The sequence below is a fragment of the Ursus americanus genome, chromosome X (assembly GCF_024610735.1).
Source record: "Ursus americanus isolate L20-20 chromosome X, mUrsAme1.1.p, whole genome shotgun sequence".
NCBI classification, from domain to species: Eukaryota; Metazoa; Chordata; class Mammalia; order Carnivora; family Ursidae; genus Ursus; species Ursus americanus.
The window spans coordinates 19900786-19972874 of NC_142164.1; the positions used below are offsets into that span (position 1 = coordinate 19900786).

The window sequence follows — 72089 nt, forward strand, 5'->3', positions numbered from 1 at the left end:
GTTGAAGAACCTAACAGCAGAACTGCAATTTCCCTAAAGAAATTCTGCCTGTAGACTGCAGTTTCAGCTCCTGCCCAAGCGTTTCCAGCCTGCTGGCCTGCCCTATAAATTTCAGACTTGCCTAACCAGTCCCCACAACTGCAGAATGAATTCTTGCCATACACACACACACACGGGCACACCTCAGAGCTACTGGGGGGTCAGTTCCAGATCACAATAAAGCAAGTCACTTGTATCTTTTTGTTTCCCAGTGCATAGAAAACTTATGTTTACACTATAGTCTATTATGTGTGCAATTGCATTATGTGTTAAAAAAAACAATGTGCATATCTTAATTTAAAAATACTTTATTGCTAAAAAATACTAACCATCATCTGAGCTTTCAGTGAATCATAACCACTGATCACAGATCACCAAAACAAATGTAATAATAATGAAAAAGTTTGAAATGTTGTGATTACCAAAATCTGACAGAGAAACAAAGTGAGAAAATGCTGTTGGAAAAATGACACGGAGACTTGTTCGACACAGGGTTGCCACACACCCTTAATTTGTAAACAAACACACAACAGTTATCTGTGAAGCACAGTTAAGCAAAGCACAATAAAATGAGGCATGCCTGTATGCTTTCTCTTTAGGTACTGGCTTACAGCAGGATACATGTATCCTACCGGTTGTTTTCCTGGTAAAACCCTAATTGATACATAAATCAAAACAATATTACATCTCAGGGGAGACAGAGTAGATCAGTGCGACTATCAAGAACCTAAAAGACGCAGAGAATGGTAGCCCCTGTATCATTGCACCTATAGCCAAATGGGGGGTTCCTGTATGACCAACTGAGGCAGAAAACAGCTTGAGGCTGGTGTACAGGGGGGTCAGCTCAGTATGTGGGTACAAAATGAAGATGAATGGTATCTGTATTACAGCCACATTCAGGGGTGGAGAAGGAAAACTTTTCCAACAGACAGGACCTCAAGCAGTGCACCTGACTTGGTGTAAAAGAAGTGGCCTAAAGTGAGAATATTTATCAGATATGCACACTCCTGGGCAGTGGCCAATGGCCTGGCCGTCTCGTTGGGAGACTGGAAGGACCAGGGCCGAAGATCAGAGACAAGGAGGTCTGGTGTAAAGACTGTGGGTTGACATGCGAGAGTATTTCTATATCACACGCTAACAGCCATCAGAGTATCCAGCATGGAAGAGGCACTAAACTGCCAAGCAGACAGAATGACTGAGCCAGGTGCACAGGCCTTTTGTCAGTGGCTACCACGCAACTGGCACAACAGACACATAAACACAGTGCCACACGGCTGACGAAGGCCCAAGAGCAAGGACTCCTGCTTCCCAGGGCTGATCTAGCAAGACTTCTCGTGACGGGTGCTTTGGCTCAAGGACTCACCATGTCATTGGTCTTGCTGACACATTCTCAGAACTCCACACCAGTGTAAGACTTTTCCTACCCAACCTTCCTTCTTGCCTTCCCTCTTCTCCAGAGGTTAGACCTCTATCAGAGTCTGACTGCTTTCGTAGACTCCTCCAACCTCCTTTCCTATTTTTTTCATGGGCATTTTCCCCTAAAAAAAAAATCTCTCACACATCTAATCTTGGACCCAAACTAACATACCAGGTAAACTGATTAAATGTGCTCACTATTAAAGCTCTATTCCTTTGTTTTGCAGGGTCGGAAGTTCCATCTTAGTGATTCAGCAGCGGTATTAAGGTCCCTTGAACTAATTCCTACCTAACTCATAAGGGACTGATTGATAAAAGGACAGAATTCTCCAAATGAGAAAAAACTGCCAAGGAGACCAGAGAGATACGCAATGAAGGTGACAAAGTGCTCCCATCTCAGCAAGAACAGCTACTTGAAAAGGAAACTCGGCCCCCAGGTAGCCTGGTATGTCTGAGACGTGGAAAGGGAGCTGGCTAGCCAAAAAGTAGAAACAAGCCAAATGTCCATCCACCGAGGAATGGATAAACAAAATGTGGCCTATCCATACAATGGGATATTATTCCGCCATAAAAAAGGAACAAAGTACTGGGACGCCTGGGTGGCTCAGTTGGTGAAGTGTCTGCCTTCAGCTCAGGTCATGATCCCAGGATCTTGGGATCGAGTCCCACACCGGGCTCCTTGCTCAGCGGGAAGCCTGCTTCTCCCTCTGCCTGCCACTCCCCCTGCTTGTGCTCTCTCTGACAAATAAATAAGTTTTTAAAAATCTTTTAAAAAAAGGAAACAAAGTACCGATCCATGCTACAACATGAATGAACCTCAAAAACATACTAAGTGGAAGACCCCAGACACAAAAGGCCGTGTATGACTCCACTTGTATAAAATGGTAGTTCCACGAAATGGAAAGCAGATTGGTAGTCGACAGGGACGAGGAGGAGTGAATGCAGAATAACTGCTTCACGGGCATAGGGTTTCATTCTGGGGGTGATGGAAATGTTCTAGAACTACACAGGGGTGGTGGTTTGGTACACCATGAATGTACCAAATGCCACTGAATTGTTCCCTTTAAAATGGTTAATTTGATGTTATGTGACTTTCACCTCGATATAAATAAATAAATAAATAAATAAATAGCAAGGAGGTGGGTGGATGTTAAAAAAAGAGACATCTAAAAAATTTTTTAAAAGGAGGGTGGGGTGCAGAGGGAGCGGCCTGGTGTTAAGAATCACTACTGCATTCACATCAAGCTGTCCAGACCTAGTTAAACCACCCTTCTCTATGCTATGGCTGTACCTGCCAACTGGAAAGGTCACCTACACCTCTAGCACAAAGACTAGAATTCTAGAACTGCCTGGTATTTCCCCTTTCCTGACAATTTCATCATAAATTGGGGTCATAAATTCAAGGGCCATATTTACGAAACCAAACTTAGGATACCTCCTCTAGTAAGTACTGAGCACATTCCCAGGAACAATGGATTTCGCTCAAAGATCCAGGCTATTTGGCTGTTAAAACTACAGCTCTCGATGACTCTAACACTCAAGGGATTGGAAGAATTCAGTCTCAGAGATTTGACTTACAGTAACAGTAAAAGCATAATATGATTGCATTTTAAAGACCAAGTTCATTTCCAGTTCTATCAGGCAGTCAGACAGGCCGCAGTTTCAGTGGCGCCTGCGGTCACTGGGGTTAGAGGACTCCCGGTCCCGCGAGTGCCGGGCCCTCTTATGCCTGTGCGACCTCTCTCGGCTCCTACTTCTACTTCTCTGACTACGGCCCTCAGAACGCCCATTGTGCCGGCTGGAATGTCTGTCTGAGCTTCGACCTCTATCTCTGTTCTTTTCCTCTCTTTCTTCCCTCCTGGTTGAGGACCTATGTTCATGCTTCAGCTTCTCTTTCTTCAGCTCCCTCTCTCTGTCCTCTGCTCCACCGCGGCAGGTCGCCCTGACCTCGGGAGAGCTGGGGTGGTGCTTCCGCACCTCTCTGGGCTCTGACTTCTGACCCCTCTCTGAGTTCTTGGTGCTGTGCTTTTTAGAGCCAGGGTCATCTTTTTCCTTTACCATCTTGCTTCTGGGTGAAGAAGAGGAGGCTGGCTGCTCTGCCAGTACCTCCCGGGCAGTCTTCTCTTTGTCTTTCTTTCTTCTCTTTTTTTCCTTTTTGTCTGGAGGAAAAAAGGGGCACAACCAATAAGGAAAGGAAGTCGAAAGAGGGGGAGGGTATGCAAAAGGAAAGCACTGTTGGCAGCAGTGTGAAGCAGTGATAATCTACATTTCCACTAAGTGTCTCCGAGAAGCCAACTTGGATGTCTGTCCTTCTTGATATGTCAAGTTGCTGTATAAGGCAATTCTCACCCTTAATTACCTTTCTAAAGACCCTGCCTCCAAATACGGTCACACTCTGAGGTCCTGGGGGATGAGGACTTCAACATACGAATTTGAGGAGACAGAATTCAGCCCACAATATTAGTCTTCCACTGATACCTCTCCTTTCCCGATTACAGTAAGGTTCCCCACACCTTTCCCCTTCATACTTAAGAACTGATTAGCAACTCTCAGTGAATGCCAGGAAGAGCAAACACTAAGGCTACCCAGAATCTTCTCCTGGGTCTTAACGCTTTACCTTTTTTGTGTTTTTTTGTGGGTTTGTCATCTTCAGAACCCTCAGATGAACTCACTGAGGGGGTGTGAGCCCCACAGCCCTTCTCCTGGAGTTCTCTGGTCATATCATCTATATCTTCCAAGTCCTTAGGAGCACGATAGTTAGACACATGATCCACTCGGATAGTTCTTCCTTTGATCTAAGACAGATAGGCAATGCTTCAGCAGAGACAGCCCTCCCATTGAACTATTTGTACCCAGCTGCAGAAGGCCATGGTTTGAACCACACCCTTTACCTTCCTGCTAATTCTACTTCTGGGGAAATCTCTAAAGGAGACCCGCCCAACTGGTGTGTCACAGCACATATACCTAGATAACAATTTGCTCAGCCCTTGGGGCAGCCAGGAGGGGCCTGGGGCAGCTGGAGTCCCTGAGGCACTTGTACCAGGCAGCCTCCTCAGTTTACCCCAGTGTGCCACACAATAACCTTCATGTTCTATGTGTGCCATTAAGTGAAAAAAGGCTGGGCAGTACCGCCCCAAAGCACAAACAGCAGGGAAAACTGAGAATTCACATGCATAAACAACGAATTACCCTCAATCTGTAACATTAATTCACAGTAAAACATACTGTGGCCTGGCAGCTAGAAAGAATTCCTGAAATCAAGTGCAGTGCTGCAGCTGTTTTCTTGATACAGCAATTAGGATGCGGCCAAGGCAGACCAATAGCTGGAAATGGGAAGGAAGCTTTTTTCTTAAGCCCTCACACCTTGCTCTACCCCCACCATACTGCAACAACTGGTTCACACTTATATTTTTGCTGTGAATCACAACTCTCTGGGTGAACAACAAAAAATTAACCCCTCACTTAAAAACACTCAGGCAGGGCGCCTGGGTGGCTCAGTTAGTTGAGTGTCTGCCTTCAGCTCAGGTCATGATCCTGGACTCCTGGATCGAGCCCCACGTCAGGCTCCCAGCTCTGCAGGGAGTCTGCTTCTCCCTCTCCCTCTGCCCCTCCCCCTGCTCCTTCTGTCTCTCACTCTCTCTCTCTCAAATAAATAAAATCTTTAAAAAAATTCAGGCAGATACAGACCTATTCTATAGGCAAAATCATCCAAAATTTTAAAAGTCTGGCTTTTATTGTTCCCACACAAGAGCAAATTTTTATTCTTACCTTTAATTCAAAGCAGTCAGTCATCTTTCCTATTCCCCTTTTGAAAACATTTTTGAAAACCTCCCTTTTATGGTGACTCCATTTGACTGCTGGCTCTCTTAAAAATCAAGCCTAGTACCTTGTCCCACCCTGTCCTAGAGTCTCCAGGTGTTCCATACTGGTGCAATCAGTGACAAACTCTCCAAGTCAAAAGTCACCCCCAACCTATGACAATGCTTATCCAACTGCAGTGTTTTTCCTAAACAAGCACAGGAACCAGGTAGAGCATAGATAAGCCTGACTTGCCCATCACCTTCTCTCAGGCAAAGGGTGGAGTGAGATGGAACAGAGGAGAAACAACTTCAGAATGAGTTACTTTTGTAGAATTTGTCATCAGACTTTAACTAGAGAATTTCCAGGGCCCAGTAATGGTGGAGATAAATGATGGACCCACAAAGCTATGTCTTAGAGCATGAAGCCACAAGAGAGCCCCAAATCCCCCGATAGAGCATAGCATGGAAGAGCAGTATTTGTTAGTCTCTTTGTTGCCCAATACATCAGAGATGAGAGTGGGGTGTGAGAATGGAAAGGTGAGAAACCAGAGGCTTAGTTGGGAGTGGGGGGTATGGTACCTATGCTCCTGGGAAGATGAACATGAGGAAAAGGAACAAGTGTTAGCAGGTTCATACGCCAATGAAATTATTTTCTGGGATCATTTCCTGGTCAGTATGTCCCCACACCTCTGCAACCCTCTCAACACACCCAGGTGACCAGCACTGTCCTTGAACCCATGGCAATCAGGTGGGAAATTAAACCGAACCCTTACATACAGGAAAGTCCAGCCAAATCCTCCTCAGTGAACATACTCACCTTGATCCCATTAAAATTGTCAACAGCCAGAATTGTGCTCCTCTGGTCTTCATAGCAAAGGAAACAGAATCCTTTGGATTTCCCAGTCTTCTTGTCCCGCACCAGATTAATGTTAACAATCTCCCCATATCTATTTATTTTATAAAAGAGTAAGACACTATTGATTTAAAATGCAAAAATTTTCAGATTGAATGACAAAACAAAATTCAAATAATATAATCTGTACAGGAGACACATCTAGAACAAGATAACATAAAAAGGTTAAAAATAAAAATTAGACAAGGACAGAGCAGGAACACCCAATTACAAAATGGGTGGTAATATTAAGATCAAAGATGAATTCAAGGCCAAAAAATATTTAAATGGGACTAAGAGAGCTCTTTTACACTGTAAAAGGTCTTAATATATTACAAAGATATGTCATGAAACTTTATGCATAAGGTCACAAATCAAAAATTTAATTAAAGAAACTATTAAAAATACAAACAGAAACAAGTAACAAAAGTTATGAGATATTTTAACATACCATTTAAGTTCATAACACATAAAATTGACAAAAATAAGGTCAGATGAATTAATATCAATACGTAATTATATAACATAAATGTAAATAACCATAATAATATAACAATTATGTTGTTAACAAATATTAATGTCAAACTAGTGGATATATATATTTGAATCTTACAAAAAGAGGGCAATTTCTTCTCAAGAACCCATGAAACATGTATTAAAATTGACTATAGAATAAACCTCAATAACCTCCAAAAACAGAACAGAACATGTTCTCCAATCACAATGCTATCCAGCTGAAAATAATATTTTAAATAAAAAATACCTTCCTAGCTAGAACTTGAAACCTACTCTCCTAGCTAACAACTAGATGAAAGTGAAATAAAGGAAAAAAAAATGAATGGCAGACTACTTAAAAAATAACAAAAATGAGAATATATATACCAAAACTTACAGGATGCAGCTAAAACCACAGAATTTTACTGTTAAAAAGGCAGAATGAATATAAAACAAATAGAAGGAAAGCAGATGGGAGTTAATAAAGATAAAAGCAGAAATTAAGAGAAAATAGAAAAAAATTCTACCTTACTCCTTATACAAAGTTAAATTCCAGATAAGTTAAAGATTCATAAATTAAAAAGTAAAGTCATAAAAATAAAATAGGAATTGATGGATACTTAATAACGAGATCACATACATACATCCCGGCCAGATATCTAGCATCTTACCTAAGAGAAAATACAGGTTTCCCCCACTACCCGAACGTTCACTTTATGCCACTTTGCTTTTACAAAAGACCTATATTAGTACCGGTTTTCACTAACCGAAAGCAAGCTGAAGAGGATTTTCACTTTTATGGTATGGTAACTGCTTCATCACTTTATGCCATTTTAGCTTAGAAAGCTTTCACAGAACACTCTACCATCGGATAGCAGGGGAAACCTGTGCTGGAGCTGATTCAACTAAGGTCAGGAACTATTTAACACTGTTTAATACTGTAGGTATAGGCCAGTGCAATTAGGAGAAAACAGATGTAAAAAATGAAAAAGTAAAACTATCTCTATTTGAAGATTTATATATATAATAAAATAGTATGTATAGAAAACCCAAGAGAATCAATGATAAACAATGATAAAAACAAAGAGTATAATTCAGTAAGGTAACAGGATATAAAGTTAAAAAAATAAATCACTCTCTTACAAACAATAATCGGTTAGAAGATACAACCAAAGAGAAACCCCATTTGTATTAGCAACAAAAAAGATAAAATACTTACAATAAACTTAACAAGCAATGTACAAAGTCTATATAGAGAAAAGTTTTTAAAACTGAAAGACACACACATATATTTGAACAAATATAAAGACATCCTTTGTTTTTGGATAGGATGACTCAACATCATAAAGACAGCAACATCTTCCCCCAAGTTAATATTTAAATTTAATGTAGTACAAATTGTGTTTTACTTTCCTGGAGCTGGATAAGTTGATTCTAAAGTTCTCATGGAAAAATGAACATGTAAGAATAGATGGAAAAACTTTATAATAAAGAACAATGAGGGGGAGTAACTCTCCCAGATATTAAACACATTGAAAAAATTCTATGATTAGTGTGGTACTGGCGCATGAAGAGACAGACCAACAGAACAGAAAACCAAGAAAGAGACTCAAGTATATACGGAAAAATTAGTAATATGATAAGGGTGACATCCCAATTTGCTGGGGGGGAATATGGACTTTTTTATAAATGTTGGGACAAATGGATAGTCATTAAAAAAACATGCAGCTGGATCCGTGTCTCACACTATACATCAGAATAATTCTAAACGGATCAGAGATTTCAATGCATAAAATTGAAACCATACAAGTACTAGAAGGGAACGCAGATGGGTGGGTGGGGAGAAATACTATTTAATTATGACTCAAAATCCAGAAGCAACAAAAAAGACTGATAAATCTGACCATATAAAACACTAGAGCATGAGATTATACAGGGTCAAGACAAAGGAGTTTCTGGGGTGATGGAATTGTTCTTCATCCTAATTGTGGGGGTGACAACACAAACCTATACACATATCAAAGCTCACAGGGACTGCACACTCCCTAAAAAAGTCAATTTTACCATATAATTTAAACACATGAATATTTTTTCTTAATTTTGCACAGCAAAAAGAAAAAAAGTCACAACAAAGTCAAAAGACAATTGAAAAACTAGAAGAACATATTTACAACTCATATCACAGATAAAGGACCAGAAAGCAGTTTTTTTCCTTTTGCTATAAAGAACATCATCAAGACAACTGGTGAAGCTGAACAGTCTGTGGATTAGATAATAACATTGTATCAGTGTTAACTTCCTGAATTTGATCACCATACTGAGGTTAAACAAGAGAATGCCCTTGTTTTGGGGGAAACACATATTCAAGAATTTAGGGATAAATGGGCATCATGTCTACAACTGACTCTCAAATGGTTCAGAAAAAATAACAGGTAGGAGAAATAATGACAAAGTAAATGTAGTGAAATGTTAACACTGGGGACTCTTAAGCAAAGGGGAAACAGGTATTCTTTACACTACTTTGTAACTTTCCTATTTTAAGCCTAAAATTAATTCAAAATAAGTAAAAGAAAAGAGAATATAGGAACTCATTTAAACGGACTCCTACAGACCAAACTGCAACAATCTGAGCATCGAGAAATAATAATGACAATGTAGTATAATACATCAAATTAAGTAAAATAAGTCCACAGTAAGACAATACATGACAAAGTGGTATAACAGAGTTAAAACCATTAACAGCTTTTGTAAAATCACTAAGAAAATGAGGAACACACCAATAGAAGAAAACAAGCGAAGGAAATGAAAAGACAACTTACAAAAAACAAGAAATAACAGCATGTAAATCTATGCAAAGATGTTCTACCTCACTGACGATTAAATAAAGGCAAAGTAAAATCATAATGAGAAGCCATACAACAAATATTTTTTTAAATAACCACTGCCAATAAGGATTCAGAAAAAATGGGCATTCTAGTGAGAGCAGAAACTGGTACAACTTTCTCAGAGAGCATTTTGGCCATATTTATAAAATATCTTAAAAAGTATGTTAGCACATACTGATCAAGTAATTTCACTACGGAAACTATCAGGAATGCATACAAAGGATGTATATACTGTAATGTTTACTGCAATACAATTTATAACAGCAAATAACGTCCAAGTTAAAAAAAAAAGATGATAAAGAAATACACCAAAATGTTAACAATTTTTCCTTGAAGTACATTCTAGTTTCTTCTTTATGCTTTTCCTTTTTTGCCAAATGTTCTATAATGATTATACATTACCTTGATAATCAGAAAACATTTTTTGAAAATCACTGTTACCAATGGCAAAAGCAATCTTCACTGAGAGCAATGTGTACAGCCAGAATAGAGAATTAGAACAAACGAACACACCAGCTGATCATCACTCAATGCAAATAAGACAAAAACAGCCCCTAGATGGAAGGCTGGACCAGACAGAGGTATCAAAAGGGGTGGAAATTATAGGCTGCACCTGCTGTGAACTTCCAGCGGCCCAGAAGCAGGAGGAAACAGCCTCTGTCCCTCTCCGGGTGCTTTGCCAGTTTGGGCTGCCGAGGCCCTCTTCCCATGGCCTTCTCATGTATTACCCAATTTCTTTCCCATGGCCCTTTCCCCCATATGCTGCCCAACCACTTAGCCAGGGCCCTCTTTCTATCGGATGGCCCAACCATCCCTGCCATGGTGTGCTGGCTGTGTTTGCTTCCCTAAACCCTTATGCCACGGCCCTCTGCCTGTACATGCTGTCCAACTTCTCTGCAATAGTCCTCTGCCCTCAAGGCCCCTCTGGCCTTATGGACTGCCTAACGACTCTGTGTAGCTCTGGGCTGTGCCCAGCCCCTCTCCTACCAGCTGCCACTACCAGTGAAAGCTGCCACGACGCTCTCCCACCCAATGCTACTGCTTTCATCTCACAGTAGAATGAAGAATATAAGTTTCACCTACTCGTTCTTATTCATCAGCCTGTAATTCTCAGCTTCTGGGTAAAGAGACTGGCTCTGCTCATCTAGAAACAAAGAAAACAAACTACTGCCTAAACCTTTTGCTTTTTCTCCCATTCCTCTGTGCTTTGCCCTAATCCTACAATACCACACAGGTGTAGGCCACAAGGGCCCTGTGATCATGGATTACCCTTAGTTTGCAGGAGCCCAAGGAGCCCAACATGGTAGCTTCCTTTGAGTTCCAGTCTGTGCCGGTGTAGGCCCAGGCTGAACATGCCACACTGAAAAAGCAATAAAAACAGACCAGAATCCCCAAGACAGCCTCCTAAATCATCCAACTTCTTGGATTTTCCATATTGGGAGAGCTCTACAACCATGTCCTAGGGCTGATCTAGACTAGGGCAGAAGCTCCAGCCTTCCCCATGCAGGGAGGCCAGTCAGCCCAGAATAAAAGAAATGATTTTGTGATTCCACAAAATGCATTATGAAAGCATACTGATGATCCAGAAGGCAGGAAATGAAAAAGGACTTACTGTGAGAACACACAGATGATGTCCCCTTCAGTCAGTTCATAAGGAAGCCCTCCTAGAAGAGAAAACCACATTTCAGTTCCCCAAACATTTACCAAGTGTCTGCTACATACTATGCTAGTGTACTGGGCACTGGGGGTGCAAAGAAGAGTAAGCCACAGAGGCTGCCCTCAAAGAACTCACAGTCTGATGACAGGACAGAAGCATATATAAGGTGCAGCAGTAGTGCAGCAATAGGAGTGATTAACTTTGCAGAAAGTTGGTGTCACCACTAACCAAATACTCCTCACACCCCAAATCTTATAGACAAAGCAGATAGCTTCCAGCATAAAACTCTGCTTCTGCAAACATATGTTGAACTCACCTGCTCTTTACCCACAAAGTCACAGCTAAGATCCAAAAATCAGTTTAAATATGAAAATATGAACCCCACCTCACATAGACTAAGGATTTTATAATCCTTAGTTGTCTTTATAGACAACTGTTCAGCATTTCATAGGAAATAAATTCCCCTGCAAATCTTTCCTTCCTCATCTGTAAAATGGGGATGTTAGTACTTACTTCACAGAATTGTTGTAAGACTTAAACAAAACAATGGAAACAAAGTGCTTAGCACAGTATCTGGTGCAATAACTTCTTTGAACAAACTGTCAAATTATTGTAAGTGACACAAAGTGAATATAGAGATGACAATATGGCCATGGACAGAAGGCACAAGCTAATTAGATAAGGAAAATGAATTCTGAGGGAAGGGGTTAGCAGTAATACAGGATCGTGCCTAAGACTGTGCGTCTAGAATCCCATGGTTCTGGTTGTCCCACTTACTAGCAACGTGACCTTAAGGAAGTCCATTAACTTCCCCGCACTTCAGTTTCCTCAGCTGTGTAATAGGGGGACGCGTATGATAACAATGGTCTGTGAAACCAAAAAACCAAGTGGCAGGACTCTTAACCACAGTGAATGGCAAAGGATAACTATCATAGACACTGATTTGGCAGGGGGTGCAAACTAGAAATGGGAGAGAAAAAGGATACGGAAAACAAATCTACGGGGCAGCCAGCAGAAGTAAATAAAAGTGCGTGATGAATGCCGGGAGGAATGAACGGCGGGAACGCTGAAAGGTTAGGAAGCAGGCCAGGAGAGGAGGAGCAAGGCGGGAGAAAGATATGGACCTCACCCAGGAAGATCCAGGCGCTGTCCTTGTACTCGGAGTGCCAGGACACCTTATCTGCCACCCCAAGCTGGACCTCACGCTCATTGAGCTCGTTGATCAGCTTCACTTTAGTTAAAGGGCTGCAGAGAGGGGCGGAAAAGCGGACGTTAAGTGCGGCCTAGCCAGAGGTAGGTAAGGGAGAGCAAAACTAGGGGACTAGTTTTCCAGTCTCCTCGCCTCTCCCGCCCCTCAGCCCGGCAGACGCTCTACCACCCACCCCTGGTGGGCCACCATCCCTGGCCCGTCCCTACTTCTTCAGAGGTAAACTGAGGCCTTACTTCATCTTCTCACGTTCGCGCTCAGCACCGAGACATTGACTTCCGGGCGTGTCTGCACCGCGCGTGCGCAACCCCGGCGCCGCGCTCCCATTGGACTTCGCGGAGCTCGCGTCGCGCCGGAAGAGCTGGACCGGGCCGGGGCGTGGCGCTTGCGCGCCAGCGCGGAAAGAGACTGTCGTTCGTCCCGTTTCTTTCTACCAGAGAATTTTTGTGTAGTCCCTCGATTTGTCTCCCTGTGAAACGGGGTCATGGGTGTGAGCCGCGTTTATTACAGGACCTCAGCTGCTGGGCGACGCCTGGCATTGATTGGGCTAGCTATAAATGTTTGCTAAAGACTGAAAAAGGTGCCCGTTATGGCGACTTTAGTCCCAGCCTTTGCTCTCAGTGCAAATCCCTACTCGGGCTTCACTCCCAGCCAATTGCTCACGCCCACTCACAGCCATCAAAGCATCCCGGTTCAGGAATTACAGCAGAAAAGTGAAGAAGATACGTGAGAGGGTAAATCTTTTTTTCTTCTCAAATTCAAATGCATAGGCAACTGACCAGTGTGCCTCCCTAGGCTGACTTGAACACCCGGATTTGTGTTAAGATCTGTAACCCTCACCCACCCTTTTCCATTGTCTCGTTCCTACTTAAGCAGGAGGCAGAAATAAGTAGTGAAAAAGCTAATAATTGAGCAGATGCTAGATTGTGTGCGAAGCAATTCACATGTACTGGCCCTCCATCCTCACAACCACCCCCATGGAGTCTATACATACAATTACCCTCCTCATTTTACAGAGAAAGAAACTGAGATTCAAAGGAGTTAATTAGTTAAGTCAAAGGAGGTCCTCTGCCTCTACCTATCAGGTCTGGTTGATTTCATCAGTCCTTACTGAGCATTTGTATTTGTCCTGTATGGCATGTCTGTAGACCGGAAAGTAAGGTGAGGTTCTCTGCCCGAGGGAGCTAATAATATCATTGAGGAGACAAGATATATTCGCTTGGTAGATTTCACTCCAGAAATAACCAGGAATCCATAGAAGAGGTGGTGGCATATAATGTGTGATTTAAGCCATATTGAACTTTTGAATCCATCTTGCATGTGTCCTCATCAATAACTGGTATCAGACCATGCATGGTCTAAAAGTGAAGTTCCAGAGCTGTGTAGTTCTCTGTGTAAGCCTAGCTCAAAGCCCCAGAAATTAGGCACTTCATAAAGTACTTTGAAGATGATGGTGATGACGACAACTGTACCCTCAATGATTCACCATCTACCCATGTCCTACCAAAAAGCAGGAGACTCCCCACCAATGACAGTTTCTCTTCATTCATTCTGTGTTTGTGCCCTTCCCCCAGTCCAACCCAGCTATTCATTAACTTTGTGGAATTATCTTGGCAATGAAAACTAAACAGTGACAGATTGCATACAGGTTTTATCTGCTCCTGGGAATCTTAGGTTGCTTAGTTGTAGGGTTGAAGTAGCCACTGCAAAGTGGTAAACTAGCATGCAGCATTATCTGGCTGGCTTCTTCAGGCAACTGTGAAATGAGAGAAATAGGGCTACACCTGGGTCTTGGTCATCAGGAAGGTTCAAAAGGAAGCTGAAGTGAAAGAGGAGATTAAGACCAACCAAAGGAAAGGACAATTTAGTTGGAGGAGGACATGGGAAGACTGCTACTATCTACCTAGTGGGTTCAGCAAAGATATTCTGAACCTGGGAGAACTGAAAACCATCCCAGGTTACCTGGGACATCTCCATCAACGTGCTTCCAATTGGTAGGAATTGGTAGGAAAGATGATGCCTAGAGATTTCCACAAGTCTAAGTGGAAAGGAGATGAGGATCTAGGGGACCCTCTGAACTTAGTGTCTGAGAGGAGGACCAGGGTTTGCTATTCAAGGTGGCTATTAGTGATCTCCACCAGTAACATTGATTTAGCACTCACTGTATGGAGAGCTCAGGCTTGGTTCTCCGAGCAATGCTAAGGAAGCCAAAGGCAATCCTCACATTCAAGGCAAGGCCAAGCAATAGTCCAGCCAATTTCATCTCTTCATTTCCCACCACACCACATCACAAAATAGCTTTCCTTCCTGACTTCCCTATTTCAAGCAATGCTATCACCATCTTCCTGGTTGCCCAGGTACAAAACAGGGGTTTCATATTTCACTCATCCTTATACCTCACCTAAAGATATCTATCCAATCACCAAGTCCTAATACTTGTGCTACTGCAGCGTCTATATAATGCATCTCATCCACAGTTCTGTTTCTTTTTTAAAGATTTTATTTATTTATTTATTTATTTATTTATTTATTTACTTGAGAGAAAGACAGCACGAGTGGAGGGGGAACGGCAGAGGGAGAAGCAGGCTCCCCACTAAGCTGAGAGAGCCCAACATAGGCCTTGACCCCGGGGGATCACGACCTGAGCTGAAGGCAGACACTTAACCAACTGCACCACCCAGGTGCCCCATCGCTTGCATTTTTTACTGCCATATTACCTTGGTAGAGAGATCATAACCGTTATTTTCTCACTTTTGTCTTTTGTTCATTCAACAAATATTTATTGAGCAATTATTGCATGCTAGACACTGTTCTAGGTGCAAGGGTTGTAACAATAAACAAGACAAGGAGAGTTCCTGTCTTCATGGGGTTTACATTCTTGGGGAAGAAGGAAAATAAACATATATACATATATATATACATATATATATACATATATATATATATATATGTATATATATATGTATATATATATATATACATACATCCAACGTTGAAAAGTGCTATGAAGGGTAAGGGGACAGAGAGTGACAAAGTTTTGCTATTTTAAAAAGGTGATGGGTCCAAGAAGGCCTCCCTGATAAGGTGACAAGGAGGCAGAGACCTGCAAGAAGATGGGGAGCAAGATGGGCGTGCTTGGGAAAGGAATGTTCAGGCAGAGTGAACAGTAAGTGAAAAAGTCCTGAGACAGGAGTGTGTTTGAGAAACAATAAAGAGGCCAGAGTGGCTTTAGAGGAGCAGGCAAGAAAGAGAATGACAGATTTTTGTTTATTTAACAGAATCTGATTTCATACCCACCACGTACCAGACATTAACGCATTTATTTCTCACAACAATCCTATGTGGTAGATTCTATTACCCCATGTTGCAGATGAGGAAATTGGGGCACAGAGAGATCAAGTCACTTGCGCTATGTCACACAGCTAGTCAATAGTACAGCCAGGATTTGAATCCAGGTGGTATGTCTCCAATGTCTGCACCCTTAGCCACTATGCACAGGATAAGTGGGGGTAAGAGGAACAGATCAGGCAGGGACATGTTAGGTAGCAACTTTAGATTTGACTCAATATGAGGTGAGAAGCCAACAAAGGATTCTGATCTGGCTTACATTTTAGCGGGATGACCTTGGCTGCAAACTGTGAGGTTGAGGGGAGTGCCTAGGGTACAGTCAGGGAGACTAGGAAGCTTTGCAATAATTCAGGCAAGAGACGATGGTGGTTTGCCTCAGGGAGCAGATAAGGAGAGGGTGGCCCACACTGGTATTTTTTTAACTAAAAAGGTATATTTTTAAAAATAAACACACATGACACCAACAGAAAGGCATACCCTATGTTTATGAGTGCTCGGGTGCTGGGCTAGATGCTGGGGATACTACAGTAAACAAGACCACAAGACCCAGTTCCTGCCCTTGAACAGCTCACAAAGTTGCCAGATAGTTGCATATGTGAATAAACATAATACAAAGGGATGAGGGTCAAAACGAAGGTATGAGTGAAATGTCATTGGAACCAGTTGAGGAATCAGCTAATTCTGACTACTGTGGGTCAGAGGGAAGTGGGAGTGGAAAGCAGGGTGTCAGGGAAAGCTACAGCGAGGCAGGGGACAGTTGAAAGGCAGGGAGGAAGACTGGTGTGGGAGAAAACGGATGAATTTGGTTGGCAAATTGTTGAGTCTAAAGCACTCAAGGAGCCAACAAAGGAGACCAAGGAGGAGGAGGACAGATAAAGATGAAGCAGCAGGAGAAAGTAGGATTCAAGAATAGAGCGAAAGGTGATCAGCGCTATCAAACACTGCAGAAAATTTCTCGTGGTGGAAGCACCTTTAAGTTTTCAGTGTTTCTGCCTACTTATTTCAATTGGTCCAAAACAATGTCTGTCCCTTAATTACAGGTTGCCTGGAGGAAGAGAGAGTAAGAAATAATGTGTTATGTTAACAGCATCTTACCATCTCTTCCGGGGATATTAATCAGAATCCTACACGGGCTTCAGGGAGTCTATAAGGACCCTGCATTTGTTTGTATGATGTCTATGTTACATGAACATGTGCATTTTTAAGGAGAAGGTCCATAGCTTCCAACAGATTCCAAAATGGTTCCATAGTTCCAAAAACAACAGCTAAGGACAACTGCCTTAGAGCACCTAAGCATCATCTGTGAATACCATCATCCACAGATAATTCAGAGCAGTTTGCAAAGCTTAGCATGAACTGTTGCTGGAGAACTGGCATGAGTTATGTGAGTCAGATATTGATAAATTGGAAGCACACCACACCCCCACCACCTCCCCCCAGGCTCAGCACAGCTCCTTCCTCCCAGCAATCTGACTCTTAGGTATAATCATGAGAAGATGGACAGAGAATCCCAAACTCTTGAGTAAGAGGAGGCCAAGTCACTTCCAGGGGTGAACGTGCCTTCTAGAAGATACACGGCAGATGTCCTTTTATCACCTGCTTGTTGTTCAACTTTTCTTCAGTGCCCAGGCCAAAGCAGTAGCTTTCCAAACCTCAAGCAACACGAATTTCAGAAGTGGCTAAGGATTCTGATGAGCTGACTTTAAAAACAAAATCCAGCTTCAGGGAAGAAAGGAAGAGAGTAAAGTAGAAATTGCTGGGACAGTAGATGGCTCTGATTCAAGTGGAGCCCACCTATAATCACAAATCACATTTACTCTAAATTCATGATGCTAAGTCCCGTTGGCATACAGACCTAAGGACCATGCGAGCAGAATTGAACTGAATAGGATCATCAGAACAGGTGCAATGAGGAGTAGAGGTGGGCCAATCAAACTGGAGCTGAATAGAAAAGTATTTTTGAGGGATGACAGGAACCTGCCTAGAGCAGGAGTTCCTAAAAGGTCACCACAGTGGTACTGAAGAAGGTTAATCTCCAAACCAATGACTAGTGAGTGCCCTACCCTCTAGTCTCCAAAATATTCCTTGCATTATCAGCTTTTACCCCCCTCTCAGTGATTCTGTTTTGAGCCAGACTTCTTCTAGGGTGTTCTGTTGCTGAGCCACATCAGAGGATGACATACTGAGACCAAGGAAGAAGCCAGTTAGCAGGAGTGCCAGGTGAAACACTGATCCAGAGGGTAGGAGACAGTCCGCAGATTAGGGAAAGGGGTAGGTAGCCATGCAGCAGAGAAGCCAGACAACTGAGACACATACTTGCAGAGACTACAGCAGATGGGTGATCAGAGGGACAAACAGAAACAGGCAAAGCCCTCAGAGATGAGACACAGGACAGGCCTGTGTCTTAGCTCAAGGCCCAGTGACATTGCAGGTAGGCTGGCTGCATTCCTCTTGTGCATGGTGGACACTGGCATCTGTCACAAGGCTAGGCACAAGTTTTTAAAGCCATAGGGTGATGCCATATGGCTTTCACTCTGCCTCTGGTCAGCAATTTACATTTCTGTAACAACATTACAATTCTGGAGAGACCGGCTGGCATAGTTAGATGAAGATAGACTCTGAGACTTGGCAGGCCTGGGTTCAAATCCCAGTTCCACCACATGCTAGCTGTGGAACTTCGGGGGATTTAATTAGCTTTGATTAACTTCTATGTGCATTGGTGATAATATCACCTCATGGGCATGTTGTGAGGATTAAATGAGTTCATGCATGGAAAGTGTGTGTGATAAGAGGTATTATTAATATTAATAATAATCTTCTCAGATTCCAAATACCCCCAGCCATTGTTACAATCCCTCCACCCCTTCTGCAACCCCCAGATCTTACCCCCAGATCTTCCTCGGGAAGAAGCTGGAAATGGCCATCTGAGCGCTAGAGTGCTGCAATATGAAACTAGGCTAGAATGGCCCCTTGAGTGCAGTCTTTCTTGAAGAATACCCTGAATCGCCTTCAAGAAAGACTTTCAATGAAAAAAGCAAGACATGTTAATTGAATGTATACTTTCTCCCCTCACCTCACCTCCACTGCACAAGCCATGGGAAAGAACGAAAAGTATTTGTACCTCATTACCCAGCTCCTAATGTGCAGGGGAGGGAAGGCATCCCATGCACTAGTCCCAACAATAAAAATAAATAAAAGGAGCAAGAAACTTCTGAGCCCTGGGTGGCAAATGAAAACATCTCTGCACTTGCCGTGCTCCTCTGGCCTGCATGAAGGCGTAGCTAAGATGCAACACAATCAGAGCAACTCAGAAGTGCCTAGAAGGATCTTTCTTCCTTTTAAAGACCTTTCTTTATATAACTAGACGGGAGCAAAGCCTTTCCAAGGGTTGCTTTCTCCCTGCAGAGTGCCTGCCCTCTGCTGGGCTTCACGGTCATTGGCATTTGGTACCTCAGGCCAGCAACTGCTCTTTCCTGGTTAGGTAGGAACCTTCATCGTATCACAACCAAATGTCTCTCGGGCAGCAGGCACTGCCAAGCAGCAATATAACCAGGACCCAGTTTTCGAACTGTCCCCTCATATTAACCTTTTAGTTCAACGTATGAGTTTCCTATTGCTGCTTAAAACCTACTGCTTAAAACATGAATTTATTATCTTACAGTTCTCAAGGTCCGAAGTCCAAAATCAGTTTCACGTCAAAGCATCAGCAGGCCTGGTTCCTTCTGGAGACTCTAGGGGAGAATCTGTCCCCTTGCCTTCTCTAGCTTCTAGAGGCCTCTTGCAATTTCTGTCTTGTGACCCCTTCCTGGCATCATTCCAACCTCTTGCTTCCATCATCCCCAATATTACTCACTGAGCTCCTGTCTTCCTTTTATAAGGACCCTTGGGATTATATCGTTGGGCCCACCCAGAAACTCCTGAATAATCACCCCACCTTAAGATCCTTACTTAACCACATCAGCAAGTCTCTTTTGCCATGTAAGGCAAGATATTCACAGGTTCCAGGGATTCAGACACGGATAACTTTGGGGGTCATTCTTCAGCCTATCACACCCAGGCTCCTGCAGGGTAGAGGAGCAAAAAGCTAGTGGATGAGGAGTGATGAGAATTGGATGCCGATCCCAGCTCTGCGGCTGCTTCCTAGCCGGGTAACCTCAGGTAGTTCCCTTCACCTTCCCAAGCCTCAGCATCTTCACTTGTAAGCTGGGGAGAATAATACCATCTAGCTCACGAGGTGTCACTTGAATGTATGAAAAGCTCTGAGCATAGTAGTGAGCACAGAGCAGGCACTCCATGAACATGCTGGAAGGGGAAGTTAACATGGGGAAAGACAAGACGAGCCGCTAGAAGGCTATGACCACAGTGCAGATGAAAGATAATAAAGTGCTAGTGGTGCCTGGGTGGCTCAGTTAGTTAAGCATCTGCCTTCGGCTCAGGTCATGATCTCAGGGTCCTGGGATGGAGTCCCATGTCGTAGGGCTCCCTGTTCAGTGGGGAGTCTGCTTCTTCCTCTCTCTGCCCCTCCCCCCACTCATGCTTGCTCTCTCTCTCTCTCTCAAATAAATAAAATAAAATCTTTTTTAAAAAGAAAGATAATAAAGTGCTAAATGAGAGAGGAACCAGCAAGAATGGAAAGCAGGAGTAGAAAGATAAATGGAGAGGTATACGTGAGTCCAGAGTCCTATATTTCCTTGGGCTCGGGGTAAAAAATAATCCTCATTTTCTGCAACCACTGGGCTTTAGTGACCAAAAAGAGGGGAGGGTCTTCTACTTAAGTTCAGCTCAAGCACCTGTGAAAAAACCCAAAGCATAGATGTGTCAGCTTGAAGGCCAGAGGTCATAGGATGGGCAAAGGCACAGAGGCACAACCTAGTACGAAAAGGGGACAACATGTAGTCTCTGTGGTTGATAAGAGCCAAGACAGATTCCTGGTGGCTGTTCCACACTAGCTTCTGGCCTGACAGTTTCCAACACCTGCTGCTTATGAGCTGTGCGGCCTTGGGCAAATAAGTCACCCTCTGCATGACTTGGTTTTCCTATCTGTAAAATTGAGGTATTAATAGTACCTACCTTATATAATTTTTGTGAGGATAAAGGAAAATATGTTGTATATTTAGCACAGTACTCGGCATTTAAAGGCCCCATAAGGGCGCCTGGTGGCTCAGTCCATTGAGCGTCCGACTCTTGATTTCGGCTCTGGTCATGATCTCAGGGTCCTGGGATCTAGCCCTGCATTGGGCTCTGTGCTGGGCACAGAGTCTGCTTGTCCCTCTCCCTCTGCTTCTCCCCCTGCTCTCTCTCTCTCTTTCTCATAAATAAATAAATAAAATATGTAAAAAAAATAAAAGCCCGATAAATGTTAGCTGGTATCAGTGTTACAAGGAGGCTCAGAAGCCCCAGAAATCTAGGGCTGTTTCCTCAAAGTGCCTCCCACTCCACGAAGAGACTAAAGCCTCAAATACTGATTTCTCCCACCCTGTTTTGCCCTGCCACTTCTCCCAATCTGCACACACACCTCTTTCTACAATTACAGCACAGACAGGTAACAGCAGTAGGAGCAAAAGCAAATACATTCCTATATATGTTCATATATAAAATGTATGTGTGTGCCACACACAGTTTTTGTGCGGTCTGCAAAGGGTCTTGGCAAAGTGATGCCTGAGCTGAAATGGAGAGGGGGTTGAGGGGTTTTTTCCTTTTGAAATTATATGAATACATCTTCGCTGTGAAAATACATAACAAGTCAGAAGTATTCAAAGTCACTCTCCAAACGCCCCCCCAATCCTAGTCCCCTCCTCAATTATTCCCTCTGTTAACATATATTTATTGTGATTCCTATGCATTTTTTCACACACACAGAACTGGAGTTTGGGGTTTTACTTTCATAAGTGGGTCCAGACTCTACATACTGATGTGTGACTTGATTTATCAATCAACAATATGTCTTGGAGGTTTGTTTCAGGACATATAAGCTTATCCCATTCTTTTCATACCACTGCATAATATCTAATAGCAATGGAGTACCAGTCTAGTCATTCACAAAGAGATATTAAATATCACTGCTGCCTTTGTCCTTGGGCAAGATGCAGCTAAACCATAGAGGAAGATGGCTGGTCTAGCCACCACAAGGAATCAGGCGTGACTTGTCTTGAATATCTTCCTATTGCTCCTCTCCCAGAGGCCCAGCTCTGAAGGTGGCCTCTGTTGAAGCCTGGCTTCTCCTCCATTCCATTCCAGGTGAAGCCTCTGGCCCTCTGTCCCATGCCCTCAGGGTGGACGAAGCACCCATTGCATCCTTGGTGACAGCCCACTATGACCAGCATTTAATGCATTAGTTATGGGATGGTTTGGCCAGAGAATAAGCCCTCTCACCCTTTACCTTCTTCCCCTTTGTCAACCCCAGCTTTTTTTTAATCTTGTCAGTGCTCTACTCTAGAGGCTCTGAGAACCCTCAGCCTCAGGACCGCGAGGACAAACCACCGACCTTCCAGGAAGGAACCATGTCCTCTGTGGTCTTGATCTCCCAGCATGGGCACAGCCATAGGACACACAGCTGAGTCCATGTGGTAGTGTGAGAAAGGGGACAGAACAGGCCAAGGAGGACACAGAGGTGGGGATAGCTAAGAAAGAAGGGAGGGGGCTAAGGGAGGGAAAAGACTCCTAGGGGCACATCAGAAACAGGTTGCGTAGGGAGTGAAAGCCAACTCAATGGGAATAACAATGTTTTGCCGATGTTTTACACCACTGCAGGAATTCCCTCTAAGACCCTCCCAACAGGTGAGCATTCAGGCTCTGCTTGCATACTTCCAATGCCAGGGAGTTCACTATTTTCCAAAGCTTCTGAGATTACTTTAAATCAGCTTATGGGTGCCTGAGAGGACAAGACAGAAACCAGAGTGCTGATGGCTAAAAGAAATAAATATCTAGGACACCAGCAGAGGAAAATTACACTAAGAAGAGAATCTTTCAGGGATGGAGGGAAAAGACGTGGGCAGCAGGGAAGACTGGTGTGATAGGCAGAAAAATGCCCCCCTCCAAAGATGTACATGTCCTAATCCCCAGAACCTGTGAATATTTTACCTTACCCAGCAAAAGTCACTTTGCAAATGTGATTGAGTTAAGGATCTTGACATGTGGAGGAATCATGGATTATCCAGGTAGACTCAATATAATCACAAGGGTCCTTAAAAGAGGGAGGCAGGAGGGTCAGGGTCAAAGAAGAAGATGTGACTATGGAAACAGAGGTTGGAGTGATGTGCCATGAGCCAAGGCATGCAGGCAGCCTCTAAAAGCTGAAAAGGGCAAGGAAACTGTTCTCCCCTGGAGCCTTCCAAAGGAATCCAGCCCTGGCAACACCTTGATTTGAGCCCTGTAAGACCTATTTAGGACTTCTGACCTCGAGAATGGTTAAGATAGTACATTTATGTGGGTTAAGCCACTAAGTTTGTGGCAGTTTGTTACAGCAGCAAAAGTAAACTAATATAACCAGGCACCTGAGAGTGGGAGGGAGGAAAGGACAACTTGCATGTGCATACAGATCACCTGGAGATCATGGTCCAAGGCAGACTCTGCTTCGGTAGGTCTTGGGCAGGACCTAAGATTCTGCATTTCTCCCAAGCTCACAGGTCATACCAATGTCCATATATGAAACACACTTGATTAACAAGAGACTAGAAGACAGGGGCACCTGGGTGGCTCAGTTGGTTAAGCATCTGCCTTCGGCTTAGGTCATGATCCCGGGGTCCTGGGATCGAGCTCCGCATTGGGCTCCCTGCTCAGCGGGGAGCCTGCTTCTCCCTCTCCCTCTGTCTGCTGCTCTGCCCACTTGAGCTCGCTTTCTCTCTGTCAAATAAATAAATAATATATCAAAAAGAGACTAGAAGACACTCCATAAAAATACCTGTATAACATTTTACAGTTCATGAAGGCTTTTACTATCCATCATACCCCAGGGGTGCCTGGCTGGCTCAGTCCATGGAGCATGTGACTCTTGGTCAAAGGGTCATGAGTTTGAGCCCCATGTTGAGTATTGAGATTACTTACAAATTATCCATCATACCTCATTTTGTCATCCCCCCAACCCTGTGACATAGGAATTACTGTCCCCATGTTACCACATGAGGAAGCCAAAGCTAAGTCAGAGAGGTGAAGTCATTTGTCCAAGCAAAATCACAGAGATAGTGTTGGGCGGGCCCTCCGGTGTCCTGACTCCCGCCACCCATGCTTCTGCCATTGAACAGTGGTTCTCACCCCAGGCTGAATATTAGAATCACGTGAGGAGCTTTCCAAACTCCAGATGCATAGGTCATACCCCAAACTAACAATACCAGAATTTCTTGGTGTATGACCCAAACATCCGTATTTTCGGAATCCCCAAGTAATTCCATAGCGCAACTAAGGTTAAGAACCATTTCACTAGAGCTGTGGTTCTCAAATGGGGTCCCAGAATCAGCATCAGCACCACCTGGAAACTTGTTAGAAATGCAGATTCTCAGGTCCACCCCAGATTTTGAAGCCAAAACTCTGAGTGAGGCCCAAGAATGTGTGCACAAACACGCACAGCCACCTTCGGGGGTCCTGATGCACACTCCAGGTTGAGCAGGGCTTTCCAAAGGACCATCTGGACTCCATGCACGGACTCAAGAGCTAGGGAGACAGGAGCACAACCTTCGATCCAGGCATAAAATCAGGCCAGGTACTAAGCAACTGAAGTTAGCTTCCTAACAGGGGTACCAAAGAATCAGAACTGTTCTCAGACTGGCAGCTGGGACACCAAGTCCCCAAGCCATGGCCCTTGTGCTCCTTTGTAGAAGAGACATCTGTCAAAGGCCCTCTCGGACTGTCAAAACATCCTGGAGTATAATATTTGCCTCCAACCCTGTACCTTGCTCTCCGCTCCCTCACTTAAAACACTAACTTCCCATTTGTGCTCTCACCTGAACTGAGTAAATAAGCTTCAAACCACTCTTCTCCCCACACCTCTCTTCTTGGTATCCGAGAGGAGCAGGCAAAAGGTTAGTTCTAATGTACCCGAACAAATGGATATACAACCTAAAATAGGAGTGACCAACACAGCTGCCCTGCCTGAGCACATCTCACTTGCCTCAGCAACACTGCCACCCTTCAGCCTAACACTATCCACACTGGAAAATGGAAAATTCCACAGCCAAACATGAGAACAGACACTTTCCAGAATGCAGCCCACCTCCTCTTCTCATGTCTCAGACCCAAGGTCTACAAGGATCAAGAAGGGCAAGGCTGGCAGCCACTACTTATGATCAGAGACATGTTTTCAATGAGTATACCCAACAGACAGCAGCTTTTTTTTTTGAAGATTTTATTTATTTATTTGTCAGAGAGAGAGAGCATACAAGCAGGGGGAGCATCAGGCAGAGGGAGAAGCAGGCTCCCCACTGAGCAAGGAGCCCAATGCGGGACTCGATCCCAGGACCCCAGGATCCTGACCCAAGCTGAAGGGGGACGCTTAACCGAATGAGCCACCCAGGTGTCCCCAGAAAGCAACTTTAGACAGGGAGTGGGCTCTATTCTAAACCGAGTAACAGCCATTAACAATTCTCTCCTTTCGTTTTCCTGCCCTTCTGAATCAGCTGAGTTCTGAGGGATGAGAAAGAGGGGAACAGCACAACCCATTTGAGAGAATTAGAATCCGAGGTGTTAGGAAACAAAAGATTAAAAAAAAACCCACTTAAATATGTGATAACTCCCCTGAAAGTATGCTGGGTCCCGAAATCGCCTGCCTGCCCTCACTTTCCACTTCAACTGATTATGATCGTCCTGCTCGATTGAAGGCAGTAGTAGTGCCTGAGAATTCGTTATTAAGTAAATGCTTCATGAAGCTGAGATTAGTTGTTAAGCTAGTACTTGAGGCTTAGGAAAAGAAGTTTAATATCAAGCTATGGAGGAAGAAAAAGTTTGACTAGAGTCAACTATATCTTCCGCCCGACAGGAGACCTGATGAATGCCCCAGTCCCTCCAAAGAAAGTCCTTGAAGCATCAACAAAGAAGAGAGCCTGGCGAGACAGTATGCACCAGGTACTCAGGAGTTGTCTGGTAACTGGGATATTGGAGGGGGAGGGACTAGCTCGGGACCCAGGGGGAGGTCTGCATTGGGACTGCTGCCTTCAGAGAGCGGGAGAGGCAAGAGGCTGAGGACTGAGAGAGGGTGATTCTTAGTGACAGGCAGGATCTCACACATGGCAAGCTGCCAGCCTGTACTGCCAGTGGCGGCCAGAGCTGTGCTGCAGCTCTGAACTCCGCTCTTTCTCCCCCAGCCTGTGAGAATTTGAGCTGGAGAGCCAGCATGCCCTGGTAAGTGGAAATCCTGCCACTTCAAGACATGGAGTCATCTTTCCCATTTGGAGTGATCCTTGCTGTCCTGGCCTCCCTCATTATTGCTGTTAATGCGCTAGTGGCCGTGGCTGTGCTGTTGTTGATCCACAAGAATGATGGTGTCGGTCTCTGCTTCACCTTGAACCTGGCTGTGGCTGACACCTTGCTTGGTGTGGCCATCTCTGGCCTAGTCACAGACCAGCTCTCCAGCCCACCTCGGCCCACACAGAAGACCCTGTGCAGCCTTCGGATGGCGTTTGTTACTTCTTCCGCCGCTGCCTCTGTCCTCACGGTCATGCTGATTGCCTTTGACAGGTACCTTGCCATCAAGCAGCCCCTCCGCTACTTCCAGATCATGAATGGGTTCGTGGCTGGGGCCTGCATTGCCGGGCTGTGGTTGGTGTCTTACCTCATTGGCTTCCTCCCACTTGGAGTCCCCATATTCCGGCAGACTACCTACTACGGTACCTGCAGCTTCTTCGCTGTGTTTCACCCACGCTTTGTGCTGACCCTCTCCTGCGTTGGCTTCTTCCCAGTCCTGCTCCTCTTTGTCTTCTTCTACTGCGACATGCTCAAGATTGCCTCCATGCACAGCCAGCAGATCCGAAAGATGGAACAAGCAGGAGCCATGACTGGGGCATACCGGCCTCCACGGACTCCCAGCGACTTCAAGGCTGTCCGCACTGTGGCTGTTCTCATTGGGAGCTTCACTCTGTCCTGGACCCCCTTCCTTATCACTGGCATTGTGCAGGTGGCCTGCCAGAAGTGCTACCTCTACCCGGTGCTGGAACGGTACCTGTGGCTGCTCGGTGTGGGCAACTCCCTGCTCAACCCACTCATCTATGCCTATTGGCAGAAGGAGGTGCGGCAGCAGCTCTACCAGATGGCCCTGGGAGTGAAGAAGGGGCTCACCTTATGCCGCCTCCTTCTCTCAGCCAGGGATGGTGGCCCAGAGGGGCCCAGGGAAAATTCCTATCCTATCGCCGTTATCTCCCACTCACATCTTGATGGCTAAGATGGTGAGGGCAGAGAAGTTTCAAAGCGCTTTCTCCCTCCCTTCTCTGGGCCCCAACTAGGAAATCAGATGGAGCTAGGGGAATGAGAGTACTTGCTTCAGGCAGCTGACCACCCCTCACCCCAGACTGAGAGGAACTGAGGTAGGGTGCTGACTTTCTTCTATAATCCATTTCCTCATCTGCAAATCTCCATTCCTCCCTAGCTTTCTTTTGCAATGTGTCTGTTTCTCCTGTACAGGTATGCTTACTTAAAGAAATGTACTACTGAAATGATAAAAAATCAAACCCTATTTTTGAATGCACTAGAGCAGCATTGTCCAACAGAAATATAATGCAAGTCACATATAATTTTAAATGTTTGAGTAACCGTGTTAAAAGGTAAAGAAAAAAAGCCAGGCAAAATTAATGTTAATGTTTCATTTAACCCAATATATCTAAAACATTATTCCAATATGTAATCGATATAAAAATTACTGTACTATGTTTTTCATGCTAAATCTCTGAATCTGATGTGTATTTTACCTTTACAGAACATCTCCATCCAAACGATCCCTATTTCTAATGCTCAGTAGCCACATACAGCTAGTAGGCACCGTATCGGATAGCACAGCACTAGAGAAATGAGGTGGTTCCTTTTAACTGTTTACTGTAGTGACTGACTATAATAAATTGAGGAGTCCTGCCCTCCCTTATGTAAATCAGACTTTTTAGGAAGTGACTTTGCCTAAAATGTAGGAACCTGAATTAGATTCTACAGCTTGTCTTCTTTTACACTTCATGGTGTTCAAAACACTGTTTCTTTGGAAATAGCCAATCTTGTGGTTATTTCTGCTACTACCCCTCCCAATCCACCACGTTTGTGACTCTGTGGTACCCCTGTTCCTCAGTTGGCTTCTTATGTCATGCGTAGCTATTTGCTGATAACGATGCTGGAGACACTGGAAGGGAAGGAAGAGGAAAAAGGGGTAGGTACCAAGAGAGGCACTGCCAAGCTCTCCACACTGGACCCACTTTTTCCCTCTGAGATTGACCTTCTTAAATCCACATTTTCCTAAGAAACTCAGTGGAATAAGAGGATGCCTCTGAAATGTTCCAGGAGATCAGCTGAGGAAGCAGTGTCTCCTGCTTTCTGTGGGTACAGAAAATGGCTGTTGGAAGCCAGAAATTATGGCCAGGCTCCCTCTGGGTAACCCCGGCAGCAGAAATTCAAGAACAGAGTAGGGAAGAAACCAGGGAAATATGCTCAGTCTTCCCGAGCTTCCCTGTAAACCCTTCCTCAATCTCCTGGTCTCCACAGTGGATTCCTAGAAAGTTTGCCTCTTAAGGCCCTCAACTAGATTATCTCCCTAGAAAGCTGCTGAGTGGAAAACGAAAGAAGGCAAGAAGAAACAAATACAGAATGGATTAAATTTGCCTGGGATGTGGTGCCAAAACAACCTTGGAAGGTTAACCCCATGATATGTCTAAATTGATGGCCCGAGGTTGCATGTGAATCCAATGTGTAAAGGCTAATGCCAAGAGGCCCATGAAATTTTTCATTCAAATCTGAAACTATAATGTTTGGAACCAGGATGGAATCTGGCCATCCTCCTCTCCACAGGATGGCGCCGCACCATGATGTTTTGCACTTGGGTTTTAATTCCCCTTCAGTCTTAGATTAACTCCCAGCTGGCTTCCCTCAGTTGTTTGGAGGTTAATGATCATTCCTTCCATTTCCATACTCCGGAAAAATCCCTGCTCTCTATTTTCACCCTCTACCTTCAGCACAAATGGCCTGTTGCTCACTGATCTATTCTAATACACACCAACCCTCCTTTGGTAGACTTTTTTTCACAGTTGCTCTGTTGACCACTCTGGCCCAGAGGAGAGCCATGTGTGCCTTCACCGCAGCAGGCTTTATGTTCCTACAACTGAAGAACTTTTTGGCTTTCAAGTGGGTGATAGAACCCAATGTGCTTTGAAGTGCTGGGCACCCAGCAAGTACCACTTATGCCAGCAATAAGGCACCTTCTTGGATTGGTTAGAAGTTACTGGGAACTATATAAAACACAAACAGTAACTGAGTTTGGGAACAAGATGGGAAGCTTGCTCAAATCCGTGCCCTCCTTATTGGTGCTTCAAAGCTTAATTTCCTGGCCTTGTTACAAAGGACTGATCTTGCCAAGGTAACACAAGCAAAGTGGAATGGAAATTAGTCAGTTACAGGAGAAAGGCAGGAGCTGAGGGGAAGCTAAGCGACTGTTGTGTTTTACGTTCAGTGTAAGAAACTTTGCTATCCCTGGGAGGCAGTATGTTGAATAGAAAAATCACAGGCTTTGAAGTCCGATATACCAGTGTTCAAATTATGATTCAAATGTTTAAACTGTCAGAGCTACAGTTTCCTCATTTGTAAAACTGGGGTAATAATGCCTACCTTATATGATTATAGAGATTAGCTCAGATAATGTATGGGAAGATGCCTAGTAAACTACAGCAGATGGTTAGTACTCAGAAAACGTTCTTTTCCTCATCCTTAAAAATCATGAAGAATAAAATATTCAGCTGACCAATTTAGGGAGTCTGTCCTATCTGTAGATATTATGGCCTCCAGGATAAGGACAATTAGGCTCCAATCTGTGAATTCCTCAACCCCTGAATGTTTTTGAAAATGAGTGATGAGAGAGGACTCAATTTGAAAAAGACAAACTGTAAATCTAATACCTTAGCAGGATCAAGAGACGGCAGATACAAACAAGGCACTATTATCATACACTTGGGTTTAAGAGTAACTGCAATTATGGACACAGTATTTAATAAGCCACCAAGAGCAGAGATACAGCATGCTATGCAAAAGTCTAATGGCTCTTTGACGCAGGCTATGGCACAGATAAGGGAATGCGTTGGAGAGGAAACATTTAGATTTCATTCATGCACCCGATGTTGTCTCCTGGTAAACTTGCAAAGAAGCCAGATCCTGTTCAGCAATTTGATCAAAATAGCCAAAAGATATTAAGACCTTGTAGGACAGAATGTAGGTCAATTGGTCCCATTTATAATTACCATAAAGATCTTGTGAATTTGTTATAAAAACTGTAACATGACTAAGTTTTCTACTACTATTTTGGGTAGCTGACATTATGCATAGCACACCTGTTTCTGAGGACTACTCTCAAGAACATAAGGACACACAACCCTCTGTACGGGGGCATTCTGAGTGGTCTCACAAGAGTTAGAGGCACATTGCCCTGATCTACCAAACTCTCCTCCTTGTCTAATAAGCCCATCTCTGAGAGTTGGCCAGCCAGGGTTAGCCTTGGGATATCTTCTCCCTATGTGGAAAAGTATTTACTGATTCAAATGGAAAATGAACTCGTGACTTTGATTTCATTCACACATTGCTCAATCAATGGCCAAACTGAATAGAGACCAATGAAAATAGCAGGCACAACATATATTTCAAGGACACACATAGAACAAGAGGAAACATGGCGTTGATAGCTGGGCAACAAGAGCAACAATGGACCCAAGGGCAGACCACAACTCCTTAGCTGCCATTGGTCACTCACTTATTTTGTGACTCCTTCAGTACCTCCCATGCCATCCTTCAAATTGCTGGCTGGTCTGGAGTCTTCTCCTTTTAATTAACAAACCTTCATGTGTTATTTCTGCAGTCATATAAACTTGATAATGGTACCTACATGTGTCAACTGTTATTCATTCATCTGTCCATCTATCTGTCTAGCTACTCCACAAACATTTTTTGAGAGCTAGGTGCTAAAATTTCCCCAGCTTTGCCGGGATTTCTTTCAGAGCTATATAATGATGTATATATGAGGTTTGTTATTCTTGTCTGATTATAAAAATAATTTTTGTTCATTTCAGAAATTTTTGAAAATACAGAAAATCATAAAGGTACCCATAATTGTACCATTCATAGATGATCACTGTTATTCTCCATGTGTTTTCTTCACTTAACATTATATTGTGCATATTTTCCTATGTAATTAACTTTTCTTCAAAAACATGACTTGTGGGGCCCCTGGGTGGTGCAGTCGAGTAAGCATCCAACTCTTGGTTTCGGCGCAGGTCATGATCTCAGAGTCTTGAGATTGAGCCCCGTGTCGGGCTCTGAGCTCAGAGAGAAGTCTGCTGGAGTTTCTCTCTCTCTTTCCCTCTGCCCCTCCCTGTGCTCCCTCTCTCTAAAATAAATAAATTTTTTAAAAAACCATGACCAGTAATGATTGCATGTTATTTCAACATGAGTATATAATATTCTAACCATTTCCCTATAGTTGTACACTTGTTATTTCCAGTATCTCCCTGTTATAATACCACTATAAATACCTTTGTGTATAAATATTTGACACATCTGTTTAACTCCTTAGGATAAATTGTACAAAGAAGTATTACTAGGTCAAGAAGCATTAAACATATGTAAGAATTTTGGTTCATATTTTTGCTGGCATTTCTTAAAGTGTAATGTTTGCCTAGGATATTTGTTAAGAGAAGTCAAGAGCAAGCCATAAATGAATAGACCACACTGACATGAAGATCTCAAAGAAATAAAAGTACATGGCTTCCTGAAGGCATAAACCATACCAAGGGGTTAACTGGTTGATTTTTTTTTTTTTTTTTTTTTTACAAAAAGAAGCCTACTGGTATGTCCTACTGCTAGAGTTAATCTGCAGATTTAGAAATCTGGACAAATAGGACACAGCAGTTTAAGAACACCTCTTACAACTGCATCATCAATACGGCGCTGTGTAATATCCAGGTATCAATTTCAGTGTGTTTTCACTCCTCAAATTATCTGAGTTAGTTGCTTTGTGCAACATCATAAAATGCTAAGTAGGCATGTGAATATGAAAACATAATCACATGGAGCCAGGAGACCGGTTGTGATGCACTTGAAGCCCTGAAGCCATAGTTTTGCTAAGTTGCTGAAAGGGAGAGATGTGTTCCACCTAATGGATCAGCTGTGCAAGGTAAAGTGCATGAGAGCTTAACATGCTACTACCCAGCCTTATGTTCACTGGATTTACAAGCTGTTGGGACCATGTTACAGCCACTGGGCTCAAAGAGCCCTCTCATGAGGAGTCCTAGAAACAACCAATGCAGCCGTTTAGGGTCTCAGAGTCTGTTTTAATGCACAAAGCAGTTCCTGGTTCTTTAAAATGCCTTCTACACAGTAGGGCAGGCAGGATCCATTTGCTCCAGCACACTGGAGGGGACTAAAGTCATGTAAGACCAAGAGCCTGAGGAGGTTCTCTTCATTTGTTTAGGTTTGTTTTTATTTGGTGCATGTTGCCCAACAATCCCATGATTGAATCATATTTCCTATTTACTATAATAAATCCGTATCAGTTCCAGTTCTCTCTCGATTGTATTGACATTAAGACACTAAAAAGCTGATAAACATGCTAAGATAACAGTCGTTGGCCCAATAAAATGCCACACTGTCTTATAAAACTGTTCATTGTGCTTTTACCACTCACAATATTTTTGCAGATTTGCCCACTGAGCCACTCAACAAATACTAAAGCACTTTCTATAGAAAAGCAAACTGGTGTCATGTCATCTCAGAAGTGGCTTAAAAAGTAAAACAACTAGGGGAACCTGGGTGGCTCAGACAGTTGAGCATGTGACTCTTCATTTTGGCTCAGGTCATGAGATCAAGCCTCATGTTGGGCTCTGCGCTGGGTGTGGAGCCTGCTTGAGATTCTCTCCTTCTCCCACTGCCTTGCCGGAATGCTCCCTCTCTCTCAAAAAAAAAAAAAAGTAAGAAAACGAAACCAAAAATTATAGCCAAATGGCTATGAGGTTATTTCAAGTGTGGAAAAGATTCATAATCCAAAATTCCAACTACCACTTTAAGATTACCAGGTCCCTTAGTAATATTTTTTTAAAGGTTTTATTTTTATTTATTTGAGAGAGACAGAGCGCACAAGTAGGGGGAGGGGCAGAGGGAGAGGGAGAAGCAGTGTCCCCGCTGAGCAGGGAGCCAGATGGGGGGGCTCAGTCCCAGGACCCTGGGATCATGACCTGAGCCAAACGCAAACGCTTAACCGACTGAGCCACCCAGGGGGCCTCTCCCTTAGTAATCTTAAACAATGATGCATTAAATTGCTTTTTCTTATTTGCTAAATAAATAGGAAAGACAAGGATGCATAAAGAGTGTTTATAGTGAGTTAGGCACAGCCCAAAATACAACTGAGTTCTGATGCTGAGAAAGTTATTAGAGAGAAAAACATCCTCTAGTGGAATCTCAGGAATTAATACGGAGTAGTTATTATGAGAAGTTACTATGAGAAACTGTTTTTTAAAAAACAGTTTTATTATTTTATGCAATATCCTGACTGGGCTGGGCTAGCAAAAATATCACCCCTTAAGTGATATGCTTTAGTAAATAGAAAATAAGTATTTATAATCAGGTTCTTAGTAGTTTAATCATTCTTCCCGTAAATCTGTTTATAAGCCTAACAACACACTTGTTCACATTGGAGGAGAGAGGGTGAGAAGTCTAGCCCCATGTCCAGATTACTCCATTTCAAACTAGTGGCATCTGTATCAATAATTCCAAGTTCTTCAATAAATAGTACAACATACAACAAAAACAATTTCCCGTGTGTATAGTGAACTGTGCTCACTTAGACTGGAGAAAGAAGGGGTGGGCTAGTGAGGAAGGAGGTTGTGGAGAAGAAAGGCCAACAGAGAAAACAGAGGGAAGAAGTAGAAAGTGAAGAATAAGAGGAAAATTATATATTTGCAGTTACAGGTCTCCAGGAAAATAATTTAAAGCCAGTGTTACAGTGAAGTGTCAAAGAGTGAACCACCACAACAACTATTGACGTTCTTTCTCCCAGGGTGCTATAAAGATAGGGGAATTAATGAAATCAATATTCTTTACTGCTCACCTGCCATAAACTTTAAGTGACCCTGGACAAGGCTGAGTCAGTACACCTCTAGCATAGTGATTATAAGCATGGGCTCATGAGCCAGACTGCCTGGGTTAGAATTCTGGGTCTGTCATTTCCTAGGAACAAGTATTCTACCTTTCTGTGCCTCAGTTTCTCATCTAAAGATAAGAATAGTATCTACCTCCTAGAGTGGTTGAAAGAATATAAACAGTTTTATAAACACAATACATTTAGAACAGTATCTGGCATATAATAAAAGCCATATAAGTATTAGCTATTATTATCTGAGTTGCCCCATGCTGTAGCCTTTCAAAAGAAAGAAAAAAAACAGTGAAAGTTTTTTCATCTTATAGCCTACAGATTTTGATCATCATTTTATCCCTTCAAACCTGGGGTTTCCTGGACAGAAATGTCAGTTGTTTGATCTTCAGGTTGCTGGTAACACAATGGATTTTCTCATTCTAAAGGAAAATATCCATGTGATCCTCTGGAGTTAATATGAATCGATCTTTATTTTGTTACCAAACAGCTTCATGGAAATTCCTCCCTGGCCATCTTAATCAAGCTAAACCTCATGCTGGGTTTTTAAAAAGTGTTACTGAGATGTAATTGACATACCAGAAAGATCATCTGTTCAAAGCATACAATTCAATGTTTCTTAGTATATTTAGACTTGTGCAACCATCAACCATAACCTAATATTATACCATTTTCATCCCAAAATGAATCCTTATACCCATTAGTGGTCCTCCCCATTTTCCCCAGCCCTAGGCAACCACTAATTTACTTTCTATCTTTATGAATTTGTCTATTCTGACATTCTATTTATTTTTTAAAGAGGTAAATCAGCTTTTAAAATTAATTTATATGATGATGATGATGATGATGATGATGATGATGATGATATGTTAGTCACCCCAATGAAGGGTATTAAGGAGGGCACGTATTGCATGGAGCACTGGGTGTTATACGCAAACAATGAATCATGGAACATTACATCAAAAACTAAGGATATACTGTATGGTGACTAATATAACAAAATAAAAAGGATTAAGAAAATAAAGTCTATTAAAATTAATTTCAAAAAGATAGTACTTTAGACATAGTTAAGAAAGCACTGTGGAGTGGCAGAATGAGACAGAGAAGAAATCCGAGAACTATGCACTAGTCTCAAATCTGCCACAATCAAGTTATGTGACTTAGGACAAACTGTCTTCATTTTTGTGGACCATATTTTATCTACCTGTACATAAAAAGGAGTAGATTTCAGTGGGTCTTAACCTCTTTTGGGTTGCTCCCCTCCAGGCTACCCTCCACAACAGGGTTATTTTCCTAAAAAATAAAAGCTGGTTATATTATTCCCCTATTTTAAACTTCCTTTGCCTACCCCCCCACTCCAGAATAAAAAAATTCAAACTCTTTCCTAGTGCATATAAAGATCCCTCATAATTTGACCCTTGTGGTCACACTATTCTTATTTCATTTCATTCCAGCCCACAGTTCTGTACAAGTGCTTCCCAAAGTGTAGTCTAAGGACCACCTGTATCAAGTACCTGTGATGAAAGCAAATGCCTTTGCCCCAAATAAGGTTAGGATCTCAGGCAATGGAATGTAAGAATCTACATTTTCACAAGATCTCCAGGAGATTCTGCCTCACACAGTATTTGAAAAACACTGCCCTACATTTTAGCCATACTGAACTTTCCCCTATTTCCCTGCCTGGAATGTCCTTCCCTGCCTTATCCATATGGTAACATCTGCTATTTACCTCAAATGTCATCTTTGCTATGAAGCCTTTGGCCAATCCCCTAGGTAACTGGCTGTTCCCTTCTCTGTGCTTCTAGCACTTTGTTCATCTTTCACGTAGTACTTAGTACCTACTATAATTATCTAATTACATGTCTCTTTCTCCTCCTATAATGTGAGCTTGAAAACTATCTCTTAACTTATTTTTTTATTCCCAGCATCTAGGACATAATATACACACAATAAATGTTTGTTGAACAAATCAATGAATAAAGATGAGCTAAACTACTCATTCCACAAATGTTTTTTAATTTTTTAAATGTAAATTTGATTAATTAGCATACGGTGCATTACCAGTTTCAGAGGTAGAGTTTGGCCATCCATCAGTCTTATATAATACCCAGTGCTCACATCACTCGCCCTCCCCAGTGCCCACCACCCGGCCACCCCATCCAGCAACCTTCCCCTCCCCTCCAATAACCCTCCCCTCCAGTAACCCTCAGTATGTTTCCTGTGATTTTTTTAAATTTTAACTTTTATTTAAATTCAGTTAGCCAACATATAGTACATCATTAGTTTCAGATGTAGTGTTCAATGATTCATCAGTTGCATGTAACACCCAGTGCTCATATCACGTGCCCTCCTTAATGTCACACCACCCAATTACCCCATACCCCCACCCACCTCCCCTCCAGCAACCCTGTTTATTTCCTTTTTTCTATTATTAATATCCTCAGTTTATTTCCTATAGTTAAAGAGTCTCTTATGGTTTGTCTCCCTCTCTGATGACTTCCCACTCAGTTTTCCCTCCCCTACCCTATCATCCTCTGCACTGTTTCTTATATTCCACATATGAGTGTGTTTCCTATGATTAAAAGTCTCTTATGGTTTGTCTCCTTCTCTTATTTCATCTTATTTTTCCCTCCCTTCCACTATGATCCTCTGTTTTGTTTCTTAAATTATGCTACATGAGTGAGATCATATAATTGTCTTTCTCTGACTGATTTATTTCGCTTAGCATAATACCCAGTACCCTCTAGTTCCATCCACAAATATTTGAGTGCCTACAATGTGCTAGGCACTGTTCTAGGACAAAAAAGTAGCCAGAACTTTTTGCCTATAAGACAATTAGAACCCTGGACACAAGGTTCTATTCGAAGCCTCTTTTCACATTTTATCTGTAGAAACTTCCAAATGAGCCACTTCTTTGTTTATTCATGCTTAGTAAAGAATCGTTTACCAGATGTTTACAAGTAAGTAGCATTATGACAACGAGTGGCAGTGGGAAAACACAATGCACTTTGTCTATTCCCATAAATGTGCTTTCAGAGTTTAGACTCATTTTCATAGTAACCTTTATCACTTTCTGGAAAATGTAACTTAAATAACTGGCAAAGGAGAAAGTAGTAAATGAAAACAAAGCCAAAGTGATTCTGCCAATAAATACTTTAATGAGAACCGAGGTCTGAAACATACATAGCAGTAACTGCCCTGGCCTATGCCTTCTGATCTAGCCCAAGTCAGGGGCTAACCAACTACATTTAACCAACATTTGAAAAGAAGGCCATGTTGAATGTCATCCATCAGTATCCATCTTCATAGAAGATACCAATCTGGGGCCAGAGTCTCAATGTTAACACTTCCTCTCAGGGAAAAGTTAACATGGTAACACAAACACATGAACAATTTTGAACCATCCTATAGTTCTTCCATCAGGAGGCTCCCAGGAGACCAGTGGTTCAGTAAACACAACTTTGTCAAAATACATTAGAACACGGAAAAAGGGAAAAGAGTAGAAAGGTCAGCAGGGCTTGGCTCACATATAATTTAGTCCTTAGATTTGAAGCCTCTTGAGCTGCTCGTATGTAATAAAAAACTGAAGAGTAAGTCATGGAAGATTACTGGATTGATAGTGAAAACCTAACCAAGTTCTAAAATTGTGCATTGCATTCTCTTACATTGAGGTATTTAGTCTGTGCACTTCTGAGTTGCACTTGCTTAAGTATTTTTAAAAACAATACCTGGCAAGTCAAGCATGTGCTGAGTGTCCACCACGTCCCCATTATGATTTGGCATGTAGCAATAAAAACAGATTAAAACTAACATACTTATCGTCTTCAGGAGAAAACAGGCCACACACACACACACACACACACCACCACCACACCCCAAAGAACATTAATGACAACATATAACACAATGCTAAGAGTAATTGCTACAGACTTTAGGTGATAGGATCAATCCCAAGGAGGGAGAAGAGATACTATCTCCCTCAACCTATAGTCTCCACAAAGGCAAGGAATTACTTTTCAACCCTGCAATACTCACCACTATACACACAAACTACACATAATATCCAATTCATCTCTCTGCAGAGAGGAGGCACTCAAACACAGCTAAAGAAAGGTGATTCACCCATGAGGAAAGAGCCCTACTTGGCCTGGATTCCTTTGCTCTGATAGCGTTTTCTGCCTCATTATTTCCCCAGTTATTTTGTTCCTATAGTTAGGAGTAGGAAATATGGACCACCTCAGCATGTACTTTCCTTGGGCAAATCCCAACAGGGTTTCCAAAAACTTCATAACCCCTTCCAGATTTGGTTGTACTTGTTTTATTTTAAAGAAGAAATTTTGGTGTCTCTTTTCTGCTGCCTTTAGTTTGTACTACACTCCAGCTAGAAATCATTTCTCTACTTAGTTCCATCCTCAATGGTCACAATTAGAATGCTTGAGTTTCTCACATGCCTAAAGGTGTCGATAATCTATTTTTCCTTCCCACAGCCTAGAATTACCTGGGAGCTTGAAGCATCTGCTTTCATTCTCATATTCTAAAAGGATACAATGATGTTCCAGGGTCCAAGTCGAAGCCAGTTTGGCCAAAATCCTTTATAGAGTGCAAAAAATCCCTCATGTTTCCACATCTGAGGAACATAATAAAAATAGAGTGAATTCCTCTAACTATTTACATCTGACAATTATACTTTTATTTTAGTACTCCTCTTCTATGTCCCTCTCCAACAACATACGGCTCCGTGAATGCTGTTTTTCTAAAGACAAACATTTTGAATTCATATGTTCTCTAAATCTACCTACTCATTCAACAAATATTTAAGCACCTTCCATATGCAAGGTGCTCTTTCTTGATGTTTACTATACTTTTCTCTGGTTTACTATTATTACTATTATAGTAATATTATTAGTAGTAATATTACTACTATTATAGTAAACCAGAGAAGTACCTGTGGTAGCCAGCCTCCAAGATGACCCCAATGAAAGCCACTGCCAGTTATTCATACCCTTGTGTAACCCCTCCCACAACACCCCAGGAGAGGTCTGTGTCACCAAGAGAATACAGCAGTAGTCTGTCACCTCCATGTTGTAAAAGATGTTTTATATCTAAAAGGCTTCTGCTTCTTTTTCTCTCTTGAATTGTTCACAGTAGAGAAAGCCAGCTGTCATTCATGAGGAGAGGCCCAACTGGTGAGAAAAGAAGGCTTCCTGCTAATAGCCACGTGAGTGATCTTTGAAGCAGATACCCCAGCTTCAGCCAAGCCCTCAGATGGCTGCAGCCCTAGCTTGACATCTGACCACAATCTCATGAGAGAATCTAAGCTGAAATCACTCAGCTAGGTTGCTTCTGAATTCCTGAACCATGAAACTGCGAAATAAATGTTTGCTGTTTTAAGGCACTGAGTTTTGGAGGGATCTGTTATACAGGAAGAGAGAACTTATACAGTCCCTGCCCTCATGGAGTGTATGCTCTAGCAGAGCTGACAAACAAATACACGGATTGATACATATTATATTCAGAAATGAAAAATGCTAGTAGGAAAATGGAAGTAGGGTAAGGGAATAGGGAGGTGGACAAGTCACTATCCTTCTGTTTCATCAGAAACATGGACTACCTCATGTAAATGCTTTCAGGATTACATGAGGAACAATGTGAATTGCTTGGAGTTTAGGTTTCCTGTTTTATACAGTGGGAGTCCTACACACACCCACTGAGTGGTTATCAAAATTAAATGACAAATTATGCATACCAAAGGTCATAAACTGGTGGCGTATGTTGAATTCAGCCGACAAAAACAGTTCCTATTTAGTGGACAGACTGTTTTAAAATATCTATTAAGTAACTCCTGTATGTAAGGCACTGGGTCATTGAAAATGTTATTCTGCCCTTCCACTGGTGAAGTAAAATCCACCACTATACTAAAAAATGGATATTATTTGGATAAGACAGTAATATGAGAATCCAAATTTATAAATATCCCCTATCCCATCCTTTAGATTAAGAATACTCGAGATCATTATCTTTACTAACCACTTTTTTGAGCCAACAGTAACAGAATAAGGGCACTTTTCATAGAAACAGAGTGGTAATATGCTTCCCCCAATGGATTACCAGCAAATGCTGAAGGTCTCAGACCAAAATGAATGTTGGAAAATTGTGAAATTCAGCCAAATTTTATAAAGCCCAGATGCAGATAACCTAGAATCAGACTGCTAAAATGCCAAGGGACTTTAGAGATACAATCCAATATAATAGAGTTAATTTATATATTTAATTATAAATAGTGTCGCTTTCCTGCCTGATGCTCTCCAATGGCTTCCCTGTGGATTTCATTCTAATTGCACATTTTCTTCGATGACCTGTAGGATCCTACATGATTCAGCCTCTGCCGGTCTCTCCAGTTTCATTTCCTGATACTCTCTCCTTCATTCACCATACTCAGCCACACTAGCCTCCTTTTTAACCCTTGAACATATCCAATTCATTCCCAACTCAGGGCCTTTGTATCTGTTCCCTCTTTATGAAACGTTTTTCTCTCAGATTTTCATGTGGCCACCTTCTCATCATTCAGACCTCTGCTCAAATGTCACCTCATCACAGCCTTTTCCTGGCTAGCCTAGCCAAAGTAGTTCCCTGCTATCATTACCAAGCCACTGTTTCATTTACTTTTACCTGAAATTATATTATTGTGTGTTTATTGTCTGTCTCCCTCAACTAGAATGTGGTCCCCAGGACAACAGGGACTATGTTTGTCTTGTTCACTATTATACCCCCAACACCTAACACGGTCTGCCACAAGAAAGTTCCCAATAAGTACCTAAATGAATATTTGTTGAGTAAATGAACATACAAACACAGTGAGGGTCTCTAACACTCCCATGAGCCATATGAATCTTTAAAAAGCTCCAAAACAGTGACCAACTCCTTCAGAACATTAGGACTGGAAGGCCCACTTTTTGGCTTCAGGCAGTTGTGTGAAAACAAACAAGAACTTCTGTAGATAACAGAGACAACAGGCTACTTTGTAAAGTTATGCATCCATTCAATAAATAATTTGCTGTGGATAAAGTGATTACAATGCACATAGCCCAGTCTTCACGGAACTTACAGTCTAGGGGGCAGACAGACATTAAAAGCAATTACAATAAAATGTAACAAGTGTAAATAAATGTGATATAATCATACAATGGAATATTATCCAGCCATAAAAAGGAAAAACACACTGATACACACTACAACATGAATGAGCCTTGAAACATTATGGTAAATGAAAGGAGCCAGTCAAAAAGGTCACATATCCTATGATTCCATTTATATGAGATATCCAGAATAGACAAATCTACAGAGACAGAAAGTAGATTAGTGGTATCTTAGGACTAAGAGGGAGGGAAAAGGGGGGTGATAACTAAAGGGTACAAAGTTTCTTTTTGAATTCATGAAAATGTTCTAAAATCAACTGTGGTCATACATATCTATGAATATACCAAAAGCAACTGTGTATAGGTAAATTTTATGATATGTAAATTAGTTCTCAAAAAAGATGTCTTAAAAATACAATAAATGTTGACAGAGCAAGTACAAGAAACTACATACACATAACCTAGTTCAACACTCAGGGAAGGCCTTTATGAAAACGTAATGAGATCTGAAGAATGAATAGGAGCTAGCCAAGTGAAAAGGATATTTAGGCTGGGGTGGCGGCATCTAACAAAACATGTGGCATAGATGAAAATTTGGGAATGAAAGAAAGTCTACCAGTAGAAATTGTACAGTCCATCTGGAATGTAGAATAAAGGTAGCAGCAATAAAGCTGTAGAAGGAAAAAGGAGCCAAATCATATAGAGACTTGGGTCAACAAGAGGCCATTCAAGGGTTTTAAGATAGAGGTGACAGGATAAGATTTGCTACTGTTTGTTTCTATGTCAGAGATGAATGCATAACTCCATTTACCAAGTGCTCTGGGACTCTTACCGATGAAAAAATAAAGCATGATGTGATTATATATAATGGCAATATAGAGCAGTCATTATAAAGAATTTTAACAGCAAGTAAGTGAATGAGTAAATATAAGTAAAGGTTACTGCCAATATGAAAATATGTTTCTGCCAATACAACACAACATGGTGGTTGTAAGAATAAGCTTTGGAATCAAACAGACTCTGGTTTAAGTCTCAGACCTGCCACTTATTAGGTGTGTAATCTTGGGTAAATATTTAGCCACTCTGACCTGAGTTCCCTTGTTTATAAAAATGGAAAACGTACCTACTCCATAGGGTTGCTGTGAATTAAGGATATACCACGGTGTGTGGCACATAATAAGCATTCACTAAATGCTACCTATTACTCTATTATTGTGCCTTCTATGTCCTCTTAACCGACCTTCTTGAAAGAGTATTTTACACTTGTCTACTTACCTTGATTCCTATATGTTTATCTGTCTCTATTAGAAGTGTCATGAAGGCTGAAACTTTTTTGTTCACCCAACTAGAACAGCACCTGGCACATAAGACTTAAACATTTTTGTATTCAATGAATAATTAAACACACTCCTCAATGCAATCTAGCTTTTGCAAACACCAATCCAGCAAGCCTCCTCTAGAACACATTAAATGCAATAGATATTTTGTAGTCCTTATACTGGATCTCTCTATTCCAGTTGGCATTAATTATTCATCTCTTCCTGAAACTCATTACTCCCTTGACTTCCATGACTCTTCTAAGTTTCCTCATATCTTTTGACTGTTATCTTTGATGTCTTTCTTAGGTTCCCCACCTGCGAAGCCCTTAGCAATTGGTATTCCCCAGAGTTATTTCCTTGGCCTTACCTTTCTCCCTACACCAACAATTGTCAAGTGGAAGGATAAGCATATCAGAAATATTAAGGAGGAGCAAAAAAAAAAAAAAAGAAAAGAAAGAAAAAAGAAATATTAAGGAGGGGCTTTTACCAAACTCTACTCCCCAGAGTCTGAGAATCACTTCCTCTGTAAATCAGTATTAATGGAAGGAGTTCATAATACTCTAGTGTGCTAGAAAGGCAAAAAAGTTGGGAACTCCTCTACCTTTTCTCCTTGGTCTTCCCCTCCACAGTTAGGTAACACCTGTACACTACTGATTCCCCAGGCTCCTATCTATACCCTCAAACTCTCCCCTGAGTTAAGACTAAGATATCCAAAGAGATTCACTGGGTATTCCTCATGCACTTCAAACTAAGCGTCCAAAACTGTACTGTCTCCCAAAAAACCTGCTCCTCTTCCTGTGATGCCTCTGTCAATAAGTATCACCACATGGCCACCAAAAAAAAAAAAAAAAAAAACCAGTACGTCATCTCTGACACCTCCTTTCTCCCACACCTCTCCACACCCAATCAAATCCTGTTGACTTTATCAACTAAATTATTCTCAACTCTATCCCACCTTCTGTATCCCCACCACAATGCTCAAGTTCAGGCTTCGTCGCCTCTAACTTAGATTACTATAAAAGCCCTCTAATCAGATTCCCTATCTCTAAGTCAGTGTTTTTCAAAGTGTAGTACCCACATTAGCAGCATCAACATTGCCTGAGAACTGGTTAGAAATGCAAACTCTCAGGTCCTACTCCAGACCTACTGAATCAGAATCTGGTGATGGGGCCTCTGTTGAGGGGGCCCAGCCAGCCACCTGCATTTTAATAAGCCCTCCAGGTAATTAGGTTGCATGTTAATGTCTTAAGAACAACTGCTCCAGGCTTATCCCCTTAGATTAATGACTTTCAACCTTAGGTGAACACTGAAACCATCTGAGGAGTTTTAAAAATATTTTCAACCTGGGTCCTATCCCCAGAAGTTCTGAGTTCATTGGTCTAAAAGGTAGACACTGGAGCTGCGAAAGTTCCCCAGGTGATTCCAATTGTGCACCGAGGACTGAGAATCACTGTCTCAGATCCAGTCTCTACAAAGCCAGAGTGATCTAAAATACAAATCTGACTTGATTAAAATCTTTCAATAGCTACCCATCAAGTAAAAAGAAGAAAGCCCAAGCACCTCAGCATAGCATTCAATACCCTTTTTAACCTAATTAGCCCTTAGCCATCAACATGAGAAAAGCACTATAGTATAGAAGTTAAAAATGCTGGTTTAAAGCCAAATGGTCTGAGCTGAAATCCCACTAGCTGTGAAACCTTGGGCAGGTTAGAGCTTCAGGGTCTACCTCATGGGGTAATGATGAGGATTAAGTGAAGGAATATATGTAAGTCTCATTAGGACAGTTTCTGATACACAGTAAAGCATTCGATGGACGTGAGTTACAATTATTCAAGATGCCACCATCTACAGGGAGCCTATCCTAAACTTCCAAATTAGACTAAAATTCCCTCCCATAGGTCCCTGAGTTTATCACTTACCAAGCTTTGTTAGTTATCTGTTTGTACACCTACAGTATACTCTAATTTCTCTGTATCTACTAAAATGGTGCCTGGTAGATAACAAATCGTTGTTAAACTAAACTGAGAGCAGCAGAGAAACCACAGGGAAATGTTATATTTTATCCGCAAATTTGCTTTTTGTAGAAGAATGATCACCAGTGATTACATAATACATTTATGCTATTCAGCTTCCTACAAACGTAACAGCAGAAACTTTTCAAAGGCAAAGTGTGAACAATAGCACAATACTAAACTGAAATTGAGTACCAGATTTTCTACTACAGGGTCTCCGTCTTGTCTGAAGCAGGCAAATGTGGGATATGTTAAGTTTCTTCTATCAATAATTCTACATGGTGCTATCAATAAAAGTGTCCCACAGTCGCAAGCATTCAAGTTGGAATAATAATATTAAGGATCAATGTGTATTATATTGCCAAGGAGACAGCTTTTCTACCTGGGAGTTACTCCGAGACACTATTAAAAATATACATAATGATTCTTCCATCTTCAAAATGATACATAGCAACTAAGAATAAGGACTGAATGTCTGAGACATCAAAGAAAATTAAAAATGCAAACCAAGTCTACAGTGTGCATACCTTTAAAATACCATCCAAAGTACCCTTGTAGAGGTCCACATGTCCCACAATTGCCCTCTGGTTCATCATGCGAGTTCGAACCACATCCACTGGATTGGAAGCCAGAGCCCCAGCCAAGCCGCATGTAAAGCTGGAACTAAAGGTGAAAACTTTAAGATAGATGCCTCACTTCCAATCCTGACTAAAGAGAAATTAAGCCAAACATAAATGCATAAATGTACGAGTCAGACTCATCAGATGAAACCTGGCACTTGCCCTTTCATTACAATCTAAAGAAAAATATTTCCTAAAGAGACATCACTCAAAAGTTATCCCCACTGGGATGCCTGGCCGGCTCAGTCAGTAGAGTATGCAACTCTTGATCTCCGGGTTTTAAGTTTGAGCCCCATATTCACTTACAAAGAAAATCTTAAAAGAAAATCTTAAAAAAAAATACTTAGGGGCACCTGGGTGGCTCAATTGGTTGAGCTTCTGAGTCTTGGTTTCCACTCAGGTCATGATATCATGGGTTATGGAATCGAGCCCCTGGGGCTCCATGCACAGCAGGAAGTCTTCTTGGTGATTCTCTTCCTCTGTCCCTCCCCTCACTCACTCAATCTCTTTCTCTCTCTATAATGAACAGATAAATCTTTTTTTTTTAAAGTTATCCCCTTCATTTTTTCATCCAAAACTCAGCCTTTTGGGGGGGGGCAATTTGTAAGTCTAGCAAGATTCCTAAGCAGACTGTATCACACAGCATCTATTTGTCATATAAAGTTTTCATACCACAGCATCATATACCAAATGCATTTGAGCAGTAAAGTGTCATAAAAATTGTAAGATGAAGAGAATGTAGGAGGAGATTAGCAACAGTTTTCAGCCTGAAATTGTGGTTTTGCTTCAGAGGCCCTATAAATTTTCACTTTTTTCTGATTCTCATTGAGAAAAGTTTGCTTTCTAATCCAAAATTAATCAAAGCAAATAACAGATAAGTTTAGATATAGAGGCTGTATATGAACAAATGCAAAACCTATAGACACCTGATAAGCTGTTGTAACAGCTACCAAGTACCAAAATACCCATAGCATCTGGGATCTCTGTACAAGTACTGGAGGCTTAAAGTTCTGGTGATAAAGTGGACTTCAGTGAAAGATGCTTTTTGTGCTCAAAATAATGGAAATATGGAATAAGTACAAACTATCACACTTACACAAAGTGAGTTAGAATTGTGTCTCCCATCACCCCTGACAATATTAAGTGCTTTTTTGTAATATCATAGACCGGTAGCTCTACGCCCACAACGATAGCAGCCCGCTGAGCAGTTGGGACGACACCCTGCAAAACATAAGTGATATTACACACCAAAGAAATACACAAGTAGTGACGTAAGTCTAAAAGTGAACAAAATAGGTTTGAAGTTACAAAGTGACATAAAAATCCAAGTCTGAAGTACAGAGGTCATCCTTTCAAATCAATGGCTAATGGTAGAACACTTATAAAATCCAATTCACTTATTGTACTAAAAATAGAATCATTGGACTTAGGAAAAACAGGCAGGCGATGGAATCACCATGAGACACAGGAAGATACATCTGGATCTCTACAAATGAACATCTCCAGCACTGAGTATTGAGGTATGAAGCGGGGACCCGTGAAACCATGCACAGATATCGGAAGATAAACAGAAGGGGGAGGAAGCCGCCGCGTTTGGGAGCCAGGAAGTGGTAGCCACCTGCACGGGGGAGTGGGCGGACTCATGGACCGGCACCCGCGAGAGAGAAGACTGAGACCGTGAGCTGGGGAACGCGTGTCACCAGACTGAAAAGGAGCTCCGGAGCTCCGGTGTGCTCACTGGAACCAGACTGACACTGGGAGCTCTGGAACGCGCGGGGACAGCTGGCGGCTGGTGCTGTTAGAAACACAAAGGACAGAGACGCGCTGGCCCTGGAAGTGAGGGCTGGGACGCTGGGTGTGGGGCGCACATCCCGGGACGCTGCAGGGTTGAGCAGCACCAACAGAAACAGAGTTAAGTGGCCAGAATATCAGTGGAGAACAGTCTGCGATCCCTCTGTTCTGAGACAGAGGCTGAGATTTGGCCACTGCTACTCTGACTCTCAGAAGAGGCACAGCAAACCGCCAGGGAAAGCCGCCAGAGAACAAAAGCATGGAAATACCGGCTCACAGTGTACCCATCTCCATCCCCCCTCGCAGGGGACACGGAGACTCTACCCAAACAGGGTTGTCTGAGTATCAGCACAGCAGGCCCCTCCCCCAGGAAGCAGGCTGAAAAATCAAGAAGCCCACATCCCTAAGACCCTATAAAACAAGGGTGCACGGCCTGGGTCCCGGGCAATAATTTGGGCTCTGGACAACCCCGCAACCTCTCCTCATCAGAATGACAAGAAGGAGAAATCCCCCCCAGCAAAGAAAAGACAATGAGTCTGTGGCCTCTGCCACAGAACTAATGGATATGGATATAACCAAATTATCAGAAATGGAATTCAGAGTAACAACGGTCAAGATGATGTGTAGACTTGAAAAAAGTATTAACGAAAATGTTAATGAGAATATAGAATCTCTAAGGGCGGAAATGAGAGCGAATCTGGCAGAAATTAAAAATTCTATGAGCCAAATGCAGTCAAAACTAGAGGCTCTGACGGCCAGGGTGAATGAGGCAGAAGAACGAATTGGCAAATTGGAGGATGGGTTAGTAGAAGACTGGGTTAGTAGAGAGAAAGGGTTGGGGGGGCATTTTTAAAGCTCTTTCAGAGAAAAGCTAAAATAGAATCTGGACGTAAAAAAATCCACACTCAAGAATGTAGGTTACGGGAGATTACTGACTCAATGAAACGTTCCAATGTCAGAATCATCGGCATCCCCGAGGGGGTGGAGAAAAACAGAGGACTAGAAGAGATATTTGAACAAACTGTAGCTGAAAACTTCAATAATCTAGCGAGGAAAACAAACATCCATGTCCAAGAGGCAGAGAGGACCCCTTCTGGAAGTTCAACCACGACAAACCTACACCACGTCATGTCACAGTGCATTTCGCAAATATTAGATCCAAAGATACAGTACTGAAAGTGGCCAGGGCAAAGAAATTTCTCACGTACCAAGGCAAACGTATCAGAATTACGTCAGACCTGTCTACACAGACCTGGAAAGAAAGAAAGGGTTGGGGGGCATTTTTAAAGCTCTTTCAGAGAAAAACATGCAGCCAAGGATCCTTTATCCAGCAAGGCTGTCATTCAGAATTGATGGAGAAATAAAAACCTTGCAGAATCACCAGTCATTAACCAACTTCATAACCACGAAATCAGCCCTACAGGAGATATTAAGGGGGGTTCTATAAAAGTAAAAAGGCCCCAAGAGTGATACAGAACAGAAAGTCACAATCGATAGAAACAAAGACTTTACTGGCAACATGGCATCATTAAAATCATATCTCTCAATATTCAGTCTCAATGTGAATGGCCTAAATGCTCCCATAAACGCCAAAGGGTTGCAGATTGGATAAAAAGACATGACGCATCCATTTGCTGTCTACAAGAGACTCATTTTGAACCTAAAGATACATTCGGACTGAAAGTAAAGGGATGGAATACCATCTTTCACGCAAATGGACCTCAAAAGAAAGCTGGGGTAGCAATTCTCATATCAGACAGATTGGATTTTAAACTAAAGACTATAGTTAGAGACACAGAAGGGCACTATATTATTCTTAAAGGATGTATCCAACAAGTGGATATGACAATTATAAATATATATGTCCCCAACAGGGGAGCAGCAAGATACACAAGCCAACTCTTAACCAGAATAAAGAGACATATAGATAAAAATACATTAATAGTAGGGGACCTCAACACTCCACTATCAGAAATAGAACACCCATGCAAAAAATCGACAAAGAAACAAGGGCTTTGAAAGCCATACTCGACGAGTTGGACCTCATAGATATATATAGAACACTACACCCCAGAACCAAAGAATACTCATTCTATTCTAATGACCATGGAACATTCTCAAGAATAGACCATGTTCTGGGACACAAAACAGGTCTCAACCGATACCAAAAGATTGAAATTATCCCCTGCATATTCTCAGACCACAACGCTCTGAAATTGGAACTCAACCACAAGGAAAAATTTGGAAGAAACTCAAACACTTGGAGACTAAGAACCATCCTGCTCAGGAATGATTGGATAAATCAGGAAATCAAAAATCAAATTAAACAATTTATGGAGACCAACGAGAATGAAAATACAACAGTCCAAAACCTATGGGATACTGCAAAGGCAGTCCTAAGGCGGAAATACATAGCCATCCAAGCCTCGCTCAAAAGAATAGAAAAATCTAAAATGCTGTTTTTATATTCTCACCTCAAGAAGCTGGAACAGCAACAGAGGGACACACCTAATCCACGCACGAGGAAGCAGTTGACCAAGATTAGAGCAGAAATCAATGAATTAGAAACCAGGAGTACAGTAGAGCAGATCAACAGAACTAGAAGCTGGTTCTTTGAGAGAATCAATAAAATTGATAGACCACTGGCAAGACTTATCCAAAAGAATAGAGAAAGGACCCAAATTAATAAAATTATGAATGAAAAAGGAGAGGTCATGACCAACACCAATGAAATTGGAAGGATTATTAGAAAATTTTATCAACAGCTTTATGCCAATAAATTAAGCAATCTGGAAGAGATGGAGGCCTTCCTGGAAGCCTATAAACTATCAAGACTGAAACAGGAAGAAATTGATTTTTTATACAGGCCAAATAATTATGAAGAGATTTAGTCAGTGATAAACAACCTTCCAAAAAACAAAACTCCAGGCCCAGACGGTTTTCCTGGGGAATTCTACCAAACATTCAAAGAGGAAATAATACCTATTCTCCTAAAGCTATTTCAAAAAATAGAAACAGAAGGAAAGCTACCAAACTCATTCTATGAGGCCAATATTACCTTGATCCCCAAACCAGGCAAAGACCCCATCAAAAAGGAGAATTACAGACCGATTTCCCTAATGAACATGGACGCCAAAATCCTCAACAAGATCCTGGCTAATAGAATCCAACAGTACATTAAAAGGATTATCCATCATGACCAAGTGGGATTCATACCTGGGATGCAAGGGTGGTTCAACATTCGCAAATTGATTGGGGTCTTAGATTTTATCCAGAAAGAAAAATTCAAAAATCATATGATTCTCTCAATAGATGCAGAAAAAGCATTTGACAAAATACAGCATCCTTTCCTGATTAAAACCCTTCAGAGTGTAGGGAAAGAGGGTACATTCCTCAATCTCATAAAAAACAGCTATGAAAAGCCTACAGCAAATATTATTCTCAATGGGGAAAAGCTGGAAGCCTTTCCCTTAAGATCAGGAACTCGACAAGGATGCCCACTCTCGCCACTACTATTTAACATAGTACTAGAAGTCCTTGCAACAGCAATCTGACAACAAGGATAAAAGGTATCCAAATCGGCAAAGAAGAAGTCAAAATGTCTCTCTTCGCAGATGACATGATACTCTACATAGAAAACCCAAAAGAATCCACTCCCAAACTATTAGCAGTTATAGAGCAATTCAGTAATGTGGTGGGATACAAAATCAATGCTCAGAAATCAGTTGCATTTCTATACACGAATAATGAGACTGAAGAAAGAGAAATTAGGGAATCCATCCCATTTACAATAGCACCAAAAACCATACGTTACCTTGGAATTAACTTAACCAGAGACGTAAAGGACCTATATTCTAGAAACTATAAATCACTCTTGAAAGACATTGAGGAAGACACAAAAAGATAGAAAAATATTCATGCTCATGGATCGGAAGAATTAACATAGTTAAAATGTCCATGCTACCCAGAGCAATCTACACTTTCAATGCTATCCCGATCAAAATACCGAGGACATTTTTCAAAGAACTGGAACAAATAGTCCTTAAATTTGCATGGAACCAGAAAAGGCCCTGAATCGCCAAGGAATTGTTGAAAAGGAAAAACAAAGCTAGGGGCATCACAATGCCGGATTTTGAGCTGTACTACAAAGCTGTGATCACAAAGACAGCATGGTACTGGCACAAAAACAGACACATAGACCAATGGAACAGAATAGAGACCCCAGAAATGGACCCTCGGCTCTTTGGGCAACTAATGTTTGACAAAGCAGGAAAAAACATCCAGTGGAAAAGACAGTCTCTTCAATAAATGGTGCTGGGAAAATTGGACAGCTACATGCAAAAGAATGAAACTTGACCACTCTCTCACACCATACACAAAGATAAACTCCAAATGGATGAAAGACCTCGATGTGAGACAGGGATCCATCAAAATCCTAGAGGAGAACATAGGCAGCAACCTCTATGACATCGGCCAAAGCAACCTTTTTCATGACACATCTCCAAAGGCAAGAGAAACAAAAGATAAAATGAACTTATGGGACTTCATCAAGATAAAAAGCTTCTGCACAGCCAAGGAAACAGTCAAAAAAACTAAGAGGCAGCCCACGGAATGGGAGAAGATATTTGCAAATGACACTACAGATAAAGGACAGGTATCCAAGATCTACAAAGAACTTCTCAAACTCAATACACGAGAAACAAATAAACCATAAAATGGGCAGAAGATATGAACAGACACTTTTCCAATGATGACATACAAATGGCTAACAGACACATGAAAAAATGTTCAAAATCATTAGCCATCAGGGAAATTCAAATCAAAACCACCCTAAGATACCACCTTACACCAGTTAGAATGGCAAAAATTGACAAGGCAAGAAACAACAATTGCTGGAGAGGATGTGGAGAAAGGGGATCCCTCCTACATTGTTGGTGGGAATGCAAGTTGGTACAGCCACTCTGGAAAACAGTGTGGAGGTCCCTTAAAAAGTTAAAAATTGAGCTACCCTGTGACCCAGTATTGTACTACTGGGTATTTACCCCAAAGATACAGACGTAGTGAAGACAAGGGCCATATGCACCCCAATGTTCATAGCAGCATTGTCCACAATAGCTAAATCGTGGAAGGAGCCGAGATGCCCTTCAACAGATGACTGGATTAAGAAGATGTGGTCCATATATACAATGGAATATTACTCAGCTAACAGAAAGAACGAATTCTCAACATTTGCTGCAACATGGACGGCACTGGAGGAGATAATGCTAAGTGAAATAAGTCAAGCAGAGAAAGACAATTATCATATGGTTTCTCTCATCTATGGAACATAAGAACTAGGAAGATCGGTAGGAGAAGAAAAGGATAAAGAAAGGGGGGGTAATCAGAAGGGGGAATGAAGCATGAGAGACTATGGACTCTGAGAAACAAACTGAGGGCTTCAGAGGAGAGGGGGATGGGGGAGTGGGATAGGCTGGTGATGGGTAGTAAGGCGGGCACGTATTGCATGGTGCACTGGGTGTTATACGCAACTAATGAATCATCGAGCCTTACATCAGAAACCAGGGATGTACTGTATGGTGAGTAACATAATATAATAAAAAAAAACATTTAAAATAAATAAATAAATAAAGGTGATGCATAAGTTCAAAAAAAAAACTAGAATCATTGATATGACACCCAAAGCACAGTGACAAAAGAAACAAAAATAAACTGGACTTCATCACAATTAAACATTTTTGTGATTCAAAGGATACCACCACGAAAGTGAAAAGACAGCCCACACAATGGGAGCAAATATTTGAAAATCATATATCTGATAAGGGACTAGTAGCCAGAATGTATAAAGAATTCTTACAACACAACAATAAAAAGACGAACAACCCAATTTAAAAATGGGTAAAATATCTGAATAGATATGTCCCCAAAGAAGATACACAAATGGACAATAAGCATAAGAAAAGATGTTCAACGTCATCAGTCATTAAAAAAGGTAAATCAGAATCACAGAGACATACTACTACACACCAGTAGAATGGCTATAATAATAATAATAAAAAGTATTGATGAGGATGTGGAGAAATTGAAACCCTTATACACTGCTGGTGGGAATGTAACATGGGGGCAGCCACTGTGGAAAATAAAATACTTTGGGAATTCCTCAAGGAATTAAATACAGAATTACTATATGACTCAGCAATTTCACACCAATTAATTATTATTCAGCCATAAAAAGAAATGAAGTACTGATAAATGCTAAAACACAGATGAAGCTTGAAAACAGTATGCTAAATCAAAGGAACGAGTCACAAATGCCATATATTTTATGATTCCATTTATATGAAATGCCAGAATTGACAAATCTAGAGAAACAGAAAGTAGATTAGTGGTTGTCTAGGGCTGGGAGGGTTGGGGAACATAGAAGTGATTGTTGATGGATATGGGGTTTCTTTTAGTGGTGATGCAAATGTTCTAAACTTACACATTGGTGATGGATGCACAAGTCTGTGAATAAACTAAAAACCATTAAATTACACACTTCAAGGGGCACCTGGGTGGCTTAGTCGGTTGCGTGCCCAACTCTTTGATTTCATTCAGCTCAGGTCATGATCTCAGGGCCCTGAAATCAAACCCTGCATCTGGCTCCTTGCTCAGCAGGGAGTCTGCTTAGGATTCTCTCCCCCTCTCCCTCTGCCCCTCCCTCCGTTCATGTGCTCACGTGCACTCTTGCTCTCTCTCTTGCATGTGTGTGCATGCTCACTCTCCAAAATAAATAAATAAATTTTTAAAAATTACATATTTCAAGATGGTGAATCTTATGGTATGCAAATTATCTCAATAAAGATGTTATTTAAAAAAAAACATGAAGCAAAAATCAGTGGAGAGAGGAAAGCTTCCATGTTTAATTTACAGAATTTTAGGATGTGCAGAAAAGACACATCAGGATGACAGAAACGGTATAATGCAGCCAGGGAGAAGGGAAGGCAAAGGGGTACTTCCTTACAAGTCCTCCTGTGGTAAGGCCATCAGGATTTCACTCACTAGCAGGTTAGTGCTATCACAAATCATGTTACAACACAGGGCTGCTAGAACATTAAAAGTCACATTTTTGAAGAATATTAATGACACAAGAACATGCTGATAACATTAAAGAAGGCAAGACATATAGTATTCTAACTTTGGGGAAAATGATATACATATACACACCAAATTTTTATAAAGGATTAAAAGGAAATATACCAAAATATTTTTCTTTATCTAGAATTAGGGTAACAGGTAAGTTAATTTTCATTTTTATGCCTTTCTTATATTCAAAAAAATTCACAATGAATGTTTTACTTTTATAACTCAGCTTAAATGTTATTTAAAATTGAAAATAACACACCATGGGGACAACTGCTTTCCGGGATACCAGTTATATTAAAGTGCTCAATCATCTATAAATTCCCAAACTCAATTTATGAAGTGGAAGTGATATAGCTGTGCTATCACTGATTCTGCTGATCAGGCTGGCTGGCCCAACAGTGCCTTTCACTCTGACCCTTCCACCTGCTCAACTGTGTTAGAAGATGATCTTCACAGAAGACAACCTTGCTGAATACTAAGGCCCCGAACAGGAGCCCATGGGCCAAATTCAGGCCACAGACATATTGTGTGTGGCCTACACAGTATTTCTAGAAGGCTGGATTAGCTGTCAGCATATAAAAAACAGGATACCTCACATAGGAATGAAGATTTCCAGCTTCTCTTGAAATCCCAGAAAATTTGACCACACTGGATTCCCATCATGCATGAGAGTAATGAACAGGGCACGTGATCTCCAGTTCACCAGAGTCCCCATCACTCTCTACAGTCTCTTCAACTCTGATATGTAAGTGACAGTTACACTTTGTTATTGCACTTGTGCTGTTATTTCTTACAATGGAGTTAGAAAATAAAATGTTTCCAGTACGCACCCATGTGAAAATCAAAGCAGAAAAAACTAACTAAAACACTAACAAAGAAGACCATGTGTTTGAAGAAAAATGCAAACCTACTTCCTTGTTGAAATGAAAAAATATTCCTGTATTTTAATATGCAAATAATACATGTCTGCGTCAAAAGAACACATAACACAATGTACTTCACTTCTGTATCTTACATGCCTGGAGGATGTAAGCAGCCTGGATCATAAAAGTAGCTATGCTCTGTTCCTCAAAATATTAAACATACCATATGATCCAGCAATCCCACTTCTGGGCATATACGCAAAAGAACTGAAATCAGAGTCTTGAAGAGATATTTATAGCACACCCATGTTCAGAGTAGCATAATTCACAAGAGCCAAGATACAGAAACAACCTACATGCCCATTAACAGATGAACAGATAAATAAAATGTGGCATATACATACAGTGGAAGATCATTCAGCCTTAAGAAAGGAACGATATTCTGATCATGTGACAACACGAATGAACCTGGAGGACATTATGCTAAGTAAAATAAGCCAGTAACAAAAACACAAATACTGTATGATTCCACTTACATGAGGTACCCAGAAAAGCCAAATTCATAGAGACAGATAGAAGGACGGTCGCCAGGGGCTAGGGTCAGGGTGAAATGGGGAGGAGCTGTTTAATGGGTATGAAGTTCCAGTTTTACAAGACGAAAAGAGTTCCGGAGACTGGCTGAACAACAACGTAAATGTACCTAACACTACTGAACTGTATACTTAAAAATGGTTAAGATGGTAAGTTTTATGTTATATGTATTTTACCACAATTAAAAATTTTAATTAAAAATAAAGTAGCTACGTTCCCCTGACAAAATCTCCCTGTTGTAATTATTGCTCTTTGTCTTTCTCTCAGCATTAGTTTGTGAAACATTTCTAGTTAGGTCCATTTTCTGGTTTTAAATTAGACTAATCAGGGGCACCTGGGTAGCGCAGTCGTTAAGCGTCTGCCTTTGGCTCAGGGCGTGATCCCGGCGTTCCGGGATCGAGTCCCACATCGGGCTCCTCCGCTGGGAGCCTGCTTCTTCCTCTCCCACTCCCCTGCTGTGTTCCCTCTCTCTCTGGCTGTCTCTCTGTCACATAAATAAATAAAATCTTTAAAAAAAAATTAGACTAATCAAGAAAGTGCACCATTATAAAAAGCAAACCTCACGGATCATTAATGGATGTTAAGACCATTAGGTGAAAGGTTATTAAATAATAGGAGATATGCATGTTGCAAGAATGTCATCCTACAGATTACCTGCTAATTACAAAGGGGGAAAACTTATCTTTTACAATGGTGAGATCTGGTGGACATCATCTTATCAAGTAATCAAATTCAGCATCATTAATTATGGGACAATCTAACATGTGCCTCTTGCTGTGATGCAATATGAAATATACAGTGTCACCTATGAAGTTCTCTTACCAAAATGTTTAACATGAATCTAATCAAGCCAACAGACCTAACTTTCAGTTTGCAGGAAATACAGGGGAAACATTCTATAAGAAAACTGGCCCGGTCTCATCAACAAAGGAGAAATTTGAATATAGACTGGATGTTAGGTATTAGGGACTTGTTGATTTTCTTAGGTGTGATAATGATATTGTTATTATGTATTACTATGTAGGAAAATGTCCTTATTCTTAGGAGATGCATAATGAACTATTTAGGAGAGTATCATGATGTCTGCAACTTCTTTTCAAATAGTTTAGCAAAAAAACCCCAAAAAACAAAGAGTGTATGTGTGCTTATCTGTGTATACACATACTCACAGATAAAGCAAATATAGCCAGACTGTAACAGTCATTTAATCTGGGTATGTTCTGTTCTTCCAACTTTTCTGCATGTTTGTAAATTTTTATAGGGAAAATATAAAGGAAGAAAAAAACAAAGCTCTCTTCTAGAGAGTCATTCTAGTCTCTCTCATATTCTAGTAGTCTTACTTAGTATTACAATACTAAGTGATTAAAATAAGATAAAAAGTTATAAGAACAACAATAAAAAAGGAGTATAGATGAAAGCCTGGAAAATAATATGACAAAATGTTAACAGTGATTATCTGTAGCTAGTAGGACTACTGGATTTTTTCTCTTTTATAGATCTCAAAATTTTATAGTACAATTTTCACTTTTTATAAGGTTAAAAAAAGTTGTTTTAGGTAAACAGAGACTATCGTAAACATATACTGCTGTGTTAGTACAAAACTAGCAAAAATATATATTGAAGAACTAAATTCACTGTGAATTTGAGCAAACCAAATGACTGCCTCAAATAATATAATAACCTTCTCTCACACAACCCCCAAAGATAAAGCAGAAATAAAGACAACTGGTAGGTTTTGGTCCTTTCATAGATGATAAGAAGTTTCTTACCTTATCTTCTGGGTTACCAAGAATCTTAAACAGAACAGTGTAAGATGACAATTCATAGTTTTATAGTTTATATAAAAAGTATTCTTTGTAAAGTATAGGAAACAGGCATAAAAAAATACCAGGAAAAGAGTACTCACCCTCCACAGACCCCTGGTACCTTCTTGTTGGTATATATCGATGAAGCTGCCAATCATGCTGCCTTGGAACAAGCTCCCCTGGGCTTGCATTCGAATCTAAAATAAGAAGATTCTTATCCTCTGTTTTAACAGAGACCAAAATGAGATGTTCCACTCATTTAAAATATAGAAAACAGTATTTGGGAATTATCAGAAATATTAGCCTGCTATTGTGATGAAATTAATGACAAATTATATATTTTAAAAATGTAATTTGTGTCAAAGTATATTTTATAAAAATGATTTTCATCAGCCTCACATTCCTTATACTAAGTCCATCAATTCTGGAGTTGAAAGATAACTTGTGGGAAAGCAAGAACAAGTACTCAATGAGGGTAGGAAATAATTCATTTAAAATGTGATTAGTTTAGTAAAAAATTAGAAACAATCTGCATGTCTAAAAGCAAAAAACAAAGGACTGGTTGCATAAATTATGATATGTCCATTTAATGGAATACTATGCAGCCATAAAATTTCACTATAGAATATCCGTTCACATTGGAAAATGTCAAAAATTAACTGCTAAATAGAAAAAGCATGTTGCAGAGCAGTATGCATGGTATGTCATTTTTATTAAAAACACATAAACTAATGGGGTGCTGACTCAGATGGTAGAGCATGAGACTTTTTTAATACATTTATTCTTTCAAGATTTATTTATTTGAGAGAAAGTGTACATATGTGCATGAGGGGGTAGGGGGAGAGGGAGAGAGAACGACAATTTCAAGCAGGCTCCCTGCTGAGCACAGAGCCTGATGCGGGGCTCCATCCCACCACCCTCAGATCATGACGTGAATGAGCATAAATCAAGAGTCAGATGCTTAACCGACTGCACCACCCAGGCGCTCCAAGCATGCGACTCTTTATCTCAGCATTGTGAGTTCAGACCCACATTGGGTGTAGAGATTACTTAAAAATAAAATCTTTAGGGGCACCTAGGTGGCTCAGTCGGCGAAGCATCTGCCTTCAGCTCAGGTCATGATCCCAGGGTCCTGAGATCAAGCCCCACATCCGGCTCCCTGCTCAGCAGGGAGCCTGCTTCTCCTTCTCCCTCTGCAGCTGCTCCTGCTTGTGCTCTCTCTCTCTCAAATAAATTTTAAAAATCTTAAAAAAAAAATAAAAATAATAAATAATAAAATCTTTTAAAAAATGATGTAAACTTAAAAAATAACTACGCACAGCAAAGAGACTGGATGAACATATACACACCCAAATGTAGACAGTGGTTTAAGTCTGAGTTATAAGACAAGTGAGCATTTTCCTCTTTTGTGTTTTTCTCCTGCCTTCTACTTTTTTCTACACTGAACATGCATTCTTTATGTAATTACTAAAAGCAGAAAAAGGTTTTAAAATGTAATTTCATGCTTACAAGACCTTAAATTGAATTCTATTTGTAAAAAGCATGATACCGTATTCTGCAAAGTAGCCTTTGCGAGGTGCAAGAAAGTAGAGCTAACATTCAAAAGCCCTGTGAAAGAGCTGGTACAATTTCCCACTGACTGCACACATAGAATCATAGTAGTCACTAAATACTAGTGGCCCAAAAGTGGGCCTGATTTTCATGACATGCAACTCTAGGTTTCAATAAATGTCTTTGGGAAAAAATGAAACAGCATGTTTTTATGTGGAAAGTCAATTGTTACTAGGGGTTTTGAAATAAAAACCCAAACTCAATTAAATTGGAATAGAAATTATCACAAAGACAAGTGGAAACTACAAATATCCTATTCTAAGTAAGAGACTTCTTGAAGGAGGTGATTCCTGAGCAGGGCTGGGACCAGGATTAGGTAAGTGTGGCACTTTCCTCTGGCACAAAATGTAGGAGAAGGACTCAAAAAACCACAGTAATCCAGACAAATAATAATGCAATACTTCAAAACATGAAAATATATGCACAAAACCCACAATGAACCAAATATCAAAACTGTAGTTAACTAAAGACAGGATCCAAAGGGGTGACATTTGGGTGAGGTGAGTGAGATGAATTATACAAAATATTGGTATTTTGTTAATCATGAGTATGTTGTATTCATTTTAGTTTTTGAAAAATATTGCATAAAAATGTTTTCTCTTGATTACTGAGTTTTTTGTGTCCCCTTTCATTTTGCATCCAAGGGGAATAGTTCTGTCCCTGTTCCTGAGTGCCTTGAAGGACAAATTCATGAAGAAAGAGGGGAAAGGCATTACAGTCAGAAAGAGAGCTGCATACACAAAGGCAAGCAAATAACACATAGTAAATCAGAAAGAGTTGTCCAAGGATATGTGAAAGGACTGAACAGCTCAATTATGATTATAGATCCTATATTGGTACTTTCACCGTCTAAGTTTGTGATTCTCCCCATCCCCAGCACCCTCAGCCCTACCTAGGTATAAGAAAAGAAAAGGGAGATTATAGCATTGGTCAATGGTTGTAATCGTACCAGGCAGGTCAGAGGGACAGGAAATTGAAGCAAATCACTTAGGTGATTAAGTCAAGGATCCGGATGGATAAGAAAGGAAGCTTTAAGGAGTTAAGTATTATTGTTCTTGAAAAGGATACAATCAATTCTCTTCATAAATACTTGCTCTGTAAATTTAAAGTGATATAAAAATTCTATAGCTACATTACTCTCAGTTTAATCCAGAAAGATCATTTCATATCTTTTCTCCATCAACCATCACTGGTTTCTTTCATGTGTGCTGTGTTTCAAGTCACACTCTTGGTTCTCAAAATTCTCTGAAGTGCAATAGATCTCTCTTTCACTAACCTAGTCATCTGTGGTTTCGAATAAATAAAGCATATGTCCTCTTTTTTCTCACATTTCCCCTAAAATAAATGTCAAAAGCTTGGGACCCTCTCAGACACTATAATCATATATGTAGTGCTTTTAATTAATCATAAGTTTAAATAAGTTATTAACTATGTAGAAAACGTGTACCATTTTATTAGATAAAATGAGTACAGTATTATTAAATGTTTTATCCTGTGTTTTGATAAAATCTGAAAGAAATCCAATTATATTTTTAAAAATCAACACCACTAACCTATGCTGTTCTAGTTCTGAATTCAAAATATCCCAACACGGACCAAAATATGCCATTTTAAAGCCAAATCTCACCCTTAAAGGAAATACCGGTAAGACAAGAAAAGACAATGCATTATAGACTAAGGTACCTCAATTAGCTATTAAAGGAGGCTTCTCCAAAAACTGTATTTTGATTTATCCCTTTGTCTGGTACCCCAGATTACATCACAGTCAATATACCATACTAAGATTTGAAATGGGTGGGGAATATGCCTTTCTTTTGTAAAGTGGAGGAAGAACTATTAAAAACACAAATTCATTCTCAGATCAATTTTAGAAGACAAATGGAAGTAAGGGATCTGTAAATTGATTCCCTTAAAATTGCATAGTCCCTGGAAAGAATCTTATAGGGGTTTGCATACTCTAGTTTAAAGACCAATGGATTAACACATATCATAATAAATTGATTACTACTTACTGAGCACCTACTATATACCAAGTATGATAGGCAGCTTACATATATTATCTCTAATCCTAAACAACCCTATGCAATAAGTGCTGAATTATTTTCATTTTATAAATGAGGAAACCAAGGCTTAAAGCAGTTATTTACCCAAGGTTTTACAGCTGGCAAGTGACAAAGTGGAGACCTAAACCCAAATATGATTCAAAGTTCATGCTCTTTTCATAACACTTTCTATACATCCAATGCTACCAGACCTCTCTTACCTTTAGTACATCAGTGGGGTTGGCTATAGTGGAAGATATCACTCCTGACACTACCCCACAGATCATATTAATTAGAAGAGTTTCATCTGTAAAACGGAAAAAAAAAAGTCTTTTTGTATTAAGTACTAGTTTTGAAGAACAGAATACTCATCTATCAGAGGAAAAGAACCCTGGGAAGAGAAATGACTGTAAGAAATGAACCACAAAGCTTATGAACCTAAAGAAACTCAAATATTTCTAGATCCCAAATCAGTACTGAAACAGAAATCATTATTCTTAAAAAAGTATTTCTAAAAGACACTGGAACATGTCCTATTATTCTATATACAGCAACTGCCAGTAACCCACATAAATTCAGAATGTGGTATTTCTCCTTCAATCATTTCAAACACCTAAAGAAAATTCTTTTGTCTTTTTCTGAAGAATCATCAACTCTAAAGACTTAGGAACCAAATGTTAAAAAATAAAAACTTATGTGTTCACAGAAAAAAATTACCTAAACATTAATTTTGACTGGCCTTGATATCTACTAGCTTCTATTTATTTAAAGAAGATTCTGTAGACAAATATGAAACTAGTCATTTGAAACTAAATCTGCTCAGCCAAAAGAAAAAAAGATGAAACCACACAGCATAATTTTCTAAAATGAAAATTCCATCTTCACCATGCTTCCTTACCATGAAGAGCCTACAAATAGAAACTAGGTAAACCCAAGTGAAGCATCTGTGAAAGGAAATTATTTTAGGAAGCGAACCCTTTAGAATCCTCAAAGAGGCTCCAGAAAAAGTCAATTTAGGACAATAAAATAATTCAAAGGACATTACTAATCAAAAGGCTCTCCAGCTATCCCCAACCATGCAACAGCTAGGCCTGTGGTAAAATACCCATTTAGTATAGTATCAAGCTGGAAACGCTGCAGCAGCACATTTAGAGACATATGATAATGCTGAATGTGGGTAAGGTGGCCACAGGTACAACAGAACCTAGAATAGTCTAAAATTACTCCATCTAACAAAAGCTTATCAAAATTGGCCTCTAGAGAATTGCTTATAGCTGAAGTCCTTTTGTTGATGAAGGCAGCATTAATTTTCTGGATAAACTTGTCCATTTTCCCTCTGTGATGACCAGAAGCCTTTTTTTTTTTTTTGATAGGAAAAGGGACAAACTTAAAGAGCAGGTCCCTCTAACCCATATTATCACCTCTGCAAGGATTAATCCCAAGTCAGTAGGAGCTTGCTTTGTCCTCGCAATGACTGTCACCAACTCTCAGACATCCCATGATGCATGCTTCTGGGTAAGCATGATTTCAATAATCCCTCTGAGTACTACCGCAAAAGAGAATGAGTCTATACTTACCTTCTAAACGTTCTACAAATAATCTCTTCAAGCTTTGGTAAATGCCAATTTTAATGGTGCCATATGATGCCTGTCTTAGTAAGGCAGGGGCAATCCTGCCAAAAAAGAAAGAAAGAAAAAGTCAATTATACTCAACATGCACTTGTAGATTATACATATCTAGATAGTTTACTCATTTCCATTATCTCATTCCACCCAACTACAACAGAATATGCAATATACATTCACCAAGAGAGAGCACATTTGATCATAAAACAGACCTCAACAAACTTAAAAGAATTGAAGTCATATAGAGTATGGTCTCTGACCATAATGGAATTAAACTAGAAATCGGTAAGGAAAATCCTCAAACACCTGGAAATTAAACAACACATTTCTAAACAATCCACGGTTCACAAGAACTCTCAAAGGAAATTTTAAAAATACACAGAACTGAATGAAAATGAAAATTCAACCTATTAAAATATGTAGGATACAGCCAAAGCAGTGCTGAGAGGGAAATTTATGACACAAAATGCTTACATTAGAAAGGAGAAAGGGAGAGGGAAAGTCTCAAATCAATAATCTAAGTCCCTAACTCAAGAAACTAGAAGAGCAAAGTAAACTCAAAGCAAGCAGAAGGGGAGGAAATAATAAAGAGCATAAATTAATATAATTGAAAACAGAAAAATAGAGAAAAATCAATAAAGCAAAAAGACAGCTCTTTTGGGAAAAAAATCAATAAAATTGATAAAACTCTAACAAGGTTCACAGTAATAAAAAGAGAGAAGACATAAGTCACCAATATCAGGAACAAAATGGACAGCACTACAAATTCTGCAGCCATTAAAAGGATAATAAGATAATGCTATAAAGACTTTATGCTCATAAATTCAACAACTCAGAAGAAATGGACTAATTCCTTGAAAACTACAAACTACCGAAACTCTAAATGAAATAGATAAAAATATGGGAATCATCAAAAAAAGATGAAATCGATAATCTGAATAGTCTCATAACCATTAAAATATTTTAATTCACAATTTTAAAGTTCCCAAAAAGGAAATCTCCAGGCCCAGGTAATTTCACTGGGGAATTCTACCAAGCATTTAAAAAAATCAACACCAATCTTACACAATCTCTTCCAGAAAAGAGAAGAGAGTATTTCCCAATTCATTTTATGAGGCTAGTATTACCCTGATACCAAAACCAGACAAAAAGAGTACAAAATGAAAAAACTATATGCCAATATCTCTCAGGAATTTAGATGCAAAAATCCTTAACAAAATATTAGCAAACCAAATCTAGCAATGTAGAAAAAGAAGTATACACCATTATTCACCTTATGGAGATTCACCACTTTTTTAATTTATTTTTTCGGTGGGTTTATATGGTATCATTTATTTTTTATTAAATTCCTTTTTAATTTAATTTCAAGTAATTAACATTTAGTGTATTAGTTTCAGAGGTAGAGTTCAGTGATTCATCAGTCTTATATAATACCCAGTTTTCATTACATCATGTGCCCTCTTTAATGTCCACCATCCAGTTACCCTGTCCCCACCATGGAGGTTTTTTAAAAATCAACCTTACTTCATAACAGTTGCAGATACATCTTTAATCTATCAAGGAGGTACCAGAGCCAAGATTTCACCCTATTTAAGTTCTGCTTATAAACTGAAGACATTCTCACTCATACCTCCTTTGAGATTCTTCCAAATTGCAGAACTACACTTTAGTAGTTATAAATAGAAAGACGACAGCAGCTTGGATGGTTATGATTTTTAAAATGATGACTAAATATGCATATTTCTGACATTATTGCTTGCTATTAGAAAAAATAATCTTGTGATTATCCATGCTGATTAAAAAACAAGGTGAAACAGCTGGTCCATGATTCACTAGATTCAGGCTGTATTACTTAATTTTTTTCCCTAAGAAAATTACTTTTTAAAATTAAGTCTAATACAGGTTAATAATAAAACTGATGTTCATTCTCTGAGCAGTAAACTGGTAACCTGGATGCAGGAGTGACCTAGGAAATTGGCAGCAGATAAATGACAAAATGGATGATAAACCACAAACCTACAGCTAATTAAAAGTTGACAAATAGATGGGTCTCCCTCTTTCTGGCAGTTTAAACTGCCAGAATAGTATTTCTTTAAAGAGGAAAATTTTAAAAGAACTGAGTATTTGGCAACTCAGGTAGAATATTACAGAAATATATACATTTAACTGGTGCTGCTATTCACAGTGGCTATCAATGACGTTCAGGAAAACAGGAGAAAGCCAATGCTGCAATGAGATATCCATTTTAAAACATATCACTTAAAGCCAGATAAACACAAAATCCAAAGCTCGAGACCTACCAGCAAGTGAAATATAAACTGGAACATCAATATTGAATTACAAATTGGAATGGTGAATATGACGGGCACAACACTACCAGACAGCTGAAATACATGGCTTCTCTAAAAAGTATTTCCCTTCATGATGTAAGGAAAGAATACACTCTCACCCGGAATACAGAGCCAATACACCTTCTTCTTTATAGATGCGGAACAAGGCATGAAACATTCCTCGGTATTTTATCTCTTTAAAGCGAACATCAATACTTTGGCCTTGAACTTGAAGTCGCGTTTTGGTCAGGTCCACAGGGAACGTTCCTATAAAGGATCATACTGATTTATAAGCTTTTCCAAAGAGTCACAGTTAAAATTTAGGCCGAATTTAAGCCAATGACAATTTTAAAACGTAAGACAAAGTCCTTTTTATAACACATAGAGGGTATCTCTACTAGGAATACCACTGTCAGAAAAGTTGTATGTGTTAAAGTGAAATATACTGTACTGTATCTATGCAGTAGGATTTCACCCATGCTATAATTAAAACTGTGATATAATGAAGTGCTTTAAGATGGTCCTAATATACAACAAATACAAAATAATTTAAATGATGTTTTATTCATCTGTAACATACAATTTGGCACTTGTCTCTTCCTCTGCCCCCCATCTCATCTCCCCACTTCTCCTTCATAAAATCTCCCCAGATTTTCACAAAGAAGATAGGAAAGCATGGGACTGCTGTTCCAGGTACCCTTATATACTATTAGAAAGTTTAGTGGGTTTTTTTCTTTTATCTGTTTACAAGAAACAAATAGTTTCCTAATATTATGAAAGATAATGGCAAAGTCCTATTTGGTCTACTCATCTTGGTTCCCAGGTAATTCAGGATTAATAACAGCACAGTGCTTAGGAAATTTCTTTAACCAACTTCTATTTTTACATCAACACACAGAAGTGGCCATTACATTGACAAAATATGTTCCAGGGAATATTTCGAAGTCTAAAACTAACAAGATTATGTAGCTCTGGTCACTGATGACCTTGATATCACAACACCAGAGCATTTGCCAAGAAAGTCAACAAAGATAAATGGATTAGAGTCACTTATGAATAGTTTAGGAAAGAGAAAATTTGGAAAATGAAAAAACACAATCTAAAAATACTTCAAAACTAAAATCAAATAGAGAAGAATCTAGTTTGGTCTTATTAGTCAATTTTCTTCTAAAATGGCACAGAGGTTTGAAAAAAAGAAGTTTGGATCCTCACTAAGAAAATTTAACAACTTAGCATAAAGGAAAGAACATTAGTACAAAAATATAGCAGAAACCCCTATATTATCTAACTCCCTTTTACTTTTCATATTACTTAAGCCTAGAGCAAATTAACAAATCACTAAACTATCAAAAGAGCTTCTTAAGTTTGACTTTTCTTAATCTCATTCACCATACCATTTATTTGTAGCACTTTCTCAGAAAATATTACTTAATGGCTTAGAGACAATAGTTTTTAAAACAAATAGAATGAACGTCTTTTCACTTTTTCTCTAGCTTTCACCAAAAATAACTGTCACCATAAGCTACCATCTATACCATAGAAGCAGACTTGTCAATTTTCACATTCTTACCAAACTCAGCAACAATAGAGGCAAGGCCGCCATATACAAAGGGTTTCCAATTCAGACCAGACATCTCATGGCTTACAGTGGCACTTTTCTGGTGCTAAAAATAAACACAAATCAGAACAAGGCACAAGAGTAAGGAGTATTTGTTAGTGTCTGATCACATTATTTGTATCAACAAAATTGACAAATAAAACAGATGTAGAGGAAAAACCCTACCAAGTGGAATGAAACAAAATGGGGAATCCTGTTTTATGTGCTGGATGATCATGAATGTGTTCTTTACTGCCATTCTGTATGGGTAGGCGTGCAATTCCCTCAAAGATTAACTTGCGCCCTTCATTTGCTCTAGTTTCTTTAATTTTATCCACGTTCCCACCCAAAGAAGAGGTTTCAGTCCATCCAGCACAACCAACTTGGACATTCAACTAGACAATTACAAGCAAAGGAACCTGGAGTTCAAATTATATGGGCTGAGGCATCTCATAAAAGCAGTTCATAGTATTCTGTGACCTTGATTCAGGTGCAAAGCAAAGGCTGACACCGCTCCCCTCTCACGTTCTTAGCCCTCTCATCTCTCCACTAAACTTCAGAGTTCTAGTTCATCTAGCTACTTGTAGCTATACACAACTTCTCCCCACAAAGCCCAAGCTGAATGAAATACTTTTTCATCTTCCTTCTGGTTCCCAGAGGAACGAAAACAATATAAATGATGTCTCTCTTCTCTCTGACATTTAACATACATCCATCTAGTGAATTTCTTTTTCCCTGGCCTTTTAAAGCACATTGATACAAATATTTTCTTTGATGTTTAACAATGTATTTAACAATGTATTTCTACTCCCAGCCCCTTTTACTTCTTCCCCATCCCACCCCCATTAGACCTGTCATCTTCAATCTTTTCATTTTTGTTTTTCCTGCCACTCTCAGCTATCTCTCTTGGATTTTACTTTTTTTCCACAGCTCTGCCCTTTAGATCAGTTTTCAAATTTTAGGTACACAAAAATGATCTAGAACATGGATTAAAACATAGACTGTTGGGCCTCACCCTCAAAATTTCTGATTAGTGTCCTGGGTTTGGCCTGAGAATATGCAAGTTTCCTAATAATGCTGGCGCTTCCACACTTTAAGATCTACTACTACTCTATGCATCACCTACTAAATCCTGGTCCAGCTGGAAGTAATCTCTTTTAAGATGGACTCTGAGATTTCTTTTAAATATTCCTTTTCCAGAACTTCACAGTACATATACTATTGAATTTCAAAAACATCTTCAAGTGCTTTACAGTCAGGAATAAAGACTCAGAAGTCAGACTGCCTAGGTTCAAATCCTGACACCACTTACTAGCTCTGTGACCAAGTTACTTAACCACTCCGTGCCTGTGTTTTCTGAACCATAAAATGGGGATAATAAATACTATCTTACAGGGTTATTGTGAAAATTAAATGATATATGTAAAATACCTAGAAAAGTATCTGGCACCTAGTGCAACTATTATTTTTTTAAGTTTATTTTTTTTAGTAATCTCCACACCCAACATGGGGCTCGAACTCACAACCCCAAGATCAAGAGTCACATGCTTTTCCAACTGAGCCAGCCAGGCACCCTCTAGTTCAACTATTAGCTATTATCATTACTACATTTCGAAAGGTACTCAAATTTACATTTTAACAGATATTACTTGCTGCCCACCACCTCCACTGCCCAATCTGAAGTTAGCACCATTGAGTCACAGTCTCTTTTTAGGGGAGACAAGATTTTGCTTTATTTCCACAAAAGGAAATCTCTTTAAGCACAAATGAACAATTTCCCAAAGAGGACAGCAAACATGCAGACAAATGTTTTAGTAAGAGACCACAAAAATAATTATGGACACTTCTTTTAAGTATAGTGTGATCAGCCAGTCCATCTGATATACAGAGTCTGGAATAGATAGCTCTTTTGGAAGAAAATTGTTGAAAGAAATTCTAAAAAGCAAAATAGGAATAGGCACTTCAAGTACCAGCTGCAGTTTGAAATGAGTCTCAAGTACTAAATATTATCTTATTAACATTTTCAGTTATGACCACATTTTATTACAATTGATAGTAAAACATGACACACACGGTGAGAGGGTAAGCATGGAAAAGCAAGGACCATGGCATATCCCCTCTCTTAGTCAATGAAAAGGGCATTTTTCCCTCACAATTTAGAGATTTCCCAAAACAGTCAAGCATTTCAAATGGCTGCTATGCTTCTCTTCAAAGCTTTCTTTTTACAACTTCTTTCCACTCATATCATTACAGAGAAAGCCTCTATCAGAACTTTACTACCTGCTACCCAGACTTTTAAAAAGAAGTTCCCAGGGTTCAGGGAATAATAATAAATCAGTTAAAAACAGAGGGCAGAGCCATAGCAGGGAGTGGAACTTTAGGTTAGCCAGCCCAGTGGTTCCTTAATGAAGTTTTCACAATTCTGAGATGAAATGAAGAAAATAAGGGCACCTAGTGCTTTTTCTTCAGCTGAATGAAGTCCTTTAATTTAAAGGACTATCTATTAGGAAATCATGTTCTTTCTCCTGGAGCATTTTTTAAAATCACCTTTCCTGTATGAAATGTAGTTGGTAGTTGATTTTATCTAGCATTCTTCTTAGCAAAATAAGACTGACTACCTTCATTTATGCCTCCTCCCCACACTTTCACTTAAATGTTACTGGTCCATGAAATCCAAAACTCTAGGGACCACGGGCCAAATTCAACACTGCTACCACTCCCCTATCTGTCAGTAAAATCCCTTTTCCTCCATGTTAGGAAAGAATCTTGTTATGAAAAAGTCCTTTATATCTTTAATTAGGTCTCCTTTTAGACATTTTTTCCTCATTGAGCCAAAAGTCCGCTTTCCTCTAGTTTTCACCAATTTGGGGAGGTAATATTAAACGTATTCTTTTTCCCTAGGGGGGGGTCCTTCAAGTATTTAAAGACAGCTATCATGTTTTCCTACCTCTTATCTTTCTTAGTGTAAACATCTACGATAATTTTCATCACTCACTATATATATTCCATTTACTACAGCTGAAAATTGCAGTCACTTTTGTGGAGGCCATATCACACTACTGAAATCATTAAAATGTCAGCTAAAACCTCTAAGTTTTTTACATAAGGCCATATACATGCATGCATGTCATGTTATATCTATTCCACAATTGTGCAATGTTTTTTGAATCTTCATTTACCCCCTTCTATCTCTTAATTTCAGGCACACGGGATGAGGTTTCTCTTCCAGTTGTCCCATGTTATTTTCTCTCTTGACTAGGTAAGATCCCTAGGGCAAACACCATGTCTCACGAATTGGGTATACAGCCATTAAATACTTGGCTTATTCCAGTGAAATGTCCTTTATCTATGTAGGCAGTATGTATACAAAAGATTATGTGAGGAATTAGAAAGTTAACTTGCTGGACCTGAGCAATGCTACACACTCTGTACACAACATTTTGTTTTTATTCATCCTCAGACATTCTCTAATTCTCTTCCCTGGCTTCTCTGCAGAGAATTACTTGTGTAAAAGACCCCAAGCATGCTAAAAATGATTCTAAAAATGATTTTTACTTGTGGGGGCTATCCCCAGATATGGGTAAAAGGAAAGAAGTCACATCTGAGTTAAAACATAAATATACTACCTTAAATATTTATCACATAAAGAAGCCAATGAAAAAATGTCTTTAAAATGCAAACATGTGTTCTGAAGTCCAACTAAGGAAAATCTGATAGCCTAAAGAGTGAGAAGAATGTCCCAGAACACAAGTTACATAGCACTTACTATTCCAAATATCTGGTCAGATAAATCTGGGTGCTTTTCTCACTTTCTCCTTTAAAAATGAGTAGGCATTACAGATTCTCAGACTTGGGAGATAATAATGGAGAGAGAAGCAAATATTTATTGAAGGCATACTAAATGCCCAAACCTGCAACATGCTATGGGTATAAACATCATGTTTTAAAAAAAACAAACATACGTTCTAACACATGACAATATCTATCATTCAACCTATCTTTCCTGGATAATCAAAGGGATTGGGGTGGGGATAAAGTTGTATGAAATATAGCACTTGCCTTTCAAGAGCTTATAATCTGGCAGAAGAAATCAAAGTAGTTCATTAGAGAAAAATTGAGTACTAAATTATATAGTACAAGCTACAAGAGCAGGAGCATGGAAAAGGAGACAATCAGCATGGGCCTAAATAATTTGAAAGGCTTCTGGAGGTGAGAGACTTAAAATGGGCCTTGCCAGACAGCAGGCAGAATCAGGATAGGTGTAGGTAAGGGAGGGGTGGAGGAGGAAAACAGGATGAACAGGGACACAAATGTGGGAAAAGCACAGCATGTGGAGGCAGGCATCAGTATAGTGTGCTCTGAGAAGGAAGAGTGGAACCTAACTGGAACAGGGAATTGATTGAAACAATTATCAGACAAGAAGTATGGTAAGGAAAAGGTTACACTGAAAAGCTTAAAACCAAAATGCATGTGTGGCAGGGTGGTAGGGATACTGTAAGTTTTTTAACAGGGAAGGGACAGGAGGATATCCACATTTTAGTTAGTCTACTAGGGCTGCAGCAAGCAGTGGATTACAAACGAGAGAGGCAAAGAAACTAGCTTAGGATGCTATGAAGTAAAGCAGACAAAGTAAAGCAGACAAGATGTTTGTTGGCAATGAGGTTAAAGATAAACTTCTAAAATGGAAATACAAAGGAACTTGATGATGTAGGGAATGAAGACAAGAGTTCATAATAACTCCAAGCATCCCTAGCCAGGAAAAACCAAGAAAACACTGACAGAAAACCACAAACGTCCCTGCTGTTACCTTGTCTGAGAATCTAACTCATGTTGATAATGGCTGTCATCCCAATTAGTTAGCTGAACTGCATTTTAATAGATGCCTTCAATGCCTCGACCTCAAGGAGTGGCAGGGGGTAGAAACTGAAGGGGAGCATCTTCTAACAGCATCCCTCACACTAACACAATGGAGGTGTTTGCTTACTCCGCTTACAATCACCGCCGCCGTTGCAAACTTCACCCTTAGAAAAATTAGGATTATTCCAGGAAAGATACCCATTCACCCTCTGGGTAGCAGGATCTTGCCAGTTCCTCAGCTGTCAGAGCGAGCTCGTGGAGAGAAGGGAGGCGCCTGAAGAAGGCGGCCTCCCAAGGGGGTCGAGGAAGCAGGGTTCAATCGAAGAAGTAAAACCACCGATGCCAGAAGAGTGAAAGACAGGGAAGGGACTCAGCTGAGGGGAGAGAGAGATCAAAGGACCGTTAAGCCCCTCCCAGGCCGGGAACCAGGCCAGCCCGGCCCCGCGCGGCCTGGCGAGGCCCAGCCCCGCTCCCCAGCCTGGAAGTCCAGGAGCTCCCCCTCACCTGCTCGGGCTCATCGCACGACTGGGAAGCCGAGGCTCCCACAGTCGGAAACGCCACCGCAATGCCAACCCGGAAGCATTGAGACCAACGGAAGTAACCAAGTCGTCGCCCCGGCAACGGTGGCACAGGCATTGCAACACCACCTCCTCAAAGCCTAAAAAAGAAGGCGCAAAATAAGAGGTGGAAATGACAAGGGTCTTAAAGGAGGAGTCGAGCCGGCTGCG

The 72089-nt window shown here is 40.5% G+C and overlaps 3 protein-coding genes across 4 annotated transcripts; 1 reads left to right on the forward strand and 2 right to left on the reverse strand.

Moving 5' to 3' along the window:
• Positions 1–331: 331 nt before the first annotated feature.
• Positions 332–12701, reverse strand: RBMX2 (RNA binding motif protein X-linked 2). The gene is made up of 6 exons (XM_045793815.2): positions 12628–12701; positions 12314–12429; positions 11140–11191; positions 6073–6202; positions 4073–4250; positions 332–3614 (listed from the first exon to the last, which is right to left on the reverse strand). Exons 1-6 carry the CDS (start codon positions 12630–12632, stop codon positions 3118–3120), a joined length of 978 nt encoding a protein of 325 aa, XP_045649771.1. The 5' UTR covers positions 12633–12701; the 3' UTR covers positions 332–3117.
• Positions 12702–26042: 13341 nt separating this feature from the next.
• GPR119 (G protein-coupled receptor 119) lies at positions 26043–31277 on the forward strand. Its single transcript, XM_087859724.1, has one exon. It carries the CDS (start codon positions 26097–26099, stop codon positions 27102–27104), a length of 1008 nt encoding a protein of 335 aa, XP_087715850.1. The 5' UTR covers positions 26043–26096; the 3' UTR covers positions 27105–31277.
• Positions 31278–37185: 5908 nt separating this feature from the next.
• SLC25A14 (solute carrier family 25 member 14) lies at positions 37186–72012 on the reverse strand. Of its 2 annotated transcripts, none has more exons than XM_045793818.2 (10): positions 71866–72012; positions 66478–66571; positions 65027–65174; positions 62530–62624; positions 61174–61259; positions 57401–57496; positions 46224–46348; positions 45035–45170; positions 38587–38667; positions 37186–37623 (listed from the first exon to the last, which is right to left on the reverse strand). In XM_045793818.2, exons 1-10 carry the CDS (start codon positions 71995–71997, stop codon positions 37582–37584), a joined length of 1035 nt encoding a protein of 344 aa, XP_045649774.1. In that variant the 5' UTR covers positions 71998–72012; the 3' UTR covers positions 37186–37581. The 2 variants fall into 2 exon arrangements, with proteins under 2 accessions (XP_045649774.1, XP_045649775.1); XM_045793819.2 differs by lacking the exon at positions 71866–72012 and adding an exon at positions 71489–71732.
• Between the last annotated feature and the right edge of the window lie 77 nt (positions 72013–72089).

Coding starts and splice junctions, on each gene's coding strand:
- RBMX2 (XM_045793815.2), bottom strand. Junction 11,192..12,313: donor CAGCGCCTGGATCTTCCTGG/GTGAGGTCCATA, acceptor TTTCTCTTCTAG/GAGGGCTTCCTTATGAACTG. Junction 4,251..6,072: donor ACAATTTTAATGGGATCAAG/GTGAGTATGTTC, acceptor TATCTGTCTTAG/ATCAAAGGAAGAACTATCCG.
- GPR119 (XM_087859724.1), top strand. CDS start 26,097: ATGGAGTCATCTTTCCCATTTGGAGTGATCCTTGCTGTCCTGGCCTCC.
- SLC25A14 (XM_045793818.2), bottom strand. CDS start 71,997: ATGCCTGTGCCACCGTTGCCGGGGCGACGACTTGGTTACTTCCGTTGG. Junction 65,175..66,477: donor CTCTATTGTTGCTGAGTTTG/GTAAGAATGTGA, acceptor GATCCTTTATAG/GAACGTTCCCTGTGGACCTG. Junction 46,349..57,400: donor GTACCAGGGGTCTGTGGAGG/GTGAGTACTCTT, acceptor TATGTTTTGCAG/GGTGTCGTCCCAACTGCTCA.